Source organism: Leptodactylus fuscus, unplaced genomic scaffold, assembly GCF_031893055.1.
Source record: "Leptodactylus fuscus isolate aLepFus1 unplaced genomic scaffold, aLepFus1.hap2 HAP2_SCAFFOLD_85, whole genome shotgun sequence".
Taxonomy (NCBI): domain Eukaryota; kingdom Metazoa; phylum Chordata; class Amphibia; order Anura; family Leptodactylidae; genus Leptodactylus; species Leptodactylus fuscus.
This window is the reverse complement of record NW_027440893.1, coordinates 1-65000: the sequence shown is the minus strand read 5'-3', so window position 1 is coordinate 65000 and position 65000 is coordinate 1. Positions and strand designations below refer to the sequence as shown.

General features: G+C 52.5%; 1 protein-coding gene across 1 annotated transcript; it reads right to left on the bottom strand.

Annotated features, from left to right (window-relative positions):
- Window positions 1-13945: 13945 nt before the first annotated feature.
- MEGF8 (multiple EGF like domains 8) lies at window positions 13946-64396 on the bottom strand (the record flags this gene model as incomplete). The annotated part of the gene is made up of 37 exons (XM_075262059.1): window positions 13946-15728; window positions 17316-17442; window positions 17850-17980; window positions 18070-18240; window positions 18316-18508; window positions 36179-36344; window positions 36433-36640; window positions 39554-39768; window positions 40232-40442; window positions 40622-40751; window positions 40853-41084; window positions 42512-42656; window positions 44326-44489; window positions 44585-44756; window positions 45516-45720; window positions 45798-45916; window positions 45999-46109; window positions 53755-53969; window positions 54093-54228; window positions 54309-54507; window positions 55133-55343; window positions 55436-55620; window positions 55704-55946; window positions 56033-56146; window positions 57929-58060; window positions 58136-58254; window positions 58335-58562; window positions 58860-59060; window positions 59234-59428; window positions 59545-59708; window positions 59800-59947; window positions 60038-60145; window positions 60223-60377; window positions 63109-63234; window positions 63564-63712; window positions 63925-64105; window positions 64183-64396. Coding segments are annotated over 37 exons (7350 nt in total), but the record flags the coding sequence as incomplete, so codon positions are not given.
- Between the last annotated feature and the right edge of the window lie 604 nt (window positions 64397-65000).

Sequence of the window (65000 nt, the reverse complement as noted above, 5' to 3'; positions counted from 1 at the left end):
AGATAGGAGATAGATAGATAGATAGATAGATAGATAGATAGATAGATAGGAGATAGATAGATAGATAGATAGATAGATAGATAGATAGATAGATAGATGGGGTTGGATCAGATCAGGGACAGGCGCGCAGTTTGTTCCCGGCACTCGGAGAATCACATCTTTCCAGACTCATTTCTTTGCCCATTTTTTCTCATCATTTGCGCCCCCCCCCCTCCTCCCCCCCTTCGCCCCTCCGCTGGTTTAAGGATTAAATCTGTCACTTTGTATTCCTCAATCCCCCGGGCCCCCCGGCCCCCCCATGGCCCCCCGCCCGCCTTCCATCCGCTGCAGGAGACTTTGGTAACTGCTTTCTGGATGACCCCGGGCGGCCTCTTAACCCCTTCCCTGCCAGACGGGGCGACCTCACCAGAAAAAGCGGAAAATTGTGTCTGGAAAGTGACGATTTCTGGGATTTGTGTCCTGGGGATCATTAGCGGGAGAGGTGACGTGGACGGACAGGGGGTCGCACCAACACCGCAACATGGCCGACAATCCGGAGATTGGAAAGTGATGTCAATGGTGACAGCCGAAATATTAACCCACGACACGCCGCAGAACTTACATTCAATTTTAATGGAATGTCCTGAAAAAAGTGACTTTCCAGCTTTTATTATTTACTATTCATCCCTCCATCCCATGAGGCGCTATCCAGCAGCCTGCGCGACCGAGTGTGCACCTGGCCTTAGTATAGATGTCTGAGTGTGCACCTGGCCTTAGTATAGATGATGGAGTGTGCACCTGGCCTTAGTATAGATGTCTGAGTGTGCACCTGGCCTTAGTATAGATGATGGAGTGTGCACCTGGCCTTAGTATAGATGAGCGAGTGTGCACCTGGCCTTAGTATAGATGTCCGAGTGTGCACCTGGCCTTAGTATAGATGTCTGAGTGTGCACCTGGCCTTAGTATAGATGATGGAGTGTGCACCTGGCCTTAGTATAGATGTCTGAGTGTGCACCTGGCCTTAGTATAGATGAGCGAGTGTGCACCTGGCCTTAGTATAGATGTCTGAGTGTGCACCTGGCCTTAGTATAGATGTCCGAGTGTGCACCTGGCCTTAGTATAGATGTCTGAGTGTGCACCTGGCCTTAGTATAGATGAGCGAGTGTGCACCTGGCCTTAGTATAGATGTCTGAGTGTGCACCTGGCCTTAGTATAGATGATGGAGTGTGCACCTGGCCTTAGTATAGATGTCTGAGTGTGCACCTGGCCTTAGTATAGATGACCGAGTGTGCACCTGGCCTTAGTATAGATGACCGAGTGTGCACCTGGCCTTAGTATAGATGACCGAGTGTGCACCTGGCCTTAGTATAGATGACCGAGTGTGCACCTGGCCTTTGTATAGATGACCGAGTGTGCACCTGGCCTTAGTATAGATGACCGAGTGTGCACCTGGCCTTAGTATAGATGACTGAGTGTGCACCTGGCCTTAGTATAGATGAGCGAGTGTGCACCTGGCCTTAGTATAGATGACCGAGTGTGCACCTGGCCTTAGTATAGATGACCGAGTGTGCACCTGGCCTTAGTATAGATGACGGAGTGTGCACCTGGCCTTAGTATAGATGACCGAGTGTGCACCTGGCCTTAGTATAGATGACCGAGTGTGCACCTGGCCTTAGTATAGATGACTGAGTGTGCACCTGGCCTTAGTATAGATGACCGAGTGTGCACCTGGCCTTAGTATAGATGACCGAGTGTGCACCTGGCCTTAGTATAGATGACGGAGTGTGCACCTGGCCTTAGTATAGATGACCGAGTGTGCACCTGGCCTTAGTATAGATGACTGAGTGTGCACCTGGCCTTAGTATAAATGTCTGAGTGTGCACCTTGCCTTAGTATAGATGACCGAGTGTGCACCTGGCCTTAGTATAGATGACCGAGTGTGCACCTGGCCTTAGTATAGCTGTCCGAGTGTGCACCTGGCCTTAGTATAGATGACGGAGTGTGCACCTGGCCTTAGTATAGATGTCCGCGTGTGCACCTGGCCTTAGTATAGATGACTGAGTGTGCACCTGGCCTTAGTATAGATGACCGAGTGTGCACCTGGCCTTAGTATAGATGTCCGCGTGTGCACCTGGCCTTAGTATAGATGTCCGAGTGTGCACCTGGTATTAGTATAGATGACAGAGTGTGCACCTGGCCTTAGTATAGATGACCGAGTGTGCACCTGGCCTTAGTATAGATGACTGAGTGTGCACCTGGCCTTAGTATAGATGACGGAGTGTGCACCTGGCCTTAGTATAGATGACCGAGTGTGCACCTGGCCTTAGTATAGATGACCGAGTGTGTACCTGGCCTTAGTATAGATGTCCGCGTGTGCACCTGGCCTTAGTATAGATGTCCGAGTGTGCACCTGGCCTTAGTATAGATGACCGAGTGTGCACCTGGCCTTAGTATAGATGACCGAGTGTGCACTTGGCCTTAGTATAGATGACCGAGTGTGCACCTGGCCTTAGTATAGATGTCCGCGTGTGCACCTGGCCTTAGTATAGATGTCCGAGTGTGCACCTGGCCTTAGTATAGATGACCGAGTGTGCACCTGGCCTTAGTATAGATGACCGAGTGTGCACCTGGCCTTAGTATAGATGACCGAGTGTGCACTTGGCCTTAGTATAGATGACCGAGTGTGCACCTGGCCTTAGTATAGATGACCGAGTGTGCACCTGGCCTTAGTATAGATGACCGAGTGTGCACCTGGCCTTAGTATAGATGACAGAGTGTGCACCTGGCCTTAGTATAGATGTCCGAGTGTGCACCTGGCCTTAGTATAGATGACCGAGTGTGCACCTGGCCTTAGTATAGATGACCGAGTGTGTACCTGGCCTTAGTATAGATGTCCGCGTGTGCACCTGGCCTTAGTATAGATGACCGAGTGTGCACCTGGCCTTAGTATAGATGACTGAGTGTGCACCTGGCCTTAGTATAGATGACCGAGTGTGCACCTGGCCTTAGTATAGATGTCCGAGTGTGCACCTGGCCTTAGTATAGATGACTGAGTGTGCACCTGGCCTTAGTATAGATGACCGAGTGTGCACCTGGCCTTAGTATAGATGACCGAGTGTGCACCTGGCCTTAGTATAGATGTCTGAGTGTGCACCTGGCCTTAGTATAGATGACCGAGTGTGCACCTGGCCTTAGTATAGATGTCCGATTGTGCACCTGGCCTTAGTATAGATGACGGAGTGTGCACCTGGCCTTAGTATAGATGTCCGCGTGTGCACCTGGCCTTAGTATAGATGTCCGAGTGTGCACCTGGCCTTAGTATAGATGACCGAGTGTGCACCTGGCCTTAGTATAGATGACCGAGTGTGCACCTGGCCTTAGTATAGATGACCGCGTGTGCACCTGGCCTTAGTATAGATGTCCGAGTGTGCACCTGGCCTTAGTATAGATGACCGAGTGTGCACCTGGCCTTAGTATAGATGACCGAGTGTGCACCTGGCCTTAGTATAGATGACCGAGTGTGCACTTGGCCTTAGTATAGATGACCGAGTGTGCACCTGGCCTTAGTATAGATGACCGAGTGTGCACCTGGCCTTAGTATAGATGACCGAGTGTGCACCTGGCCTTAGTATAGATGACAGAGTGTGCACCTGGCCTTAGTATAGATGTCCGAGTGTGCACCTGGCCTTAGTATAGATGACCGAGTGTGCACCTGGCCTTAGTATAGATGACCGAGTGTGTACCTGGCCTTAGTATAGATGTCCGCGTGTGCACCTGGCCTTAGTATAGATGACCGAGTGTGCACCTGGCCTTAGTATAGATGACTGAGTGTGCACCTGGCCTTAGTATAGATGACCGAGTGTGCACCTGGCCTTAGTATAGATGTCCGAGTGTGCACCTGGCCTTAGTATAGATGACTGAGTGTGCACCTGGCCTTAGTATAGATGACCGAGTGTGCACCTGGTCTTAGTATAGATGACCGAGTGTGCACCTGGCCTTAGTATAGATGTCTGAGTGTGCACCTGGCCTTAGTATAGATGACCGAGTGTGCACCTGGCCTTAGTATAGATGTCCGATTGTGCACCTGGCCTTAGTATAGATGACGGAGTGTGCACCTGGCCTTAGTATAGATGTCCGCGTGTGCACCTGGCCTTAGTATAGATGACTGAGTGTGCACCTGGCCTTAGTATAGATGACGGAGTGTGCACCTGGCCTTAGTATAGATGACCGAGTGTGCACCTGGCCTTAGTATAGATGACCGAGTGTGCACCTGGCCTTAGTATAGATGACCGAGTGTGCACCTGGCCTTAGTATAGATGACCGAGTGTGCACCTGGCCTTAGTATAGATGTCCGAGTGTGCACCTGGCCTTAGTATAGATGACCGAGTGTGCACCTGGCCTTAGTATAGATGACCGAGTGTGCACCTGGCCTTAGTATAGATGACCGAGTGTGCACCTGGCCTTAGTATAGATGTCTGAGTGTGCACCTGGCCTTAGTATAGATGACCGAGTGTGCACCTGGCCTTAGTATAGATGTCCGATTGTGCACCTGGCCTTAGTATAGATGACCGAGTGTGTACCTGGCCTTAGTATAGATGTCCGCATGTGCACCTGGCCTTAGTATAGATGACCGAGTGTGCACCTGGCCTTAGTATAGATGATGGAGTGTGCACCTGGCCTTAGTATAGATGAGCGAGTGTGCACCTGGCCTTAGTATAGATGTCCGAGTGTGCACCTGGTATTAGTATAGATGACAGAGTGTGCACCTGGCCTTAGTATAGATGACCGAGTGTGCACCTGGCCTTAGTATAGATGACCGAGTGTGCACCTGGCCTTAGTATAGATGACTGAGTGTGCACCTGGCCTTAGTATAAATGTCTGAGTGTGCACCTTGCCTTAGTATAGATGACCGAGTGTGCACCTGGCCTTAGTATAGATGACCGAGTGTGCACCTGGCCTTAGTATAGATGTCTGAGTGTGCACCTGGCCTTAGTATAGATGACCGAGTGTGCACCTGGCCTTAGTATAGATGACCGAGTGTGTACCTGGCCTTAGTATAGATGACCGAGTGTGCACCTGGCCTTAGTATAGATGTCCGCATGTGCACCTGGCCTTAGTATAGATGTCCGCATGTGCACCTGGCCTTAGTATAGATGTCCGCATGTGCACCTGGCCTTAGTATAGATGACCGAGTGTGCACCTGGCCTTAGTATAGATGACCGAGTGTGCACCTGGCCTTAGTATAGATGTCCGAGTGTGCACCTGGCCTTAGTATAGATGACGGAGTGTGCACCTGGCCTTAGTATAGATGACCGAGTGTGCACCTGGCCTTAGTATAGATGACGGAGTGTGCACCTGGCCTTAGTATAGATGACCGAGTGTGCACCTGGTATTAGTATAGATGACCGAGTGTGCACCTGGCCTTAGTATAGATGTCTGAGTGTGCACCTGGCCTTAGTATAGATGACTGAGTGTGCACCTGGCCTTAGTATAGATGACCGAGTGTGCACCTGGCCTTAGTATAGATGTCTGATCTAAATTTCATTTAGTAAAAATACATTGGAGCCATTTTCTCTGTGCAGAAGTCTTAGACAGCCAGTGACAGCGCATGTGGGAGCTGTAACGGCAGCCATATTGGTGGCCACCCAGCTTTCCTGGGTCCAGATCGGCAGGATGTTTACACCTGATGTCTTGCTCTCCGCTCTGTCTATTGAACACGAGATACAATGAAACGACTTTTCAGCTGTAATAAAATTACACTGTTGCGATAATTGTCGCGGTTTTCCAGGCGGGGTTGCCCTGACAACCTCCCCGTTTTGCTGCCCCTTTAATGTGAAGAGCTGTGAGGTCATTTAGAAAATTATAGCGTGAAATAATGGCCGAGAAAAAACCGCCGCAACCATTCTCAGCAATTCCGAAAACTATCGGCGGAGTAAAAAGCTTCATTGTGGCCGTGTCTTTATGTGTGCAAACAGCGATAGTGGGCAACGATCGGGCCGGCGGGCGGGCAGGAGGGGGTTAACGGATCGATAACGGACGGCCCTCGCCCCAGGGTGCCCGGAGCAGTGGGGGGCGGGGGGATTTCATCTGTTTCTGGATATTCAGAAGAAGATTGTAAAAGTATTAGCGCCCTGCCGTAACCGAGATCTGGTGAGGCCCTGTAGGGTCGCTGCGGCCCCGCACATCGGTCACACACGTAGGGGCCACACGTTTTGGTTTCCATGACTTAGTTGTAATGAATGCGGTTCCTCGGGGGCGGGGCTTCCTGATGTTTTCTCCCCATAGGACCAATTGGGACTGAACCCCCAAAGTAGCCACGAAATCTGCTGGATCACCTGCTGTCTATACCCCAAACATGCCCCCCCCCCCCACCCGATATTACATCTATGCCCCTCCCCCTCCATAGATGCCCTCCCACCCCTGTCCTGATCTGGTGCCATCTTCACGTTACCACCCCAGGACCACCATGTTGTTACCCCATGTAGCGGTGGGTGGTCCGCCTCTGGTCTGCTCATGGGGCACATACGGAGACCCCCAGAACTATAGAGGCCATTCATAAATTGTGCTGCGGAATATTTTTACCATAGACCCGCCCCCCCAGCATGAAGGCAGTGACCCCGTAAGTGGTGCAGTCACCAACCTCACCCTGTCCCCCAGGGGGTCCAAGACTTCAGAACACCCCTGAGGGTTGGTAAGTCGCCTCTTCTGGCCACACCAAATATCAGCAGCACCGTGTCGTGGCCGGGCCCTATGGATAACCATGGCGCCCCCCTGTGCACAGGTTGTGTCTGGTACTGCAGTCAATACAGAGTCTGTGGCCGGGAGGCGCTGTTTTGGGTTCTTTTGCCCACCCCGCAGCCCCTGTGATGTGTGAGCGCTCCTCTTCTATAATGAGTCTTCCACACGGCGTATCCAGGTGTGACGCGGGCGCTGACCCCCATCCGGCAATTAACCTCTCGTCTCCCTCAGCTGACTAATTGATCAATTACATATTAATTGGAGAAATAGTAAAATGTGTCAGAAGTGGAAACCTGAATAATCGACAACCAGGGAGCGCACCGACAACCCCAGGGGGTGGGGGGAGATCTGCCCCACACACAGTATACAGTATACAGAGGCTCCACTGCCGCACTTTACCTCGGTGTAGTTCACACACATCAGTTTTGGAGATCGCCGCACAGATTTTTTCACAAAGTGGGGATTGGATTTCCTAGAACCCCAATCCACATGGGGCCCCGGCCTAAAGGGCCCTCTGGGTTCAGAGGGGATGTTATCATGAAGCCCCAAGGTCTGCGCTGCAATACCAGACTCTGACCACAGACATAGGGGGCGCTCCAATGCCAGGAGGGATCATCAGCTGTAGGGAAAGATTTCTGCATATTGTGGGTCTCCTGGAAAAGCTGGGTCATTGGGCTAAATGTCATGTGACCCAGGGGCAGGAGGGCGCAGCGAGGGTGCCAGTATTTACTAAAGAGGAACCCCCCCCCTCCAGAGGGCTCTGCACTTACCATCCAATAACTCTGCACTGTCCTCCTGGAAATGTATAAAGTGACAGCTGGGTGTAAGCGCTGGGGGGCACCGTCTGACATGGGGAGAGGTGTAATATGTAATATGGGGAGAGGAGTAATATGTAATATGGGGAGAGGTGTAATATGTAATATGGGGAGAGGTGTAATATGTAATATGGGGAGAGGTGTAATATGGGGATGTACGATGTGTAATACAGTCACATGTAATACAGAGATGTGTGATATAGAGATGTGTGATATAGAGATGTGTGATATAGAGATGTGTGATATAGAGATGTGTGATATATAGTGATGTGTGATATATAGTGATGTGTGATATATAGTGATGTGTGATATATAGTGATGTGTGATATATAGTGATGTGTGATATATAGTGATGTGTGATATATAGTGATGTATGATATAGTGATGTGTGATATAGTGATGTGTGATATATAGATGTGTGATATATAGATGTGTGATATATAGTGACGTGATATAGATGTGTAATATATAGTGATGTGTGATATATTGATGTGTGATATAGATGTGTAATATATAGTGATGTGTAATATATAGTGATGTGTGATATATAGAGATGTGTGATATATAGTGACGTGATATAGATGTGTAATATATAGAGATGTGTAATATATAGTGACGTGATATAGATGTGTGATATAGAGATGTGTTATATATAGTGATGTGTGATATATAGAGATGTGTGACATATAGTGACGTGTGATATAGATGTGTGATATAGAGATGTGTGACGTGATATAGATGTGTAATATATAGTGATGTGTGATATATAGAGATGTGTGACATATAGTGACGTGTGATATAGATGTGTGATATATAGTGATGTGTGATATAGATGTGTGATATATAGTGACATGTGATATAGAGATGTGTAATATATAGTGATGTGTGATATATAGTGATGTGTGATATATAGTGACGTGTGATATACATGTGTGATATAGAGATGTGTGACGTGATATAGATGTCTGATATATAGTGATGTGTGATATATAGTGACATGTGATATAGAGATGTGTGACATGTGATATAGATGTGTAATATATAGTGATGTGTGATATATAGAGATGTGTGACATATAGTGACGTGTGATATAGATGTGTGATATAGATGTGTGATATATAGTGATGTGTGATATAGATGTGTGATATATAGTGATGTGTGATATAGATGTGTGATATATAGTGACATGTGATATAGAGATGTGTAATATATAGTGATGTGTGATATATAGGGATGTGTGATATAGATGTGTGATATATAGTGATGTGTGATATAGATGTGTAATATATAGTGGTGTGTGATATATAGGGATGTGTGATATATAGTGATGTGTGATATAGATGTGTGATATATAGTGATGTGTGATATAGATGTGTGATATATAGTGACATGTGATATAGAGATGTGTGATATATAGTGATGCGTGATATAGATGTGTGATATAGATGTGTGATATAGAGATGTGTGACGTGATATAGATGTGTAATATATAGTGATGTGTGATATATAGTGATGTGTGATATATAGTGACGTGTGATATAGATGTGTGATATAGATGTGTGATATAGATGTGTGATATAGAGATGTGTGACGTGATATAGATGTGTAATATATAGTGATGTGTGATATATAGGGATGTGTGATATATAGTGACGTGTGATATAGATGTGTGATATATAGTGACATGTGATATAGAGATGTGTAATATATAGTGACATGTGATATAGAGATGTGTAATATATAGTGACATGTGATATAGAGATGTGTGACGTGATATAGATGTGTAATATATAGTGATGTGTGATATATAGGGATGTGTGACATATAGTGACGTGTGATATAGATGTGTGATATAGATGTGTGATATAGATGTGTGATATATAGTGATGTGTGATATAGATGTGTGATATATAGTGACATGTGATATAGAGATGAGTAATATATAGTGATGTGTGATATAGATGTGTAATATATAGTGATGTGTGATATATAGGGATGTGTGATATATAGTGACGTGTGATATAGAGATGAGTAATATATAGTGATGTGTAATATATAGTGATGTGTGATATATAGGGATGTGTGATATATAGTGACGTGTGATATAGAGATGAGTAATATATAGTGATGTGTAATATATAGTGATGTGTGATATATAGGGATGTGTGATATATAGTGACGTGTGATATAGATGTGTAATACAGAGATGTGCGATGTCCCTGTCGGCTCTATATTAGGATCGCTAGGTAACCCTGCTCGCCGTGGAGTCTGATCTACCACCGGCCGCTCTCATCCAGGTTGTAGACTGGTGGCTCCCTCTAGAGGACGTCTGTAAGAATTACAATTACACTGATAAATCACAGAATTAGGATTTGTCCTATATAATCTGACGTGTTCTGTGAGTGGAAACATCTGATATAGGGAACAAGAAGCCGTCCTGACCATACACAGATGAGGCAGGTGTCTGACATGTATCATGACCATAGTATGTATAATGGCGTGTGTACACGGGTCAGTATTCACTCTCTATACTGTGACTGCTCGCTGGATCCTCAGCACAGACTACACATTCTGTCTATACCGCTCCTGCACACGGAGACCGTCCACCTGCCGTAGTCAGATCACAGGAGGACGGCGGCGCCATCTAGTGGACTGTGTCTCAATCACAGCGAGCCTGGAAAATAACCGGCCTGTGACAATACCATACAGATATATACAGTACTATATAATAAGACACAGACGTATACAGCGCTATCAAACACCACACAGATCTATACAGCGCTGTATAATACCCTATAGATCTATAAAGCGCTGTATAATACAATACCCTATAGAGCTGTACAGCGCTGTATAATAACCTATAGATCTATACAGAGCTAAAAACACAAAGATCTATAAAGAGCTATATAATACGAATCAGATCTATACAGTACTATACTGTCCTGTACCATACAGATCTATACAGCACTATACTGTCCTGTACCATACAGATGTATACAGCACTATATAGCACTATACTGTCCTGTACCATACAGATCTATACAGCACTATACTGTCCTGTACCATACAGATCTATACAGCACTATACTGTCCTGTACCATACAGATGTATACAGCACTATATAGCACTATACTGTCCTGTACCATACAGATCTATACAGCACTATATAACACTACACTGTAATGTACCATATAGATCTTTACAGCACTATACCGTCTGGTACCATACAGATCTATGCAGTACTATATAGCACTACACTGTCCTGTACCATATAGATCTATACAGCACTATATAGCACTACACTGTCCTGTACCATATAGATCTATACAGCACTATATAGCACTATACTGTCCTGTACCATATAGATCTATACAGTACTATACAGCACTATACCGTCCTGTACCATATAGATCTATACAGCACTATACTGACCTGTACCATACAGATCTATACAGTACTATACCGTCCTGTACCATATAGATCTATACAGTACTATATAGCACTATACTGTCCTGTACCACCATATAGATCTATACAGCATTAAACCGTCCTGTGCCATATAGATCTATACAGCACTATACCGTCCTGTACCATATAGATCTATACAGCACTATACAGCACTATACCGTCCTGTACCATATAAATCTATACAGTACTATATAGCAGTATACCGTCCTGTACCATACAGATCTATACAGCACTATACCGTCCTGTACCATATAGATCTATACAGCATTATACCGTCCTGTGCCATATAGATCTATACAGCACTATACCGTCCTGTACCATATAGATCTATACAGCACGATATAGCACTATACTGTCCTGTACCATATAGATCTATACAGCACTATACCGTCCTGTACCATGCAGATTTATACAGCACTATATAGCACTATACCGTCCTGTACCATATAGATCTATACAGCATTATACCGTCCTGTGCCATATAGATCTATACAGCACTATATAGCACTATACCGTCCTGTACCATATAGATCTATACAGCACTATTTAGCAGTATACCGTCCTGTAACATATAGATCTATAAAGTACTATATAGCACTATACTGTCCTGTACCATATAGATCTTTACAGCACTATATAGTACTATACTGTCCTGTTCCATACAGATCTATACAGTACTATATAGCACAACACTGTCCTATACCATATAGATCTATACAGTACTATATAGCACTATACCGTCCTGTACCATATAGCTCTATACAGCACTATACCGTCCTGTACCATATAGATCTATACAGTACTATATAGCACTATACTGTCCTGCACCATACAGATCTATGCAGTACTATATAGCACTATACCGTCCTGTACCATATAGATCTTCACAGCACTATATAACACTATACTGACCTGTACCATATAGATCTATACAGTACTATATAGCACTATACTGACCTGTACCATATAGATCTATACAGCACTATATAGCACTATATCGTCCTGTACCATATAGATCTTTACAGCACTATATAGCACTATACCGTCCTGTACCATATAGATCTATACAGTACTATATAGCACTATACTGTCCTGTACCATACAGATCTATGCAGTACTATATAGCACTATACCGTCCTGTACCATATAGATCTTCACAGCACTATATAACACTATACTGACCTGTACCATATAGATCTATACAGTACTATATAGCACTATACTGACCTGTACCATATAGATCTATACAGCACTATATAGCACTATATCGTCCTGTACCATATAGATCTTTACAGCACTATATAACACTATACTGACCTGTACCATATAGATCTATACAGTACTATATAGCACTATACTGACCTGTACCATATAGATTTATACAGTACTATATAGCACTATACTGACCTGTACCATACAGATCTATACAGTACTATATAGCAGTATACCGTCCTGTACCATACAGATCTATACAGCACTATACCGTCCTGTACCATATAGATCTATACAGCATTATACCGTCCTGTGCCATATAGATCTATACAGCACTATACCGTCCTGTACCATATAGATCTATACAGCACGATATAGCACTATACTGTCCTGTACCATATAGATCTATACAGCACTATACCGTCCTGTACCATGCAGATTTATACAGCACTATATAGCACTATACCGTCCTGTACCATATAGATCTTTACAGCACTATATAACACTATACTGACCTGTACCATATAGATCTATACAGTACTATATAGCACTATACTGACCTGTACCATATAGATTTATACAGTACTATATAGCACTATACTGACCTGTACCATACAGATCTATACAGTACTATATAGCACTATACCATCCTGTACCATACAGATCTATGCAGTACTATATAGCACTATACCGTCCTGTACCATATAGATCTATACAGTACTATATAGCACTATACTGACCTGTACCATATAGATTTATACAGTACTATATAGCACTATACCGTCCTGTACCATACAGATCTATACAGTACTATATAGCACTATACTGTCCTGTACCATACAGATCTATGCAGTACTATATAGCACTATACTGACCTGTACCATATAGATCTATACAGTACTATACAGCACTATACCGTCCTGTACCATATAGATCTATACAGTACTATATAGCACTATACTGACCTGTACCATATAGATCTATACAGTACTATATAGCACTATACCGTCCTGTACCATATAGATCTATACAGTACTATATAGCACTATACTGACCCGTACCATATAGATTTATACAGTACTATATAGCACTATACCGTCCTGTACCATACAGATCTATACAGTACTATATAGCACTATACTGACCCGTACCATATAGATTTATACAGTACTATATAGCACTATACCGTCCTGTACCATATAGATCTATACAGTACTATATAGCACTATACTGTCCTGTACCATACAGATCTATGCAGTACTATATAGCACTATACCGTCCTGTACCATATAGATCTATACAGCACTATATAGCACTATACTGACCTGTACCATATAGATCTATACAGTACTATATAGCACTATACTGACCTGTACCATATAGATCTATACAGTACTATATAGCACTATACTGACCTGTACCATATAGATCTATACAGTACTATATAGCACTATACTGACCTGTACCATATAGATCTTTACATGACTATAGAGTCAGGAATTTCTAGAACTCTCTTTGCTTTCTCAGATATCACAGATAGATTGGTCTTGCCTAGACCGCCCCTTTAAGGTTGTGGCTCCGGGGCTAGTAGCCATTATTCCATAGATGACCGGTAAGTGTACACTATATACACCTGTGACCTCTCCTCCGCCATGCTTTACACTGCTGCTGTATACTAGTGCAGTCCGCGGCAGGGATTATTACACGGGGGGAAGGTTGTAAGTTTGTCCGGACTTTTATTACCGATAATTGGACCCGCTGTCTGTTTTAACCCCTCGTGCCCCGGACTGGCGCTGCTCGGGGAGGAGGCGGGGCTTCTAACAGTCGCTCTCACGGAGATTAACACTTACTATCCCATGCACAGATCTCTATGTATGGCGGCGTACATGAGCGCCCCCAGTAGTGCGGACAAGTCACTGCCAAGGATGGCCGCCCATCGGAGTAGTGTTGTAGAAGACCCAACCAAACCCCCCCACCCAAATAAAAAACCCAGAAACATTGCACTAAACCATCATAAATATCGCTGCAGACAAAGTCCTACACCAGTACTGGCCATCGTGTCCTTGGATCTGCCCCATTGTCCTCTTTGGGTTGACCCCTTTGTGTCATCGGATTTGCCCCACTGTCCTCTATGGGTTTGTCCTCTTTGAGATGAGCCTATTGTCCCTTTGGGTTTGCCCCATTGTCCTCTTGGGCTGAGCCCATTGTCCCCTTGGGATTGCCCCATTGTCCCCTTCGGTTGCCCCATTGTCCCCTTCGGTTGCCCCATTGTCCCCTGGGGCTGACCCTTCACAGTGACATGCTGGTGAGGTTCTCGTGGCTGAGAAGTCCCTTCCTGGAGCTGCTGACCACGTGGCTCGGCCCGCAGTACTCCTGAAGGTTATGGCGTAAAGTCACAAGTGCGGACCCCAGACAGGCCCTATTGGGGGCCTGAGCCCCACCCGGCAGCTGCAGCAGCAGAGTGACCACCCCGGCCATGCCATCATCTGTGGGTTCCAGGGTGATGGGTCCAACTCGGAAATTGGAGTAGGTGTACCCCAGGAGCTGGGACAAGAAAGGGTCCGAGTGCCGCAACGAGGGAGGCTGCGGGGCCGACGGGTCGTAGGACTTTAATCTGGGTTTAGAGCGGTGATGATGATGATGATGGTGGTGGTGATGCTGGAGAGACGGTAAAACTGGTCCCACTGGGTGACACCCGACCATCTCCACATCTGGGTGGAAGTAGACCGTCAGCTTAGCAAAGGGTCTGCTGGCCATTTTACTCATCTCCTGAAGGTGGCGCCGCTGCTCCCGCCGGACGTCCAGCCATTGCTTGACCTTCCAGAGCAGGACGCAGGCCGAGAGGAAGAGGAAGAAGCAGCTGAAGAAAACCGAGAAGAAGACAAAGAGGTCGATGTGGGCCTGGTCCTGGCGGAAGAAGAGCAGGCCCTGAGACTCCCGGGTGCCGCCCGAGGCGTTGCCCAGAAGCAGCAGGTAGAAGCGGCTGTTCTTCAGGGTGTGCAGCTCGTGGGGGTAGGTGATGACCACCCGGTCCCGGACCCCCCGCACGATCAGCACTGTCTGCTGGTTGCGGACTGTAATGTAAGTGATCAGACCTTTGGGACGTTCCTCACGAAGCCAAGAGGACTTGGTGACGGCAGACCATGAGGTGAGATTGATGAAGGCCGCCGTGAGGGGTTCAGGGCCCCCCGAAGCTTCAGTGTCAGCGATGCGCACAGTGTGGACCCCCGTCATGGCGTCAACGTCCACAGCGAAGCTGTCCGGGGAGGTCGACACAAAGACGTCCACACAACCGAACGTCACGTCCACCGTCACTCTGATGTCCACATTGGTGAACTTCGGCTGGACCCCAAAAAAGACGCTGCGCCCGTACGGCAGGTTCTGGATGTTCGGCTCGTGGAAGCAATTACTCTGCGAGGTCGGGTCAAAGCAATACTCCTGCTCCACCGTCATCAGGCGGTAACACTGGCGGCCATTCACAGGGTTCCCATGGAAGGAGTCTTTACACTTGGCGCACTGCAGGGGGCAAGAGAGAGACTGGTCAACAGGCTCAACTATGAGGTTCTGCAGCAGCTGAGGTGTGTACTATGAGGTTCTGCAGCAGCTGAGGTGTATTATGAGGTTCTGCAGCAGCTGAGGTGTGTATTATGATGTTCTGCAGCAGCTGAGGTGTATTATGATGTTCTGCAGCAGCTGAGGTGTGTACTATGATGTTCTGCAGCAGCTGAGGTGTATGATGAGGTTCTGCAGCAGCTGAGGTGTGTACTATGAGGTTCTGCAGCAGCTGAGGTGTGTATTATGAGGTTCTGCAGCAGCTGAGGTGTATTATGAGGTTCTGCAGCAGCTGAGGTGTGTATTATGAGGTTCTGCAGCAGCTGAGGTGTGTACTATGATTTCTGCAGTAGCTGAGGTGTATGATGAGGTTCTGCAGCAGCTGAGGTGTGTATGATGAGGTTCTGCAGCAGCTGAGGTGTATGATGAGGTTCTGCAGCAGCTGAGGTGTATAGTATGAGGTTCTGCAGCAGCTGAGGTGTGTACTATGAGGTTCTGCAGCAGCTGAGGTGTGTATTATGAGGTTCTGCAGCAGCTGAGGTGTATTACGAGGTTCTGCAGCAGCTGAGGTCTGTATTATGATGTTCTGCAGCAGCTGAGGTGTGTATTATGATGTTCTGCAGCAGCTGAGGTGTGTATGATGAGGTTCTGCAGCAGCTGAGGTGTGTATGATGAGGTTCTGCAGCAGCTGCGGTCTGTATCATGAGGTTCTGCAGCAGCTGAGGTGTATGATGAGGTTCTACAGCAGCTGAGGTGTGCATTATGAGGTTCTGCAGCAGCTGAGGTGTGTGCTATGAGGTTCTGCAGCAGCTGAGGTGTATGATGAGGTTCTGCAGCAGCTGAGGTGTGTAGAATGATGTTCTGCAGCAGCTGAGGTGTGTAGAATGATGTTCTGTAGCAGCTGAGGTGTGTATTATGAGGTTCTGCAGCAGCTGAGTTGTGTACTATGAGGTTCTGCAGCAGCTGAGTTGTGTACTATGAGGTTCTGCAGCAGCTGAGGTGTGTGCTATGAGGTTCTGCAGCAGCTGAGGTGTGTACTATGAGGTTCTGCAGCAGCTGAGTTGTGTACTATGAGGTTCTGCAGCAGCTGAGTTGTGTACTATGAGGTTCTGCAGCAGCTGAGGTGTGTACTATGAGGTTCTGCAGCAGCTGAGTTGTGTACTATGAGGTTCTGCAGCAGCTGAGTTGTGTACTATGAGGTTCTGCAGCACCTGAGGTGTGTATTATGAGGTTCTGCAGCAGCTGAGGTGTGTAGAATGATGTTCTGCAGCACCTGAGGTGTGTATTATGAGGTTCTGCAGCAGCTGAGGTGTGTGCTATGAGGTTCTGCAGCAGCTGAGGTGTGTGCTATGAGGTTCTGCAGCAGCTGAGGTGTGTGCTATGAGGTTCTGCAGCAGCTGAGGTGTGTACTATGAGGTTCTGCAGCAGCTGAGGTGTGTGTGATGAGGTTCTGCAGCAGCTGAGGTGTGTGCTATGAGGTTCTGCAGCAGCTGAGGTATGTGATGTTCTTGGGCTGTGCTGCCCCCTGCTGGTGTCTGTGCGGTCCGGTACCTGGTACTTGTAGCAGTCCTTCTTGTCGGCGCTGTTCTGGCAGTTCTGGGTCTCGGTGTTGTTACTACAAGGACAGTTTGTTCCGTCCAGCTCGTTGCAAGTGTCTGCGTGACCGTTACACTGACACCTGCGGGAGAGACGAGACGCCACGGCTACAGCGTGAGACACAAACCATAAACCTCACACTCAGGGTCAGTTCACACGGAGGATATTGCCGCAGATTTGTTTTCAGTGAGAGGCAGAGATCGCAGCATCCGCTCGCAGTACATCAGCGTTCCATCGCGGCATGCCAGAAGAATGGGACTAGTCAGGAGGGAGTCTCGATCCACAGACGCCGCGGGTGAGACGCCCACCTCACCCAATCGTGGGGATGCCGCAGCGGAAAGCTGATACACTGCAACGGCATCACATCGCGGCTAGCCCGCGCCAAAGAGGAATTTCTGCCATGTGAACAGACCCTAAGAGCGGCTGTACTAGAGAAAGGAGGTGTGATGGCGCCATCTGGTGGAGCCCGGGTGTAATGACAGCACTTACTTGGTGCAGCGCTTGTCCAGCAGGAAGTACCCCGGCAGGCAGCCCTCGCACTTGTCCCCCAGGCTGTTATTCTGACAGTTCACACACAGGGCCGTGTCCTCGGTCGGGCCCTGACTCACCCAGGTGGGGATCTGCAGGGACAAAGACACGACACGGACACATCATCCCTGTAGCCGCAATGTCCATCAGGTAGTTCCTCCTGTCACTGAGCCGCACCAACCTTGTCAGAGTCCAGAGAATACTTGTCCGGCTCCTTCATTGTTCTCTCGTATTCCTCCATCGTCATACACACCTCACTGTTACCCCGGCAGAAGTCCAGACACGGGCGGCACGTGCCGCCATTTATAGCTGATCCCACAAACAGCGGCTTACACTTCTCACAGTGCTCCCCCTAGAGGTGAGAGCAGAGGTAAGAAAATACCCAAATACCCCAACCAGACCCCACGGGGAGATATCAGCCACTGACCATGGTGTTATTGTGACACTGCCGACACTTGTCCTCCGCCCCCAGACCTTCGCAGTCACTGTGTTTGTTACAGCGGCACGCCACCGAGCAATTCTCCCCCACATAGCCAAAGTCACAGCGGCAACTGTTCGGCTCCACACACGTCCCATTAACACAGCCGTGTTCACACACAGGGTGACAGAGACCGGTAACACTGAGGAGAGAAGAAGAGACTCATAATATACACCGGGATACATCCCTGTAATATCTGCCCTGTGATATCTGCCCTGTAATATCTGCCCTGTAACATCTGCCCTGTGATATCTGCCCCGTAATATCTGCCCTCTGATATCTGCCCTGTAATATTTGCCCTGTGATATCTGCCCTGTAATATCTGCCCTGTGATATCTGCCCTGTAATATCTGCCCTGTGACATCTGCCCTGTAACATCTGCCCTGTGATATCTGCCCTGTGATATCTGCCCTGTAACATCTGCCCTGTAATATCTGCACTGTGATATCTGCCCTGTAACATCTGCCCTGTGATATCTGCCCTGTGATATCTGCCCTGTAACATCTGCCCTGTAATATCTGCACTGTGATATCTGCCCTGTAACATCTGCCCTGTGATATCTGCCCTGTGATATCTGCCCTGTAATAACTGCCCTGTGATATCTGCTCTGTAACATCTGCCCCGTAACATCTGCCCTGTGATATCTGCACTGTAACATCTGCCCTGTGATATCTGCCCTGTGACATCTGCCCTGTAACATCTGCCCTGTTATATCTGCCCTGTGATATCTGCCCTGTGATATCTGCCCTGTGATATCTTCCCTGTAACATCTTCCCTGTAATATCTGCCCTGTATTATCTGCCCTGTGATATCTGCCCTGTGATATCTGCCCTGTAACATCTGCCCTGTATTATCTGCCCTGTATTATCTGCCCTGTGATATCTGCCCTGTATTATCTGCCCTGTGATATCTGCCCTGTATTATCTGCCCTGTGATATCTGCCCTGTATTATCTGCCCTGTGATATCTGCCCTGTGATATCTGCCCTGTGATATCTGCCCTGTAACATCTGCCCTGTATTATCTGTCCTGTAACATCTGCTCTGTAATATCTGCCCTGTAATATCTGCCCTGTATTATCTGCCCTGTGATATCTGCCCTGTGATATCTGCCCTGTAACATCTGCCCTGTATTATCTGCCCTGTAATAACTGCCCTGTGATATCTGCTCTGTGATATTTGCCCTGTAATATCTGCCCTGTAACATCTGCCCTGTGATATCTGCCCTGTAACATCTGCCCTGTGATATCTGCCCTGTATTATCTGCCCTGTGATATCTGCTCTGTAATATCTGCCCTGTGATATCTGCTCTGTAATATCTGCCCTGTGATATCTGCCCTGTAATATCTGCTCTGTAATATCTTCCCTGTAATATCTGCCCTGTATTATCTGCCCTGTGATATCTGCCCTGTGATATCTGCCCTGTAACATCTGCCCTGTGATATCTGCCCTGTAACATCTGCCCTGTGATATCTGCCCTGTGATATCTGCCCTGTAATATCTTCCGTGATATCTGCCCTGTATTATCTGCCCTGTAACATCTGCCCTGTGATATCTGCCCTGTATTATCTGCCCTGTAACATCTGCCCTGTGATATCTGCCCTGTGATATCTGCCCTGTATTATCTGCCCTGTGATATCTGCCCTGTGATATCTGCCCTGTGATATCTGCCCTGTATTATCTGTCCTGTATTATCTGCCCTGTGATATCTGCCCTGTGATATCTGCTCTGTAATATCTGCTGTGATATCTGCCCTGTAATATCTGCTCTGTAATATCTGCCCTGTATTATCTGCCCTGTATTATCTGCCCTGTGATATCTGCCCTGTGATATCTGCTCTGTAATATCTGCCCTGTAATATCTGCCCTGTATTATCTGCCCTGTGATATCTGCCCTGTGATATCTGCCCTGTATTATCTGCCCTGTAACATCTGCCCTGTGATATCTGCCCTGTATTATCTGCCCTGTGATATCTGCCCTGTGATATCTGCCCTGTATTATCTGCCCTGTGATATCTGCCCTGTAATATCTGCTCTGTAATATCTGCCCTGTATTATCTGCCCTGTGATATCTGCTCTGTAATATCTGCCCTGTGATATCTGCCCTGTAATATCTGCTCTGTAATATCTGCCCTGTAATATCTGCTCTGTGATATCTGCCCTGTGATATCTGCCCTGTGATATCTGCTCTGTAATATCTGCCCTGTGATATCTGCCCTGTGATATCTGCCCTGTGATATCCTTTGTGTATAATTCTTGTTATGGTGATCAGGGATGGACTTCGTCCCTTATTTAAGGCATCTGCCTTCTCTGCTGATATATTCGGAGTAGTTACTAAACCTCATTGAATTGTTTGTAGAAGTTGGAAATTTACTGAATCCTGGATGTACTTGGGATATGGGATGTATACGTCGCCGCTGTGTGATTGTGTCGCAGGTTTTCCTTGTTCTGTTCATTCTTATTGGCTGTATTCCATGGTCGATTTGGGAATGATGGCGGATTCTACATCACTGAATAGGAGGTAACACAGGGGAAGACCAAGCACAAGCAGAACCACTATAGACCCCACAGGTCTGAGGTAACGACACTCCCTGAAGCAGCGCACAATGACTGAGGGTAAGGATTTCGTATAACAGGACTACGGTCCGATCCGGAGAGCGAGAGCTTTCTATACGTTTAATGTTACGTCTATGTTGGACCTTACTGCTGCCTGGACAGGAGGGTGTAGTCAAAGTCAGGGCGCACACCAAGGCCGATACCAAAGAAAGTAGAAGTGACGTGCGGGCGCTGCCGCCAAACCTGCTGCAGAGAAGCCTGGGAACCTGCCTGACCACAGGGGTCACCATACTGGACCAAACCTGCTGCAGAGAAGCCTGGGGAACAGGCCTGACCACAGGGGTCACCATACTGGACCAAACCTGCTGCAGAGAAGCCTGGGGAACAGGCCTGACCACAGGGGTCACCATACTGGACCAAACCAACTGCAGAGAAGCCTGGGGGACAGGCCTGACCACAGGGGTCACCATACTGGACCAAACCTGCTGCAGAGAAGCCTGGGGGACAGGCCTGACCACAGGGGTCACCATACTGGACCAAACCTGCTGCAGAGAAGCCTGGGGAACAGGCCTGACCACAGGGGTCACCATACTGGACCAAACCTGCTGCAGAGAAGCCTGGGGAACAGGCCTGACCACAGGGGTCACCATACTGGACCAAACCTGCTGCAGAGAAGCCTGGGGAACAGGCCTGACCACAGGGGTCACCATACTGGACCAAACCTGCTGCAGAGAAGCCTGGGGGACAGGCCTGACCACAGGGGTCACCATACTGGACCAAACCAACTGCAGAGAAGCCTGGGGAACAGGCCTGACCACAGGGGTCACCATACTGGACCAAACCTGCTGCAGAGAAGCCTGGGGAACAGGCCTGACCACAGGGGTCACCATACTGGACCAAACCTGCTGCAGAGAAGCCTGGGGAACAGGCCTGACCACAGGGGTCACCATACTGGACCAAACCTGCTGCAGAGAAGCCTGGGGGACAGGCCTGACCACAGGGGTCACCATACTGGACCAAACCTGCTGCAGAGAAGCCTGGGGGACAGGCCTGACCACAGGGGTCACCATACTGGACCAAACCTGCTGCAGAGAAGCCTGGGGAACAGGCCTGACCACAGGGGTCACCATACTGGACCAAACCAACTGCAGAGAAGCCTGGGGGACAGGCCTGACCACAGGGGTCACCATACTGGACCAAACCTGCTGCAGAGAAGCCTGGGGGACAGGCCTGACCACAGGGGTCACCATACTGGACCAAACCTGCTGCAGAGAAGCCTGGGGAACAGGCCTGACCACAGGGGTCACCATACTGGACCAAACCAACTGCAGAGAAGCCTGGGGAACAGGCCTGACCACAGGGGTCACCATACTGGACCAAACCAACTGCAGAGAAGCCTGGGGAACAGGCCTGACCACAGGGGTCACCATACTGGACCAAACCTGCTGCAGAGAAGCCTGGGGAACAGGCCTGACCACAGGGGTCACCATACTGGACCAAACCAACTGCAGAGAAGCCTGGGGAACAGGCCTGACCACAGGGGTAACCAAACTGGACCAAACCAACTGCAGAGAAGCCTGGGGAACAGGCCTGACCACAAGGGTCACCATACTGGACCAAACCTGCTGCAGAGAAGCCTGGGGAACAGGCCTGACCACAGGGGTCACCATACTGGACCAAACCAACTGCAGAGAAGCCTGGGGAACAGGCCTGACCACAAGGGTCACCATACTGGACCAAACCTGCTGCAGAGAAGCCTGGGGAACAGGCCTGACCACAGGGGTAACCATACTGGACCAAACCAACTGCAGAGAAGCCTGGGGAACAGGCCTGACCACAAGGGTCACCATACTGGAGCAAACCTGCTGCAGAGAAGCCTGGGGAACAGGCCTGACCACAGGGGTCACCATACTGGACCAAACCTGCTGCAGAGAAGCCTGGGGAACAGGCCTGACCACAGGGGTCACCATACTGGACCAAACCAACTGCAGAGAAGCCTGGGGGACAGGCCTGACCATAGGGGTCACCATACTGGAGCAAACCTGCTGCAGAGAAGCCTGGGGGACAGGCCTGACCACAGGGGTCACCATACTGGACCAAACCAACTGCAGAGAAGCCTGGGGAACAGGCCTGACCACAAGGGTCACCATACTGGACCAAACCAACTGCAGAGAAGCCTGGGGAACAGGCCTGACCACAAGGGTCACCATACTGGACCAAACCTGCTGCAGAGAAGCCTGGGGAACAGGCCTGACCACAGGGGTCACCATACTGGACCAAACCTGCTGCAGAGAAGCCTGGGGAACAGGCCTGACCACAGGGGTCACCATACTGGACCAAACCTGCTGCAGAGAAGCCTGGGGAACAGGCCTGACCACAGGGGTCACCATACTGGACCAAACCAACTGCAGAGAAGCCTGGGGGACAGGCCTGACCACAGGGGTCACCATACTGGACCAAACCTGCTGCAGAGAAGCCTGGGGGACAGGCCTGACCACAGGGGTCACCATACTGGACCAAACCAACTGCAGAGAAGCCTGGGGAACAGGCCTGACCACAAGGGTCACCATACTGGACCAAACCTGCTGCAGAGAAGCCTGGGGAACAGGCCTGACCACAGGGGTCACCATACTGGACCAAACCAACTGCAGAGAAGCCTGGGGGACAGGCCTGACCATAGGGGTCACCATACTGGAGCAAACCTGCTGCAGAGAAGCCTGGGGGACAGGCCTGACCACAAGGGTCACCATACTGGACCAAACCTGCTGCAGAGAAGCCTGGGGAACAGGCCTGACCACAGGGGTCACCATACTGGACCAAACCTGCTGCGGAGAAGCCTGGGGAACAGGCCTGACCACAGGGGTCACCATACTGGACCAAACCTGCTGCGGAGAAGCCTGGGGAACAGGCCTGACCACAGGGGTCACCATACTGGACCAAACCTGCTGCAGAGAAGCCTGGGGAACAGGCCTGACCATAAGGGTCACCATACTGGACCAAACCTGCTGCGGAGAAGCCTGGGGGATAGGCCTGACCACAGGGGTCACCATACTGGACCAAACCAACTGCAGAGAAGCCTGGGGAACAGGCCTGACCACAGGGGTCACCATACTGGACCAAACCTGCTGCAGAGAAGCCTGGGGAACAGGCCTGACCACAGGGGTCACCATACTGGACCAAACCTGCTGCAGAGAAGCCTGGGGGACAGGCCTGACCACAGGGGTCACCATACTGGACCAAACCTGCTGCGGAGAAGCCTGGGGAACAGGCCTGACCACAGGGGTCACCATACTGGACCAAACCTGCTGCAGAGAAGCCTGGGGAACAGGCCTGACCATAAGGGTCACCATACAGGACCAAACCTGCTGCAGAGAAGCCTGGGGGACAGGCCTGACCACAGGGGTCACCATACTGGACCAAACCAACTGCAGAGAAGCCTGGGGGACAGGCCTGACCATAGGGGTCACCATACTGGACCAAACCTGCTGCAGAGAAGCCTGGGGAACAGGCCTGACCATAAGGGTCACCATACTGGACCAAACCTGCTGCAGAGAAGCCTGGGGAACCTGCCTGACCACAGGGGTCACCATACTGGACCAAACCAACTGCAGAGAAGCCTGGGGGACAGGCCTGACCACAGGGGTCATCATACTGGACCAAACCTGCTGCAGAGAAGCCTGGGGGACAGGCCTGACCACAGGGGTCACCATACTGGACCAAACCAACTGCAGAGAAGCCTGGGGAACAGGCCTGACCATAGGGGTCACCATACTGGAGCAAACCTGCTGCAGAGAAGCCTGGGGGACAGGCCTGACCACAAGGGTCACCATACTGGACCAAACCTGCTGCAGAGAAGCCTGGGGAACAGGCCTGACCACAGGGGTCACCATACTGGACCAAACCTGCTGCGGAGAAGCCTGGGGAACAGGCCTGACCACAGGGGTCACCATACTGGACCAAACCAACTGCAGAGAAGCCTGGGGAACAGGCCTGACCACAGGGGTCACCATACTGGACCAAACCTGCTGCGGAGAAGCCTGGGGAACAGGCCTGACCACAGGGGTCACCATACTGGACCAAACCTGCTGCAGAGAAGCCTGGGGAACAGGCCTGACCATAAGGGTCACCATACTGGACCAAACCAACTGCAGAGAAGCCTGGGGAACAGGCCTGACCACAAGGGTCACCATACTGGACCAAACCTGCTGCAGAGAAGCCTGGGGGATAGGCCTGACCATAGGGGTCACCATACTGGACCAAACCAACTGCAGAGAAGCCTGGGGAACAGGCCTGACCATAAGGGTCACCATACTGGACCAAACCTGCTGCAGAGAAGCCTGGGGAACCTGCCTGACCACAGGGGTCACCATACTGGACCAAACCAACTGCAGAGAAGCCTGGGGGACAGGCCTGACCACAGGGGTCACCATACTGGACCAAACCAACTGCAGAGAAGCCTGGGGAACAGACCTGACCACAGGGGTCACCATACTGGACCAAACCTGCTGCAAAGAAGCCTGGGGGACAGGTCTGACCACAGGAGTCACCATACTGGACCAAACCTGCTGCAGAGAAGCCTGGGGGACAGGCCTGACCACAGGGGTCACCATACTGGACCAAACCAACTGCAGAGAAGCCTGGGGGACAGGCCTGACCACAGGGGTCACCATACTGGACCAAACCAACTGCAGAGAAGCCTGGGGGATAGGCCTGACCACAGGGGTCACCATACTGGACCAAACCTGCTGCAGAGAAGCCTGGGGGACAGGCCTGACCACAGGGGTCAACATACTGGACCAAACCTGCTGCAGAGAAGCCTGGGGAACAGGCCTGACCATAAGGGTCACCATACTGGACCAAACCAACTGCAGAGAAGCCTGGGGGACAGGCCTGACCACAGGGGTCACCATACTGGACCAAACCTGCTGCAGAGAAGCCTGGGGAACCTGCCTGACCACAGGGGTCACCATACTGGACCAAACCTGCTGCAGAGAAGCCTGGGGGACAGGCCTGACCACAGGGGTCACCATACTGGACCAAACCTGCTGCAGAGAAGCCTGGGGAACAGGCCTGACCACAGGGGTCACCATACTGGACCAAACCTGCTGCAGAGAAGCCTGGGGGACAGGCCTGACCACAGGGGTCACCATACTGGACCAAACCTGCTGCAGAGAAGCCTGGGGGACAGGCCTGACCACAGGGGTCAACATACTGGACCAAACCTGCTGCAGAGAAGCCTGGGGAACAGGCCTGACCATAAGGGTCACCATACTGGACCAAACCTTCTGCAGAGAAGCCTGGGGAACCTGCCTGACCACAGGGGTCACCATACTGGACCAAACCAACTGCAGAGAAGCCTGGGGGACAGGCCTGACCATAGGGGTCACCATACTGGAGCAAACCTGCTGCAGAGAAGCCTGGGGGACAGGTCTGACCACAGGGGTCACCATACTGGACAAAACCTGCTGCAGAGAAGCCTGGGGAACCTGCCTGACCACAGGGGTCACCATACTGGACCAAACCTGCTGCTGAGAAGCCTGGGGGACAGGTCTGACCACAGGGGTCACCATACTGGACCAAACCTGCTGCAGAGAAGCCTGGGGAACAGGCCTGACCACAAGGGTCACCATACTGTACCAAACCTGCTGCAGAGAAGCCTGGGGGGCAGGCCTGACCACAGGGGTCACCATACTGGACCAAACCAACTGCAGAGAAGCCTGGGGGATAGGCCTGACCACAGGGGTCACCATACTGGACCAAACCTGCTGCAGAGAAGCCTGGGGGACAGGTCTGACCACAGGGGTCACCATACTGGACCAAACCTGCTGCAGAGAAGCCTGGGGAACAGGCCTGACCATAGGGGTCACCATACTGGACCAAACCTGCTGCAGAGAAGCCTGGGGGACAGGCCTGACCACAGGGGTCACCATACTGGACCAAACCAACTGCAGAGAAGCCTGGGGGACAGGCCTGACCATAGGGGTCACCATACTGGAGCAAACCTGCTGCAGAGAAGCCTGGGGAACAGGCCTGACCACAGGGGGTCACCATACTGGACCAAACCAACTGCAGAGAAGCCTGGGGGACAGGCCTGACCACAGGGGTCACCATACTGGACCAAACCTGCTGCAGAGAAGCCTGGGGGACAGGCCTGACCACAGGGGTCACCATACTGGACCAAACCTGCTGCAGAGAAGCCTGGGGAACAGGCCTGACCACAGGGGTCACCATACTGGACCAAACCAACTGCAGAGAAGCCTGGGGAACAGGCCTGACCACAGGGGTCACCATACTGGACCAAACCTGCTGCAGAGAAGCCTGGGGGACAGGCCTGACCACAGGGGTCACCATACTGGACCAAACCAACTGCAGAGAAGCCTGGGGGACAGGCCTGACCACAGGGGTCACCATACTGGACCAAACCTGCTGCAGAGAAGCCTGGGGGACAGGCCTGACCACAGGGGTCACCATACTGGACCAAACCTGCTGCAGAGAAGCCTGGGGAACAGGCCTGACCACAGGGGTCACCATACTGGACCAAACCAACTGCAGAGAAGCCTGGGGAACAGGCCTGACCACAGGGGTCACCATACTGGACCAAACCTGCTGCAGAGAAGCCTGGGGGACAGGCCTGACCACAGGGGTCACCATACTGGACCAAACCTGCTGCAGAGAAGCCTGGGGGACAGGCCTGACCACAGGGGTCAACATACTGGACCAAACCTGCTGCAGAGAAGCCTGGGGAACAGGCCTGACCATAAGGGTCACCATACTGGACCAAACCAACTGCAGAGAAGCCTGGGGGACAGGCCTGACCACAGGGGTCACCATACTGGACCAAACCTGCTGCAGAGAAGCCTGGGGAACCTGCCTGACCACAGGGGTCACCATACTGGACCAAACCTGCTGCTGAGAAGCCTGGGGGACAGGTCTGACCACAGGGGTCACCATACTGGACCAAACCTGCTGCAGAGAAGCCTGGGGAACAGGCCTGACCACAAGGGTCACCATACTGGACCAAACCTGCTGCAGAGAAGCCTGGGGGACAGGTCTGACCACAGGGGTCACCATACTGGACCAAACCTGCTGCAGAGAAGCCTGGGGGACAGGCCTGACCACAGGGGTCACCATACTGGACCAAACCAACTGCAGAGAAGCCTGGGGGACAGGCCTGACCATAGGGGTCACCATACTGGAGCAAACCTGCTGCAGAGAAGCCTGGGGAACAGGCCTGACCACAGGGGTCACCATACTGGACCAAACCAACTGCAGAGAAGCCTGGGGGACAGGCCTGACCACAGGGGTCACCATACTGGACCAAACCTGCTGCAGAGAAGCCTGGGGGACAGGCCTGACCACAGGGGTCACCATACTGGACCAAACCTGCTGCAGAGAAGCCTGGGGAACAGGCCTGACCACAGGGGTCACCATACTGGACCAAACCTGCTGCGGAGAAGCCTGGGGAACAGGCCTGACCACAGGGGTCACCATACTGGACCAAACCAACTGCAGAGAAGCCTGGGGGACAGGCCTGACCACAGGGGTCACCATACTGGACCAAACCTGCTGCGGAGAAGCCCGGGGAACAGGCCTGACCACAGGGGTCACCATACTGGACCAAACCTGCTGCAGAGAAGCCTGGGGAACAGGCCTGACCATAAGGGTCACCATACAGGACCAAACCTGCTGCAGAGAAGCCTGGGGGACAGGCCTGACCACAGGGGTCACCATACTGGACCAAACCAACTGCAGAGAAGCCTGGGGGACAGGCCTGACCATAGGGGTCACCATACTGGACCAAACCTGCTGCAGAGAAGCCTGGGGAACAGGCCTGACCATAAGGGTCACCATACTGGACCAAACCTGCTGCAGAGAAGCCTGGGGAACCTGCCTGACCACAGGGGTCACCATACTGGACCAAACCAACTGCAGAGAAGCCTGGGGGACAGGCCTGACCACAGGGGTCATCATACTGGACCAAACCTGCTGCAGAGAAGCCTGGGGGACAGGCCTGACCACAGGGGTCACCATACTGGACCAAACCAACTGCAGAGAAGCCTGGGGAACAGGCCTGACCATAAGGGTCACCATACTGGACCAAACCAACTGCAGAGAAGCCTGGGGGACAGGCCTGACCATAAGGGTCACCATACTGGACCAAACCTGCTGCAGAGAAGCCTGGGGAACCTGCCTGACCACAGGGGTCACCATACTGGACCAAACCTGCTGCTGAGAAGCCTGGGGGACAGGTCTGACCACAGGGGTCACCATACTGGACCAAACCTGCTGCAGAGAAGCCTGGGGAACAGGCCTGACCACAAGGGTCACCATACTGGACCAAACCTGCTGCAGAGAAGCCTGGGGGGCAGGCCTGACCACAGGGGTCACCATACTGGACCAAACCAACTGCAGAGAAGCCTGGGGGATAGGCCTGACCACAGGGGTCACCATACTGGACCAAACCTGCTGCAGAGAAGCCTGGGGGACAGGTCTGACCACAGGGGTCACCATACTGGACCAAACCTGCTGCAGAGAAGCCTGGGGGACAGGCCTGACCACAGGGGTCACCATACTGGACCAAACCAACTGCAGAGAAGCCTGGGGGACAGGCCTGACCATAGGGGTCACCATACTGGAGCAAACCTGCTGCAGAGAAGCCTGGGGAACAGGCCTGACCACAGGGGTCACCATACTGGACCAAACCAACTGCAGAGAAGCCTGGGGGACAGGCCTGACCACAGGGGTCACCATACTGGACCAAACCTGCTGCAGAGAAGCCTGGGGGACAGGCCTGACCACAGGGGTCACCATACTGGACCAAACCTGCTGCAGAGAAGCCTGGGGAACAGGCCTGACCACAGGGGTCACCATACTGGACCAAACCTGCTGCGGAGAAGCCTGGGGAACAGGCCTGACCACAGGGGTCACCATACTGGACCAAACCTGCTGCGGAGAAGCCCGGGGAACAGGCCTGACCACAGGGGTCACCATACTGGACCAAACCTGCTGCAGAGAAGCCTGGGGAACAGGCCTGACCATAAGGGTCACCATACAGGACCAAACCTGCTGCAGAGAAGCCTGGGGGACAGGCCTGACCACAGGGGTCACCATACTGGACCAAACCAACTGCAGAGAAGCCTGGGGGACAGGCCTGACCATAGGGGTCACCATACTGGACCAAACCTGCTGCAGAGAAGCCTGGGGAACAGGCCTGACCATAAGGGTCACCATACTGGACCAAACCTGCTGCAGAGAAGCCTGGGGAACCTGCCTGACCACAGGGGTCACCATACTGGACCAAACCAACTGCAGAGAAGCCTGGGGGACAGGCCTGACCACAGGGGTCATCATACTGGACCAAACCTGCTGCAGAGAAGCCTGGGGGACAGGCCTGACCACAGGGGTCACCATACTGGACCAAACCAACTGCAGAGAAGCCTGGGGAACAGGCCTGACCATAGGGGTCACCATACTGGAGCAAACCTGCTGCAGAGAAGCCTGGGGGACAGGCCTGACCACAAGGGTCACCATACTGGACCAAACCTGCTGCAGAGAAGCCTGGGGAACAGGCCTGACCACAGGGGTCACCATACTGGACCAAACCTGCTGCGGAGAAGCCTGGGGAACAGGCCTGACCACAGGGGTCACCATACTGGACCAAACCAACTGCAGAGAAGCCTGGGGAACAGGCCTGACCACAGGGGTCACCATACTGGACCAAACCTGCTGCGGAGAAGCCTGGGGAACAGGCCTGACCACAGGGGTCACCATACTGGACCAAACCTGCTGCAGAGAAGCCTGGGGAACAGGCCTGACCATAAGGGTCACCATACTGGACCAAACCAACTGCAGAGAAGCCTGGGGAACAGGCCTGACCACAAGGGTCACCATACTGGACCAAACCTGCTGCAGAGAAGCCTGGGGGATAGGCCTGACCATAGGGGTCACCATACTGGACCAAACCAACTGCAGAGAAGCCTGGGGAACAGGCCTGACCATAAGGGTCACCATACTGGACCAAACCTGCTGCAGAGAAGCCTGGGGAACCTGCCTGACCACAGGGGTCACCATACTGGACCAAACCAACTGCAGAGAAGCCTGGGGGACAGGCCTGACCACAGGGGTCACCATACTGGACCAAACCAACTGCAGAGAAGCCTGGGGAACAGACCTGACCACAGGGGTCACCATACTGGACCAAACCTGCTGCAAAGAAGCCTGGGGGACAGGTCTGACCACAGGAGTCACCATACTGGACCAAACCTGCTGCAGAGAAGCCTGGGGGACAGGCCTGACCACAGGGGTCACCATACTGGACCAAACCAACTGCAGAGAAGCCTGGGGGACAGGCCTGACCACAGGGGTCACCATACTGGACCAAACCAACTGCAGAGAAGCCTGGGGGATAGGCCTGACCACAGGGGTCACCATACTGGACCAAACCTGCTGCAGAGAAGCCTGGGGAACAGGCCTGACCACAGGGGTCAACATACTGGACAAAACCTGCTGCAGAGAAGCCTGGGGAACAGGCCTGACCACAGGGGTCACCATACTGGACCAAACCTGCTGCAGAGAAGCCTGGGGAACAGGCCTGACCACAGGGGTCACCATACTGGACCAAACCTGCTGCAGAGAAGCCTGGGGAACAGGCCTGACCATAAGGGTCACCATACTGGACCAAACCAACTGCAGAGAAGCCTGGGGGACAGGCCTGACCACAGGGGTCACCATACTGGACCAAACCTGCTGCAGAGAAGCCTGGGGAACCTGCCTGACCACAGGGGTCACCATACTGGACCAAACCTGCTGCAGAGAAGCCTGGGGAACAGGCCTGACCACAGGGGTCACCATACTGGACCAAACCTGCTGCAGAGAAGCCTGGGGGACAGGCCTGACCACAGGGGTCACCATACTGGACCAAACCTGCTGCAGAGAAGCCTGGGGGACAGGCCTGACCACAGGGGTCAACATACTGGACCAAACCTGCTGCAGAGAAGCCTGGGGAACAGGCCTGACCATAAGGGTCACCATATTGGACCAAACCTTCTGCAGAGAAGCCTGGGGAACCTGCCTGACCACAGGGGTCACCATACTGGACCAAACCTGCTGCAGAGAAGCCTGGGGGACAGGTCTGACCACAGGGGTCACCATACTGGACCAAACCTGCTGCAGAGAAGCCTGGGGGACAGGTCTGACCACAGGGGTCACCATACTGGACCAAACCTGCTGCAGAGAAGCCTGGGGAACAGGCCTGACCATAAGGGTCACCATATTGGACCAAACCTTCTGCAGAGAAGCCTGGGGAACCTGCCTGACCACAGGGGTCACCATACTGGACCAAACCTGCTGCAGAGAAGCCTGGGGAACCTGCCTGACCACAGGGGTCACCATACTGGACCAAACCTGCTGCTGAGAAGCCTGGGGGACAGGTCTGACCACAGGGGTCACCATACTGGACCAAACCTGCTGCAGAGAAGCCTGGGGAACAGGCCTGACCACAAGGGTCACCATACTGGACCAAACCTGCTGCAGAGAAGCCTGGGGGGCAGGCCTGACCACAGGGGTCACCATACTGGACCAAACCAACTGCAGAGAAGCCTGGGGGATAGGCCTGACCACAGGGGTCACCATACTGGACCAAACCTGCTGCAGAGAAGCCTGGGGGACAGGTCTGACCACAGGGGTCACCATACTGGACCAAACCTGCTGCAGAGAAGCCTGGGGAACAGGCCTGACCATAGGGGTCACCATACTGGACCAAACCTGCTGCAGAGAAGCCTGGGGGACAGGCCTGACCACAGGGGTCACCATACTGGACCAAACCAACTGCAGAGAAGCCTGGGGGACAGGCCTGACCATAGGGGTCACCATACTGGAGCAAACCTGCTGCAGAGAAGCCTGGGGAACAGGCCTGACCACAGGGGGTCACCATACTGGACCAAACCAACTGCAGAGAAGCCTGGGGGACAGGCCTGACCACAGGGGTCACCATACTAGACCAAACCTGCTGCAGAGAAGCCTGGGGGACAGGCCTGACCACAGGGGTCACCATACTGGACCAAACCTGCTGCAGAGAAGCCTGGGGAACAGGCCTGACCACAGGGGTCACCATACTGGACCAAACCAACTGCAGAGAAGCCTGGGGAACAGGCCTGACCACAGGGGTCACCATACTGGACCAAACCTGCTGCAGAGAAGCCTGGGGGACAGGCCTGACCACAGGGGTCACCATACTGGACCAAACCAACTGCAGAGAAGCCTGGGGGACAGGCCTGACCACAGAGGTCACCATACTGGACCAAACCTGCTGCAGAGAAGCCTGGGGGACAGGCCTGACCACAGGGGTCACCATACTGGACCAAACCTGCTGCAGAGAAGCCTGGGGGACAGGCCTGACCACAGGGGTCAACATACTGGACCAAACCTGCTGCAGAGAAGCCTGGGGAACAGGCCTGACCATAAGGGTCACCATACTGGACCAAACCAACTGCAGAGAAGCCTGGGGGACAGGCCTGACCACAGGGGTCACCATACTGGACCAAACCTGCTGCAGAGAAGCCTGGGGAACCTGCCTGACCACAGGGGTCACCATACTGGACCAAACCTGCTGCTGAGAAGCCTGGGGGACAGGTCTGACCACAGGGGTCACCATACTGGACCAAACCTGCTGCAGAGAAGCCTGGGGAACAGGCCTGACCACAAGGGTCACCATACTGGACCAAACCTGCTGCAGAGAAGCCTGGGGGGCAGGCCTGACCACAGGGGTCACCATACTGGACCAAACCAACTGCAGAGAAGCCTGAGGGATAGGCCTGACCACAGGGGTCACCATACTGGACCAAACCTGCTGCAGAGAAGCCTGGGGGACAGGTCTGACCACAGGGGTCACCATACTGGACCAAACCTGCTGCAGAGAAGCCTGGGGGACAGGCCTGACCACAGGGGTCACCATACTGGACCAAACCAACTGCAGAGAAGCCTGGGGGACAGGCCTGACCATAGGGGTCACCATACTGGAGCAAACCTGCTGCAGAGAAGCCTGGGGAACAGGCCTGACCACAGGGGTCACCATACTGGACCAAACCAACTGCAGAGAAGCCTGGGGGACAGGCCTGACCACAGGGGTCACCATACTGGACCAAACCTGCTGCAGAGAAGCCTGGGGGACAGGCCTGACCACAGGGGTCACCATACTGGACCAAACCTGCTGCAGAGAAGCCTGGGGAACAGGCCTGACCACAGGGGTCACCATACTGGACCAAACCAACTGCAGAGAAGCCTGGGGAACAGGCCTGACCACAGGGGTCACCATACTGGACCAAACCTGCTGCAGAGAAGCCTGGGGGATAGGCCTGACCACAGGGGTCACCATACTGGACCAAACCTGCTGCGGAGAAGCCTGGGGAACAGGCCTGACCATAGGGGTCACCATACTGGACCAAACCTGCTGCAGAGAAGCCTGGGGAACCTGCCTGACCATAGGGGTCACCATACTGGACCAAACCTGCTGCGGAGAAGCCTGGGGAACAGGCCTGACCACAGGGGTCACCATACTGGACCAAACCTGCTGCGGAGAAGCCTGGGGGACAGGCCTGACCACAGGGGTCACCATACTGGACCAAACCTGCTGCAGAGAAGCCTGGGGGACAGGCCTGACCACAGGGGTCACCATACTGGACCAAACCTGCTGCAGAGAAGCCTGGGGGACAGGCCTGACCACAGGGGTCACCATACTGGACCAAACCTGCTGCAGAGAAGCCTGGGGGACAGGCCTGACCACAGGGGTCACCATACTGGACCAAACCTGCTGCAGAGAAGCCTGGGGGACAGGCCTGACCACAGGGGTCACCATACTGGACCAAACCTGCTGCAGAGAAGCCTGGGGAACAGGCCTGACCACAGGGGTCACCATACTGGACCAAACCAACTGCAGAGAAGCCTGGGGAACAGGCCTGACCACAGGGGTCACCATACTGGACCAAACCTGCTGCAGAGAAGCCTGGGGGATAGGCCTGACCACAAGGGTCACCATACTGGACCAAACCTGCTGCGGAGAAGCCTGGGGAACAGGCCTGACCATAGGGGTCACCATACTGGACCAAACCTGCTGCAGAGAAGCCTGGGGAACCTGCCTGACCATAGGGGTCACCATACTGGACCAAACCTGCTGCGGAGAAGCCTGGGGAACAGGCCTGACCATAGGGGTCACCATACTGGACCAAACCTGCTGCAGAGAAGCCTGGGGAACCTGCCTGACCATAGGGGTCACCATACTGGACCAAACCTGCTGCGGAGAAGCCTGGGGAACAGGCCTGACCATAGGGGTCACCATACTGGACCAAACCTGCTGCGGAGAAGCCTGGGGGACAGGTCTGACCACAGGGGGTCACCATACTGGACCAAACCTGCTGCAGAGAAGCCTGGGGGACAGGCCTGACCACAGGGGTCACCATACTGGACCAAACCAACTGCAGAGAAGCCTGGGGGACAGACCTGACCACAGGGGTCACCATACTGGACCAAACCTGCTGCAGAGAAGCCTGGGGGACAGGCCTGACCACAGGGGTCACCATACTGGACCAAACCTGCTGCAGAGAAGCCTGGGGGACAGGCCTGACCACAGGGGTCACCATACTGGACCAAACCAACTGCAGAGAAGCCTGGGGGACAGGCCTGACCACAGGGGTCACCATACTGGACCAAACGTGCTGCAGAGAAGCCTGGGGAACCTGCCTGACCACAGGGGTCACCATACTGGACCAAACCAACTGCAGAGAAGCCTGGGGGACAGGCCTGACCACAGGGGTCATCATACTGGACCAAACCTGCTGCAGAGAAGCCTGGGGAACAGGCCTGACCACAGGGGTCACCATACTGGACCAAACCAACTGCAGAGAAGCCTGGGGGATAGGCCTGACCACAGGGGTCACCATACTGGACCAAACCAAACCATCACAAAAGGGACTGCAGATAGACAGAAGTGGGGTGCAGGTATGGGATCCCCGAAACCACGGAAGTGATGATGGAGCTCACTATACAGGACAGGTATTATTGTGTTCTGGACGTCATGATAGACAGTAAGTGTACGAGGGTTGCGAAGCCTTCACAGATGATATGTGTATATGTTAGTCTGTCATATAGAAATATGTATGTTACATAGATGTGGATTATGTATGAGACAGTCCGCATTACACATAAGACCCCCCTCTGTCATAATCTACAATAAAATCTCCTAATAGTCGGAGGTGACGCGCACTCACTTGTGCAGTGTATATCCCTTCTTGCACGTGCACTTGAACCCATGCAGCAGATCACTACAGTTCTGAGTCTCGTTGCAGTCGTGATGTTGGTTCAAACATTCATTTTCAGGTGGGCAGGACATGAAAGCCCAATGGGAATCCAGAGAGGCGCACTGCTCCCCCAAACCTGCACACAACAAGCACATGTCAGATACAGCCAAATATCACCCCTGGGGCACTCGGCAGACATCAGTACAGGCCCAGCTATTTGTTACCTTGGGTGGGTCCACTCAGCCCTCCCTCCAGACATCTGCCCTCCCCGTTGCCTCCTCTTCGTGCGCACCAACCACAGCGGGGGTGCTGAATGCAGGCAGCACAATGAGTGTGGCGGGAGCAAGAAGGCGAGCAATTCTCTGCCCCACTCAAGACCCTGCCACAGGCACCAGCCGCACATCGCATGGGCAGGAACGTGGGACTCATACACTGCACAAGGCCAAGAAAACACAAGACAAAGAAGAAGATAAGAAAAAACTTCTAACACACAAAAAAACTGCAAAAACCAGAGGAACTTTCCAAGAACATTACCTTATATCAATCCTGTAATATACTCCAGAGCTGCGCTCACTATTCTGCTGGTGCAGTCACTGTGTACATACATTATATTACTTATCCTGTACAATCACTGTGTACATACATTGCATTACTTATCCTGTATTATACTCCAGAGCTGCGCTCACTATTCTGCTGGTGCAGTCACTGTGTACATACATTACATTACTTATCCTGTATTATACTCCAGAGCTGCGCTCACTATTCTGCTGGTGCAGTCACTGTGTACATACATTACATTACTTATCCTGTATTATACCCCAGAGCTGCGCTCACTATTCTGCTGGTGCAGTCATTGTGTACATACATTACATTACTTATCCTGTATTATACTCCAGAGCTGCGCTCACTATTCTGCTGGTGCAGTTACTGTGTACATACATTACATTACTTATCCTGTATTATACTCCAGAGCTGCGCTCACTATTCTGCTGGTACAGTCACTGTGTACATACATTACATTACTTATCCTGTATTATACTCCAGAGCTGCGCTCACTATTCTGCTGGTGCAGTCACTGTGTACATACATTACATTACTTATCCTGTATTATACTCCAGAGCTGCGCTCACTATTCTGCTGGTATAGTCACTGTGTACATACATTACATTACTTATCCTGTATTATACCCCAGAGCTGCGCTCACTATTCTGCTGGTACAGTCACTGTGTACATACATTACATTACTTATCCTGTATTATACTCCAGAGCTGCGCTCACTATTCTGCTGGTGCAGTCACTGTGTACATACATTACATTACTTATCCTGTATTATACTCCAGAGCTGCGCTCACTATTCTGCTGGTGCAGTCACTGTGTACATACATTACATTACTTATCCTGTATTATACCCCAGAGCTGCGCTCACTATTCTGCTGGTGCAGTCACTGTGTACATACATTACATTACTTATCCTGTATTATACTCCAGAGCTGCGCTCACTATTCTGCTGGTACAGTCACTGTGTACATACATTACATTACTTATCCTGTATTATACCCCAGAGCTGCGCTCACTATTCTGCTGGTGCAGTCATTGTGTACATACATTACATTACTTATCCTGTATTATACTCCAGAGCTGCGCTCACTATTCTGCTGGTGCAGTCACTGTGTACATACATTACATTACTTATCCTGTATTATACTCCAGAGCTGCGCTCACTATTCTGCTGGTATAGTCACTGTGTACATACATTACATTACTTATCCTGTATTATACTCCAGAGCTGCGCTCACTATTCTGCTGGTACAGTCACTGTGTACATACATTAAATTACTTACCCTGTATTATACTTCAGAGCTGCGCTCACTATTCTGCTGGTGCAGTCACTGTGTACATACATTACATTACTTATCCGGTATTATACTCCAGAGCTGCGCTCACTATTCTGCTGGTACAGTCACTGTGTACATACATTACATTACTTATCCTGTATTATACTCCAGAGCTGCGCTCACTATTCTGCTGGTACAGTCACTGTTTACATACATTACATTACTTATCCTGTATTATACTCCAGAGCTGCGCTCACTATTCTGCTGGTACAGTCACTTTGTACATACATTACATTACTTCTCCTGTATTATACTCCAGAGCTGCGCTCACTATTCTGCTGGTGCAGTCACTGTGTACATACATTACATTACTTATCCTGTATTATACTCCAGAGCTGCGCTCACTATTCTGCTGGTACAGTCACTGTGTACATACATTACATTACTTATCCTGTATTATACTCCAGAGCAGCGCTCACTATTCTGCTGGTACAGTCACTGTGTACATACATTACATTACTTATCCTGTATTATACTCCAGAGCTGCGCTCACTATTCTGCTGGTACAGTCACTGTGTACATACTTTACATTACTTATCCTGTATTATACTCCAGAGCTGCGCTCACTATTCTGCTGGTACAGTCACTGTGTACATACATTACATTACTTATCCTGTATTATACTCCAGAGCTGCGCTCACTATTCTGCTGGTACAGTCACTGTGTACATACATTACATTACTTACCCTGTATTATACCCCAGAGCTGCGCTCACTATTCTGCTGGTGCAGTCACTGTGTACATACATTACATTACTTATCTTGTATTATACCCCAGAGCTGCGCTCACTATTCTGCTGGTGCAGTCACTGTGTACATACATTACATTACTTCTCCTGTATTATACTCCAGAGCTGCGCTCACTATTCTGCTGGTGCAGTCACTGTGTACATACATTACATTACTTATCCTGTATTATACTCCAGAGCTGCGCTCACTATTCTGCTGGTACAGTCACTGTGTACATACATTACATTACTTATCCGGTATTATACTCCAGAGCTGCGCTCACTATTCTGCTGGTACAGTCACTGTGTACATACATTACATTACTTATGCTGTATTATACTCCAGAGCTGCGCTCACTATTCTGCTGGTGCAGTCACTGTGTACATACATTACATTACTTATCCTGTATTATACTTCAGAGCTGCGCTCACTATTCTGCTGGTGCAGTCACTGTGTACATACATTACATTACTTATCCTGTATTATACTCCAGAGCTGCGCTCACTATTCTGCTGGTGCAGTCACTGAGTACGTACATTACATTACTTATCCTGTATTATACTCCAGAGCTGCGCTCACTATACCTGTGTGTTAGGATGATATATACTACGTAGATTCAGGGTCACTCGTAGATCTCTATACTGATGACACCTCTATCTATACTTACAACATCTATAGATTTCCTTTCACTAATTAGAAGCAGTGACGAAGAGCTGCATTACCTGCTTCAGAGCGACGCTCCAGACACACTGCTGCCATCCCCCGTCCGCTCCCTTAGAGCTCAGGCACTCGTGGCAGGTGCTGTGGTTATAACATGGAGTCGGGCAGGGCAGAGGAGGAGACGACTCCACCGGCATCGGAGAGACATTGAGCAGCGAGTGGCTGAAGCAGGTCCAGTCATAGGTGGGCTGAACGCTCAGGATCCGGCGGGTCTCTCCTGGGGGGCGAGAGGGCGAGCGATTAGAGAAGGTGCAGAGGTAAGGACAGGGGGCAGGTTGCTGGGGCATTTACAGACAGGAGGCAGGTTGCTGGGGCAGGTACAGACAGGGGGCAGTTACAGACAGGGGGCAGATTGCTGGGGCAGGTACAGACAGGAGGCAGGTAGCTGGGGCAGTTACAGACAGGGGGCAGTTACAGACAGGAGGCAGGTAGCTGGGGCAGTTACAGACAGGAGGCAGGTTGCTGGGGCAGGTACAGACAGGGGGCAGTTACAGACAGGGGGCAGATTGCTGGGGCAGGTACAGACAGGAGGCAGGTAGCTGGGGCAGTTACAGACAGGAGGCAGGTAGCTGGGGCAGTTACAGACAGGGGGCAGTTACAGACAGGAGGCAGGTAGCTGGGGCAGTTACAGACAGGGGGCAGGTTGCTGGGGCAGTTATGGGGGGCTCCTGGTTTGTCACCTGTTCTCTTAAACTGGCGGGTCCACATGCACTTGCCCGAGGCGATGCACTTATGACAATCCGACGCCTCACACGAGATCTCCGAGCAGTTGCTGGCCAGGAATATCTCCCGCTGGTTTATACGACAGTCGTTTTCGGAGGTGCAGCTGCCATTGCTGCCGATACAGGCGCCCTCCGGGCAGTTTGTGCACCACTTACAGCGCGGGGCGCCCTAAGAGAGCAAAATGGCATCAGTGTAAAGGTATAACTGAGAGTAAGACGTGACTGCAGGACCCGACTACACAGGGCATGTCTGTAGTCTGTACCATCCTGGATCTAGCTGGGGTACCATAGAGAACAGTGGTCATGTCATTGACCCCCCACAGGGGGCAGCACCGGGGCAGTTCTCACCGTGCTCAGCTGGGCACTCATAGAGCGAGGATGTTGTGCCAAACACTCGCTGCAGGTCTTCAGTCTCCGGCACTCATCTGCAGAGCGCGGCAACGGGAAACAGGATGAAAACGCCTGCGAGCAACTGCGCCTGCAAATAAGCGAGAGCTGCTGTATTACAGATATTTGGGGGGGGTCCTCAGAAGCCCCCCAGTAACCCCACACCCGGGGCACCACATGGCCATCCATTACCTCTCAGCGACGTCGGCAGACATACAGCTGTACTGGCACCAGGCACAACTGCCCGCGCTCTGGTTACAGGAGGAGGGGGTGCTGAAGAGCATGCAGGGGTCCGAGGGGACAGACAGGGTCACCATGCGGCCCAGGGCCACGCCATTAAACCCTCCTGAGATGTAGAGGCGTCCGCCCACCACGGCCACAGCATGACCTATCGACTCGTTCATAGGGACGCCCAATATCAGATCTAAGACAAGACAGAAGCAAAATCCTCAGGAAGATCAGGAGGTCAGAGGGCAGCTCTGTGACCTCGTGTCCCTGTGACCTCAATGTCTCTGTGACCCCAGAGTCCCTGTGACCTCTGTGTCTCTGTGACCTCCGTATCCCTGTGACCTCTGTGTCTCTGTGACCTCCGTATCCCTGTGACCTCCGTGTCTGTAACCTCAGTATCCTTGTGACCTCCATATCCCTGTGACCTCCGTCTCCCTGTACCCTCCGTGTGACCTCCGTATCCCGGTGACCTCCGTGTCTTTGTAACCTCAGTATCCTTGTGACCTCCATATCCCTGTGACCTCCGTCTCCCTGTACCCTCCATGTGACTTCAGTGTCCCGGTGACCTCCGTGTCTTTGTGACCTCAGTATCCCTGTGACCTCCATCTCCCCCCTGTGACCTCAGTATCCCTGTGACCTCAGTATCCCTGTGACCTCCGTCTCCCCCCTGTGACCTCAGTATCCCTGTGACCTCAGTATCCCTGTGACCTCTGTCTCCCCCCTGTGACCTCCGTGTCCCTCTGACCTCCGTCTCCCCCCTGTGACCTCCGTCTCCCCCCTGTGACCTCAGTATCCCTGTGACCTCAGTATCCCTGTGACCTCCATCTCCCCCCTGTGACCTCAGTATCCCTGTGACCTCTGTCTCCCCTCTGTGACTTCCGTGTCCCTGTGAGCTTGGTATCCCCCCTGTGACCTCCGTGTCCCTCTGACCTCCGTCTCCCCCCTGTGAGCTTGGTATCCCCCCTGTGACCTCCGTGTCCCTCTGACCTCAGGCTCCCCCCTGTGACCTCCGTCTCCCCCCTGTGACCTCAGTATCCCTGTGACCTCAGTATCCCTGTGACCTCCATCTCCCCCCTGTGACCTCAGTATCCCTGTGACCTCTGTCTCCCCTCTGTGACTTCCGTGTCCCTGTGAGCTTGGTATCCCCCCTGTGACCTCCGTGTCCCTCTGACCTCCGTCTCCCCCCTGTGAGCTTGGTATCCCCCCTGTGACCTCCGTGTCCCTCTGACCTCCGTCTCCCCCCTGTGACCTCAGTATCCCTGTGACCTCTGTCTCCCCCCTGTGACCTCCGTGTCCCTCTGACCTCCGTCTCCCCCCTGTGACCTCAGTATCCCTGTGACCTCAGTATCCCTGTGACCTCAGTATCCCTGTGACCTCAGTATCCCTGTGACCTCCGTCTCCCCCCTGTGACCTCAGTATCCCTGTGACCTCAGTATCCCTGTGACCTCCGTCTCCCCCCTGTGACCTCAGTATCCCTGTGACCTCAATATCCCTGTGACCTCCGTCTCCCCCCTGTGACCTCCGTGTCCCTCTGACCTCAGGCTCTCTGGTCCAGTACCGTGTAATAGTATGATACAGCATATAAGGAGCCTTCCTCCTCCTCCTCCTCCTCCTCCTCCTCACCGGTTTTGTTTGGCCTGATCCAGACGTTGCAGTGAATCTGGTAGAAGAGGACCTCATTACTGTACTCCTGGTTCTCGGTGCGACCTCCCACTACAACCATTGTGTCCTTCAACACGGCCGCAACGTGGAAGAAATGAGACAGCGGCTAAACAGGAGACAAAGGGGAGTAGAAAAAGACAAACTAATAACAGGCAGCAGCGCCCACCTACCCAAACCCTGACCCCCAATCTATCCTCATGATGTTCCTTCTAAGACCTTGTACATGTGAGCGGTCAGTGGGGTCCTGTGTGCTGTGAGCGGTAAGTGGGGTCCTGTGTGCTGTGAGCGGTATGCGGGGTCCTGTGTGCTGTGAGCGGTAAGTGGGGTCCTGTGTGCTGTGAGCGGTAAGTGGTGTCCTGTGTGCTGTGAGCGGTAAGTGGGGTCCTGTGTGCTGTGAGCGGTATGCGGGGTCCTGTGTGCTGTGAGCGGTAAGTGATGTCCTGTGTGCTGTGAGCGGTAAGTGGGGTCCTGTGTGCTGTGAGCGGTATGCGGGGTCCTGTGTGCTGTGAGCGGTAAGTGGGGTCCTGTGTGCTGTGAGCGGTAAGTGGTGTCCTGTGTGCTGTGAGCGGTAAGTGGGGTCCTGTGTGCTGTGAGCGGTATGCGGGGTCCTGTGTGCTGTGAGCGGTAAGTGATGTCCTGTGTGCTGTGAGCGGTAAGTGGGGTCCTGTGTGCTGTGAGCGGTATGCGGGGTCCTGTGTGCTGTGACCTCTGAGCGTTCAGTGGGGTCCTGTGTGCTGTCAGGGGTGAACCTGCCCCTCTCGCCGCCCGAAGCGAACGACAGAAAGACCAATCCACCGCTCCGTGCTAAGCCAGGACTGGCTTAGGTAAGAAAAAATGCCGCCCTCCCTGGGGCCCTGCCATAGCGCCGCCTGAAGCGCTCGCTTCAGGTCACCTCATGGGAGGTGCGGCGCTGTGTGCTGTGACCTCTGAGCGGTCAGAGGTGTCCTGTGTGCTATGAGCGCGGTACACGGGGTCCTGTGTGCTGTGACCTCCGAGCGGTCAGTGGTGTCCTGTGTGCTGTGAGCGGTATGCAGGGTCCTGTGTGCTGTCAGTGGGGTCCTGTGTGCTGTGAGCGGTATGCAGGGTCCTGTGTGCTGTGAGCGGTATGCAGGGTCCTGTGTGCTGTCAGTGGGGTCCTGTGTGCTGTGAGCGGTATGCAGGGTCCTGTGTGCTGTCAGTGGGGTCCTGTGTGCTGTGAGCGGTATGCAGGGTCCTGTGTGCTGTGAGCGGTATGCAGGGTCCTGTGTGCTGTCAGTGGGGTCCTGTGTGCTGTGAGCGGTATGCAGGGTCCTGTGTGCTGTCAGTGGGGTCCTGTGTGCTGTGACCTCCGAGCGGTCAGTGGTGTCCTGTGTGCTGTGAGCGGTATGCAGGGTCCTGTGTGCTGTCAGTGGGGTCCTGTGTGCTGTGACCTCTGAGCGGTCAGTGGTGTCCTGTGTGCGGTCAGTGGGGTCCTGTGTGCATGGCCTAGGTTGTCTAGGGGTTAATCCCTGCCTCCCTGCTGGTCTAGGGCACTGAGAGGGTAAGTACCTGCACCCCTGGTTATCTGAGGCACTGAAGGGGTTACGTTCCCATACTTGGGGCCCGGTGTAACTGACTGTTGGCCATTGACCATACAGGTCAGTGTGATGAGCGGAGGAACATGAGGGGGCACACCGCTCTCTCCAGGACACTCTGCCTGATCATTAAAGCTCACGTGAGCAGCGCAGGAGGAGTCTGCCAGTGTATATGACACAGTATGATGATACTGCGGCGGCCATGTTATTACTTGCAGTTACCTTTCTTCCCTGAGAGGGGGCGAGCAGGCTCCAGGTCAGATTAGGGTAATACAGACTGTAGAGCTCCGGGGACGGGGTCACGGCCTCTACATGGAATCGATGTCCGCCGAACACGTAGAAAGCATCCGTGGCCTCGTGGTAGACGGTGGAGTGACCGTACAGACCTGCAACAGACAGCGGCCTGGATTATATGGCGTGTTTATTATAGTGGGCACACAAAGGGTTAACATCAATCCGTGGCCTGAGGCGGCGCACTGACCGGTGGGCGGCGTGCCCGTGTGATGCCCTACATTCCAGATCTCCAGCTCAATGTTATATTCCAGCACCCGATTATTGAACCCGTTCTCTGGGGAGTATCCACCAATCAGGATGAGCGAGGACCCGCGGCGCGGGGTGAGGGTGTGGCCAGCAACAGACGGCAAGATGGGGTCCTGGGGAAAAAAGGGAGACACGGAGGATCAGACACTGGCCCCCAACTCCGCACCCCCAATAACAAGGCTTTAGGCATGTCTCATATTGCACTCAGTTATTCCTCCTGGAAATGTATGAACAAAGTCACGTGTGTAACCGGGCGCCAAGGGGGATTAGTAACAACCAGCTGCAGATGTTTCCAGGGGGAACAACAGAGGGACAGCACAATGCTCCAGAAGTGTGGGAGGATACTCGGGGGTGGGGATTAGTCAGGGGTGGGGATACTCAGGGGGGATTAGTCGAGGTGGAGACTCTCAGGGGTGGGGATACGTTGGGGGTGGGGTACATCTGGGGTGGGGCTACTCGGGGGTGGGGATATGTTGGGGTGGGGCTACTCGGGGGTGGGACTCTCAGGGGTGGAGTTACTCACCGACAATTCTATTCCAGAATCTGATCCCCTGGTCAATCCTGTGATCGCACTGGTCAGAAGGGAGGCGGCTCAGGTGATCTCTGCGGCCAATCAGATGCTGAGTACCAATGACATCACTGCTAATACATCACGGTTACCCAGCATGTGATTGGCCACAGAGATCACCTGAGCTGCCTCCTTCTGGACAAGGGAAAGAACAGAGGACGAAGGGCGGAGGAGCATGGCTACCCCAGAAAACCCCTTAAAGGGGCCTGTGAGGAGAGGTGGCAGGTCACCTTTTAGGTCTATCAGTCAGGGAATGGACTTCCCCCATACGGGGGCAGATACCGGGGCATCTCGGCGCACTCACCAGCTCCTTCCTCCACTGCAGGGTTGTGAGGTTTAGCACCCAGAAGTCGCTGTAGGCTCCGTAGTTGGTCAGACCGCCCATAATATACATGGCATTACGGAGGGCATTGTAGGCAGCGGCATGGAAGTAGCGAGGGCTGGGGCCCGGACCACCACCCTCGGTCCCCGCTAACATCTGGGTCCAGCGGCGCTCAGAAATGGAGTATCTGCAGGACAGCCAGGAATAATATAGTCAATGTATGCAGGAGCGCTACGGAGCAATGTCACACAGACGGCCACTCACCTGTACACACTCCCCAGCACGCCGTCTCGTAAGGACAGACCCCCGAACATCCACAGAGTGTTGTCAGGACCCTCAACCATGGTGTGACCGAGCCGGTGCAAGAAGCGACTGGCCGTATCCTGAAGACACAAGACGTGGTCAGGGCCGGCATGGAGGGGGCGGAGCTTGTCTTATGGGTCAGAGGTAGGACATACGACTTACCGCTGTCAGCTGCGGGTCCATCAGACTCTCCCATACAATCTTCCCGGAGTCCAAGCGGATGGAGCAATCCTCCCCGGCGTAACCAGGAGCACAGAAGCAAACGCCCAGGGTCTAAAGAGAGAGTATATAGCTGTATACAGGGAGACAGGCAGTGCCGAGCATGCACCCCAGGGTCTAAAGAGAGAGCGCAGAGAGTATATAGCTGTATACAGGGAGACAGGCAGTGCCGAGCATGCACACCAGAGTCTAAAGAGAGAGCGGAGAGAGTATATAGCTGTATACTGGGAGACAGGCAGTGCCGAGCATGCACACCAGAGTCTAAAGAGAGAGCGGAGAGAGTATATAGCTGTATACTGGGAGACAGGCAGTGCCGAGCATGCACCCCAGCGTCTAAAGAGAGAGCGGACAGAGGATATAGCTGTATACAGGGAGACAGGCAGTGCCGAGCATGCACACCAGGGTCTAAAGAGAGAGCGGACAGAGTATATAGCTGTATACTGGGAGACAGGCAGTGCCGAGCATGCACACCAGCGTCTAAAGAGAGAGCGGACAGAGGATATAGCTGTATACTGGGAGACAGGCAGTGCCGAGCATGCACACCAGGGTCTAAAGAGAGAGCGGACAGAGTATATAGCTGTATACAGGGAGAGAGGCAGTGCCGAGCATGCACCCCAGGGTCTAAAGAGAGAGCGCAGAGAGTATATAGCTGTATACAGGGAGACAGGCAGTGCCGAGCATGCACCCCAGGGTCTAAAGAGAGAGCGCAGAGAGTATATAGCTGTATACTGGGAGACAGGCAGTGCCGAGCATGCACCCCAGGGTCTAAAGAGAGAGCGCAGAGAGTATATAGCTGTATACTGGGAGACAGGCAGTGCCGAGCATGCACACCAGGGTCTAAAGAGAGAGCGGACAGAGTATATAGCTGTATACAGGGAGACAGGCAGTGCCGAGCATGCACCCCAGGGTCTAAATACAGAGAGGACAGAGTATATAGCTGTATACTGGGAGACAGGCAGTGCCGAGCATGCACCCCAGGGTCTAAAGAGAGAGCGGACAGAGTATATAGCTGTATACAGGGAGAGAGGCAGTCCCGAGCATGCACCCCAGGGTCTAAAGAGAGAGCGCAGAGAGTATATAGCTGTATACTGGGAGACAGGCAGTGCCGAGCATGCACCCCAGGGTCTAAAGAGAGAGCGGAGAGAGTATATAACTGTATACAGGGAGACAGGCAGGGCCGAGCATGCACCCCAGGGTCTAAAGAGAGAGCGGACAGAGTATATAGCTGTATACTGGGAGACAGGCAGTGCCGAGCATGCACCCCAGGGTCTAAAGAGAGAGCGGACAGAGGATATAGCTGTATACAGGGAGACAGGCAGTGCCGAGCATGCACCCCAGGGTCTAAAGAGAGAGCGGAGAGAGTATATAGCTGTATACAGGGAGACAGGCAGTGCCGAGCATGCACCCCAGGGTCTAAACAGAGAGCGAAGAGAGAGTATATAGCTGTATACAGGGAGACAGGCAGTGCCGAGCATGCACACCAGGGTCTAAACAGAGAGCGAAGAGAGTATATAGCTGTATACAGGGAGACAGGCAGGGCCGAGCATGCACACCAGGGTCTAAACAGAGAGCGAAGAGAGTATATAGCTGTATACAGGGAGACAGGCAGTGCCGAGCATGCACCCCAGGGTCTAAAGAGAGAGCGGACAGAGTATATAGCTGTATACAGGGAGACAGGCAGTGCCGAGCATGCACCCCAGGGTCTAAAGAGAGAGCGGACAGCGTATATAGCTGTATACAGGGAGACAGGCAGTGCCGAGCATGCACCCCAGGGTCTAAACAGAGAGCGGAGAGAGTATATAGCTGTATACAGGGAGACAGGCAGTGCCGAGCATGCACCCCAGGGTCTAAAGAGAGAGCGGAGAGAGTATATAGCTGTATACTGGGAGACAGGCAGTGCCGAGCATGCACCCCAGGGTCTAAACAGAGAGCGGACAGAGTATATAGCTGTATACAGGGAGACAGGCAGGGCCGAGCATGCACCCCAGGGTCTAAACAGAGAGCGAAGAGAGAGTATATAGCTGTATACAGGGAGACAGGCAGTGCCGAGCATGCACCCCAGGGTCTAAAGAGAGAGCGGAGAGAGTATATAGCTGTATACAGGGAGACAGGCAGTGCCGAGCATGCACCCCAGGGTCTAAACAGAGAGCGAAGAGAGAGTATATAGCTGTATACAGGGAGACAGGCAGTGCCGAGCATGCACCCCAGGGTCTAAAGAGAGAGCGGAGAGAGTATATAGCTGTATACAGGGAGACAGGCAGTGCCGAGCATGCACACCAGGGTCTAAAGAGAGAGCGGAGAGAGTATATAGCTGTATACAGGGAGACAGGCAGTGCCGAGCATGCACCCCAGGGTCTAAAGAGAGAGCGGAGAGAGTATATAGCTGTATACTGGGAGACAGGCAGTGCCGAGCATGCACACCAGGGTCTAAAGAGAGAGCGGACAGCGTATATAGCTGTATACAGGGAGACAGGCAGTGCCGAGCATGCACCCCAGGGTCTAAAGAGAGAGCGGACAGAGTATATAGCTGTATACTGGGAGACAAGCAGTGCCGAGCATGCACCCCAGGGTCTAAAGAGAGAGCGGACAGAGTATATAGCTGTATACAGGGAGACAGGCAGGGCCGAGCATGCACCCCAGGGTCTAAATACAGAGAGGACAGAGTATATAGCTGTATACAGGGAGACAGGCAGTGCCGAGCATGCACCCCAGGGTCTAAATACAGAGAGGACAGAGTATATAGCTGTATACTGGGAGACAGGCAGTGCCGAGCATGCACCCCAGGGTCTAAAGAGAGAGCGCGGAGATTATATAGCTGTATACTGGGAGACAGGCAGTGCCGAGCATGCACCCCAGGGTCTAAAGAGAGAGCGCAGAGAGTATATAGCTGTATACAGGGAGACAGGCAGTGCCGAGCATGCACCCCAGGGTCTAAAGAGAGAGCGGAGAGAGTATATAGCTGTATACAGGGAGACAGGCAGTGCCGAGCATGCACACCAGGGTCTAAATACAGAGAGGACAGAGTATATAGCTGTATACAGGGAGACAGGCAGTGCCGAGCATGCACCCCAGGGTCTAAAGAGAGAGCGGACAGAGTATATAGCTGTATACTGGGAGACAGGCAGTGCCGAGCATGCACACCAGGGTCTAAAGAGAGAGCGGACAGAGTATATAGCTGTATACTGGGAGACAGGCAGTGCCGAGCATGCACCCCAGGGTCTAAAGAGAGAGCCGAGAGAGTATATAGCTGTATACAGGGAGACAGGCAGTGCCGAGCATGCACCCCAGGGTCTAAATACAGAGAGGACAGAGTATATAACTGTATACAGGGAGACAGGCAGTGCCGAGCATGCACACCAGGGTCTAAATACAGAGAGGACAGAGTATATAGCTGTATACAGGGAGACAGGCAGTGCCGAGCATGCACACCAGGGTCTAAATACAGAGAGGACAGAGTATATAGCTGTATACAGGGAGACAGGCAGTGCCGAGCATGCACCCCAGGGTCTAAAGAGAGAGCGGACAGAGTATGTAGCTGTATACAGGGAGACAGGCAGTGCCGAGCATGCACACCCAGGGTCTAAAGAGAGAGCGCAGAGAGTATATAGCTGTATACAGGGAGACAGGCAGTGCCGAGCATGCACCCCAGGGTCTAAAGAGAGAGCGGACAGAGGATATAGCTGTATACAGGGAGACAGGCAGTGCCGAGCATGCACCCCAGGGTCTAAAGAGAGAGCGGACAGAGTATATAGCTGTATACAGGGAGACAGGCAGGGCCGAGCATGCACCCCAGGGTCTAAATACAGAGAGGACAGAGTATATAGCTGTATACAGGGAGACAGGCAGTGCCGAGCATGCACCCCAGGATCTAAAGAGAGAGCGGAGAGAGTATATAGCTGTATACAGGGAGACAGGCAGTGCCGAGCATGCACCCCAGGGTCTAAAGAGAGAGCGGAGAGAGTATATAGCTGTATACAGGGAGACAGGCAGTGCCGAGCATGCACCCCAGGGTCTAAAGAGAGAGCCGAGAGAGTATATAGCTGTATACAGGGAGACAGGCAGTGCCGAGCATGCACCCCAGGGTCTAAAGAGAGAGCGGACAGAGGATATAGCTGTATACAGGGAGAAAGGCAGTGCCGAGCATGCACACCAGGGTCTAAATACAGAGAGGACAGAGTATATAGCTGTATACAGGGAGACAGGCAGGGCCGAGCATGCACCCCAGGGTCTAAATACAGAGAGGACAGAGTATATAGCTGTATACTGGGAGACAGGCAGTGCCGAGCATGCACCCCAGGGTCTAAAGAGAGAGCGCAGAGAGTATATAGCTGTATACTGGGAGACAGGCAGTGCCGAGCATGCACCCCAGGGTCTAAAGAGAGAGCGGACAGAGTATATAGCTGTATACTGGGAGACAGGCAGTGCCGAGCATGCACCCCAGGGTCTAAAGAGAGAGCGGAGAGAGTATATAGCTGTATACAGGGAGACAGGCAGTGCCGAGCATGCACACCACGGTCTAAATACAGAGAGGACAGAGTATATAGCTGTATACTGGGAGACAAGCAGTGCCGAGCATGCACCCCAGGGTCTAAAGAGAGAGCGGACAGAGTATATAGCTGTATACTGGGAGACAAGCAGTGCCGAGCATGCACACCAGGGTCTAAAGAGAGAGCGGACAGAGTATATAGCTGTATACTGGGAGACAGGCAGTGCCGAGCATGCACCCCAGGGTCTAAAGAGAGAGCAGACAGAGTATATAGCTGTATACAGGGAGACAGGCAGTGCCGAGCATGCACACCAGGGTCTAAAGAGAGAGCGGACAGAGTATATAGCTGTATACAGGGAGACAGGCAGTGCCGAGCATGCACCCCAGGGTCTAAATACAGAGAGGACAGAGTATATAGCTGTATACAGGGAGACAGGCAGTGCCGAGCATGCACACCAGGGTCTAAATACAGAGAGGACAGAGTATATAGCTGTATACAGGGAGACAGGCAGTGCCGAGCATGCACCCCAGGGTCTAAAGAGAGAGCGGACAGAGTATATAGCTGTATACAGGGAGACAGGCAGTGCCGAGCATGCACCCCAGGGTCTAAAGAGAGAGCGCAGAGAGTATATAGCTGTATACTGGGAGACAGGCAGTGCCGAGCATGCACCCCAGGGTCTAAAGAGAGAGCGGACAGAGTATATAGCTGTATACTGGGAGACAGGCAGTGCCGAGCATGCACCCCAGGGTCTAAAGAGAGAGCGGAGAGAGTATATAGCTGTATACAGGGAGACAGGCAGTGCCGAGCATGCACACCACGGTCTAAATAGAGAGCGGAGAGAGTATATAGCTGTATACTGGGAGACAAGCAGTGCCGAGCATGCACCCCAGGGTCTAAAGAGAGAGCGGACAGAGTATATAGCTGTATACTGGGAGACAAGCAGTGCCGAGCATGCACACCAGGGTCTAAAGAGAGAGCGGACAGAGTATATAGCTGTATACTGGGAGACAGGCAGTGCCGAGCATGCACCCCAGGGTCTAAAGAGAGAGCAGACAGAGTATATAGCTGTATACAGGGAGACAGGCAGTGCCGAGCATGCACACCAGGGTCTAAAGAGAGAGCGGACAGAGTATATAGCTGTATACAGGGAGACAGGCAGTGCCGAGCATGCACCCCAGGGTCTAAATACAGAGAGGACAGAGTATATAGCTGTATACAGGGAGACAGGCAGTGCCGAGCATGCACCCCAGGGTCTAAAGAGAGAGCGGACAGAGTATATAGCTGTATACAGGGAGACAGGCAGTGCCGAGCATGCACCCCAGGGTCTAAAGAGAGAGCGCAGAGAGTATATAGCTGTATACAGGGAGACAGGCAGTGCCGAGCAAGCACCCCAGGGTCTAAAGAGAGAGCGGACAGAGGATATAGCTGTATACAGGGAGACAGGCAGTGCCGAGCATGCACCCCAGGGTCTAAAGAGAGAGCGGACAGAGTATATAGCTGTATACTGGGAGACAGGCAGTGCCGAGCATGCACCCCAGGGTCTAAAGAGAGAGCGGACAGAGGATATAGCTGTATACAGGGAGACAGGCAGTGCCGAGCATGCACACCAGGGTTTAAATACTGAGCAGAGAGAGTATATAGCTGTATACAGGAATACAGGCAGTGCCGAGCATGCACCCCAGGGTCTAAACAGAGAGCGGAGAGAGTATATAGCTGTATACTGGGAGACAGGCAGTGCCGAGCATGCACACCACGGTCTAAAGAGAGAGCGGAGAGAGTATATAGCTGTATACTGGGAGACAGGCAGTGCCGAGCATGCACACCACGGTCTAAAGAGAGCGGAGAGAGTATATAGCTGTATACAGGGAGACAGGCAGGGCCGAGCATGCACCCCAGGGTCTAAAGAGAGAGCGGACAGAGTATATAGCTGTATACTGGGAGACAGGCAGTGCCGAGCATGCACCCCAGGGTCTAAATACAGAGAGGACAGAGTATATAGCTGTATACAGGGAGACAGGCAGTGCCGAGCATGCACACCACGGTCTAAAGAGAGAGCGGAGAGAGTATATAGCTGTATACTGGGAGACAGGCAGTGCCGAGCATGCACACCACGGTCTAAAGAGAGAGCGGAGAGAGTATATAGCTGTATACAGGGAGAAAGGCAGTGCCGAGCATGCACCCCAGGGTCTAAAGAGAGAGCGGAGAGAGTATATAGCTGTATACTGGGAGACAGGCAGTGCCGAGCATGCACCCCAGGGTCTAAAGAGAGAGCGGAGAGAGTATATAGCTGTATACAGGGAGACAGGCAGGGCCGAGCATGCACCCCAGGGTCTAAAGAGAGAGCGGACAGAGTATATAGCTGTATACAGGGAGACAGGCAGTGCCGAGCATGCACCCCAGGGTCTAAAGAGAGAGCGGAGAGAGTATATAGCTGTATACTGGGAGACAGGCAGTGCCGAGCATGCACCCCAGGGTCTAAAGAGAGAGCGGAGAGAGTATATAGCTGTATACTGGGAGACAGGCAGTGCCGAGCATGCACCCCAGGGTCTAAAGAGAGAGCGGAGAGAGTATATAGCTGTATACAGGGAGACAGGCAGTGCCGAGCATGCACCCCAGGGTCTAAAGAGAGAGCGCAGAGAGTATATAGCTGTATACAGGGAGACAGGCAGTGCCGAGCATGCACCCCAGGGTCTAAAGAGAGAGCGGAGAGAGTATATAGCTGTATACTGGGAGACAGGCAGTGCCGAGCATGCACCCCAGGGTCTAAATACTGAGCAGAGAGAGTATATAGCTGTATACAGGGAGACAGGCAGTGCCGAGCATGCACCCCAGGGTCTAAATACTGAGCAGAGAGAGTATATAACTGTATACTGGGAGACAAAATATCTAAGGACAGGGATACGGCAGTGCCGAGCATGCACTCAGTCCTATAGATTGTATTGTCCCCACAGGTATGGCCGCATCACCAGGGACCACCAGGCTGTGGACCCCCAATACTCAGACCATCAGGACGTGTCCAGCTGATGCGCCCTCTAGTGGAAGCTGAGTGTTAGTATATAATGTCATCAGAGTGTGTATAGAGCGTCCCCTGTGACGGGACATGATGCCTCACGCCCCTCCCCCATCACATCTTCTTATTTACATTAACCCTAACCCTGCCTGCCCATGACCTGACGCCATGACGCTGGAGCGGCCACCGCAGGGCTCCTCACCTGGTTGCAGACTCCTTTCTCTTCCTCCACTGAGCAGTTTCGGGGACACACATTACGTAGACAGAACGGGCCGGACAGCGGACTCCTGCAGACGCAGCTCTGACCGCGGCACACCCTGTTGGTTCCACATGGCGGGTGACATTCGTGCACCGTGTAGGTGGCGTTAAAACCGGACGGCTCAGTGTTATTTGCTTCATAATACACAACCAGGACCCCTAAACATGGAGGAGACAGACACGGCATACACTATGTGACAGACAAGGAGTGGTCTGGGCTGTAGAGTGTATACTGCCCCCTGCTGGAATCTATGGGTCCCAATATTCCCTAGCAGGGCTTACCCGTGGTCGCCTCTACAGTAAGGGGCGCTTCTCCACGACCTCGTCCACAAAATGCCCCCAACAAGCTGCGATCTGTCTGCAGGAGCCCCGTGTCCAGGAAAGCTGGAATCCCATCAAAGATGTACACGTAACTGTGCTGGAAGGAGAGGAACGTGACATCAATATGGCGGCGGCAAATACGTGTGAGCGGGAGGACGAGGGGGGTCTCTGGCTCACCGTGCAGGGGATATTGAAGTCCGGCTGTAAGCTGAGGCTGAGCCGCGGGCAGTTGGCTTCTGGGTGGCACGGCTCGGTGTGAGAGGACACGCTCAGCATCCACAGACAGTAAGACCCGCCGGGAGAGCCGAGCGCAGAGGACGAGACGCGCGAAAGCAGCTGGCGACCCTGGCACTCCAGGTAACACGTACCGCCATTCCTAGGGACAGACAACACCATTACTACATGTGTATATACAGTGCGGACTCTCCAATCTGAGGGGTCTCCCATGCCCTGACCATGAGAATGGGGTCCCTTGTGCCCGATAGGAATGGAGCGGTATGGGAAAGCCGAAACTAGCAAAGTCCCATAGAGATAAGAGGAGTACGCCCGCACGGGACCTGGCACTCCATTCATAGGGAACACGCAGGACCCCCTAACCCACGATGCCAAGACCCCCGGTTTATGACTGATACCTTGCAGTAACTGAAATATCCGTTTAAAACTGGAGATCAGCGGGGGTCCGGCAGTCAGGACCCCTTGGATCAGCTGTATGTAGCCACAGCAGCGCTCCCCAAGTCACTACCACGTCACAGGCCACGTCAAGTCACGTTCACTGGTCACATGGCAAGATGGCAGTTCTGTCCTATTCAAGTGAATGGGGCTGAACTGCAATACCATGCATAGCCACTATACAGTGTACGGCGCTGTGCTCGGTAAGGAGCCACCTGAAGGTGTGGTCTGTTCGGCTGGGGGCCTGGGTGTCGGACCCCCACCAGTCTTTAGCTGATATCCTATCCTAAGTAAGCCTGGAAACCTCCTTTACTCCTCCCTGAGCGCAGTACCTGGGGTCCCCATAATACCCCGGGGCACATTTGTCGCAGTGTTCTCCCTGTGTATTGTCGGTGCAGTAGCAGACACCCGTCGCCCGATTACAGTAGCCCATTTCCAGCGTTCCGTGCTTGTTGCAGGCACACTCCTGGCACCCTGGCTTCTGTGTGGCACTGCCAAAGCTACCAGGCTTACACTCCTGGCACCGAGCGCCCTGTGTCCAATCTGAAAGACAGAAGTAACTCTCAGCACAGGAGAACATACAAGACAACACGTATGTACACACAAGCAGCATGGCGGTGCCCATCATCGCTTACCCTGGCAGGAGTCACATACACCCGGCCCCTGAGTGCAGGTGCTATGGAAGTTGCAGCCACAATCCACGCTGCACTCCACGCCACTCTCTACCACACTCGTCTGGTTGGACGTCCACCCCAGGTCACACAGGCAGGAGTAAGATGGCGGCCCGCTGCACGTTCCATGGGAGCATTCATTGTAACACCTAAATGTGTACACCGCCGTATATAAGTAATAACACGACACGAGGTCACATACGCTATACCGCCATACTGTACAGCTACTCACGTCTGGTTACAGTGTGTCACCCCGTCTCCTGTATACCCGCGATCACAGTGACACTCATAGGAGTCGGGGGTGTTGCGGCAGGTGGCGTCTCTATGGCAGATGGCCATGCCCAGTCTACACTCATCCACATCCGGGCAGGAATCGTACGACCACTCAGCAGGTTCAGCGAGGACACCAGAGTAGGACAAGGCCCGGGAGCAGGAGGTGAAGCCCCGCACCCCTGAGTAATCCCCCGAGAAGCACCTAAAGCAGAAGACGTGTCAGGAGGCGGCACATGTACCCAGACACGTACACGACCCCGCTGAGGGGCCTCCGAATACATCACTCACCGGCCCACCGTCGGGTTGTCAATGTTTCCGCACCAGCCACACTCGAAATTCTGCAAACACTCCCGGCAAGTGTTAAAGCGGGAACAGTCCATGCACTGAGGTACGGAGTGAACGCTGCAGAGGAAAGAGGGGGGTGAACAGGGGGGAGGGGCAAAGAAACTAATATGAGGGGAGATCCCTGATATCATGTACAGATGAGCTAACTGATCAGAGCAAACACCCCCCACTCACCAGTCTCTACACCCCCCACTCACCAGTCATACCAGTCTCTACACCCCCCACTCACCTGTCATACCAGTCTCTACACCCCCCACTCACCAGTCTCTACACCCCCCACTCACCAGTCATACCAGTCTCTACACCCCCCACTCACCTGTCATAGCAGTCTCTACACCCCCCACTCACCAGTCTCTACACCCCCCACTCACCAGTCATACCAGTCTCTACACCCCCCACTCACCTGTCATACCAGTCTCTACACACCCCCCTCACCTGTCATACCAGTCTCTACACCCCCCACTCACCAGTCATACCAGTCTCTACACCCCCCACTCACCTGTCATACCAGTCTCTACACCCCCCACTCACCAGACTCTACACCCCCCACTCACCTGTCATAGCAGTCTCTACACCCCCCACCACACTCACATATCATACCAGTCTCTACACCCCCCACTCACCAGCCATACCAGTCTCTACACCCCCCACTCACCAGTCATACCAGTCTCTACACCCCCCACTCACCTGTCATACCAGTCTCTACACCCCCCCTCACCTGTCATACCAGTCTCTACACCCCCCACTCACCAGTCATACCAGTCTCTACACCCCCCACTCACCTGTCATACCAGTCTCTACACCCCCCACTCACCAGACTCTACACCCCCCACTCACCTGTCATAGCAGTCTCTACACCCCCCACCACACTCACATATCATACCAGTCTCTACACCCCCCACTCACCAGCCATACCAGTCTCTACACCCCCCACTCACCAGTCATACCAGTCTCTACACCCCCCACCACACTCACATATCATACCAGTCTCTACACCCCCCACTCACCAGCCATACCAGTCTCTACACCCCCCACTCACCAGTCATACCAGTCTCTACACCCCCCACTCACCTGTCATACCAGTCTCTACACCCCCCACTCACCTGTCATACCAGTCTCTACACCCCCCACTCACCAGTCATACCAGTCTCTACACCCCCACCACACTCACCAGTCATACCAGTCTCTACACCGCCCACTCACCAGTCATACCAGTCTCTACACCCCCCACTCACCAGTCATACCAGTCTCTACACCCCCCACTCACCAGTCATACCAGTCTCTACACCCCCCACTCACCAGTCATACCAGTCTCTACACCCCCCACTCACCAGTCATACCAGTCTCTACACCCCCCACTCACCAGTCATACCAGTCTCTACACCCCCACCACACTCACCAGTCATACCAGTCTCTACACCCCCCACCACACTCACCTGTCATACCAGTCTCTACACCCCCCACTCACCTGTCATAGCAGTCTCTACACCCCCCATTCACCAGTCTCTACACCCCCCACTCACCAGTCATACCAGTCTCTACACCCCCCACTCACCTGTCATACCAGTCTCTACACCCCCCACTCACCTGTCATACCAGTCTCTACACCCCCCACCCCACTCATCTGTCATACCAGTCTCTACACCCCCCCACTCACCTGTCATACCAGTCTCTACACCCCCCATCACACTCACCAGTCATACCAGTCTCTACACCCCCCATCACACTCACCAGTCATACCAGTCTCTACACCCCCCACTCACCTGTCATACCAGTCTCTACACCCCCCCACCACACTCACCTGTCATACCAGTCTCTACACCCCCCCACCACACTCACCTGTCATACCAGTCTCTACAGTCTCCGTATGGATATTTAGCCAGATACGCAGCAAAATAGAAGCAGCTCCCCGTGGACTGGCACCAGGCGCAGTGACTGGAGTTGGAGAGACATTCGGAGCAGGTCTTACGCCTGGAAGCAGAGAAGCAGATACATGTAGAGCCCTGTACAGACACAGCCCTGGCCCTCAGTTATGTCAATACTTACTGGTGACAGGCCCGAGGACAGTCCCTGGCCGATCGCACAGACCCATTCACGCGCCCTCTCCGGCTGCACAGGGAGTCTCCCTTCTTATTGCTGTGTATCTGCCACTCGCAGTACTGGTCCTGGAGCACAGAAGACAATGGAGTAAAGCAGAGGACTCGCCACCATAGTCAGCGCAGGTCCGGGCTCCGCCATCACTCACCTCGCTGCAGGCCTCACAGTCCCGGTACTCCTCGCACAGCTGACAATTACCCGGTGATAGGATGAGGGGAGTATCATGGCAGAACTTGGCCCATTCGCTTGTTAGCCTGTGGTGACAGGTCCGGGTCTTGGAGCACCAGCCACAGCTCTGATCCGCCAGGCAGGCCAAACAGGACGGGTAATAGCACTCCTCAGAGCGATGGGGCTCCAGGAACAGGAAGGAGATCTCCTGCCGAGAGAAGAAGCATGACCGTCAGAGAGCGAGCGCAACGCAGGGAGACCTCACACTCAGCACAATGGACGGACCCCTGCAACAAAGATGGGTGCAGCCAACAGGATGAAGGGGCTCCGAGCACTCCCAAATCTTTATTCTGACATTTGGTGGACATGTCCATGGGACACGTCATAGGTGCAGAACCCTCCCTAGGGCCCCCCTAACCCCAGCCATGTGGAAAACACATATCACGGGACACCAAGGGGTTAACACGGGTGAGACATCAAATCATTAACATGCAAGGTGACTTACGCTGCCCCCATGGACGCCGGTGCGGTCCCAGGTCAGGCTCAGCTCGCTGGTGTGGCCGATGCCAGTGTTGTTGAGAAATCCTTCGATCTGCACGGCGTAGCGACTCCCCCGATCTGCATTAGGGAATAATCGCTCCCCGCTATTCCGCTGCAGAGAACGCCGCTCCTTATCCTGGTGCACAAACCAGCGGCCCACCTCCTCCTGCCAGCAAAAAGAGCAAAGCTCATGACATCACTACAGTGACATCACTGCCTGGGGGGGGGCAAAGAGGGGCGGAATAAACCTTCTAAATCTGGGAGCATCGGAGGTCTAGGGGGAGTTAGAGACAAGGTGCCCATCTGTCGGCCCACCTACCTCTCCTGCAGACTACTCACCATCTGGGTTATGGTCCCCGGGTAGCGCCCAAGTCGAGCCACGACATAAAAGCGTTGGATGCGAGCCCAGATAGAGACACGATCAGGGGGGGAGCTTGGGCTGAGCATGGGGTATATAAACCCTTTATAGACCAGAGACACGTCCATCTCGGTGCTGGGGCTCAGGGTGATGGTCGTACTCCGCACAATGGACACCTGAGGAAGACACGGGCACTTATCATGTGCAGGAGACTCTGGTGGGTGCATTCTGGATGAGAGTAATGTCCAGGGCCCCGGGCACCAGATTAATGGGACTGGACAGGGACAGTTACCCGGTCCGGCTGAGACTCGTTACGCGGCTGCTGATAGGTGATCAGGTGAAGGCCAGGCAGGAAGTTGTTGGTGCGGCAGCCGTCTGGAGACGTGATGAAGGTGTTCTGACTGCCCCACCAGCCGTACGTGCCAGAGATCTGCCCGACCCGACACGAGGAGCGATCTGGGGGAGGCACACGATGGGAAAAACAGTCACAAAAAGTAAAAAAAAAAAAACAGCAAAAAACAGGAAACATTAAAATAGAGGCGCGCACCTGAGAGGGGCATGCAGGTCTCGTTCTGTACACACCACCCAAAGGTGCGCGGGATGTGAGAGGAGGTGCTGAGGTTACTGCTGAACACCAGGCACGACTGACAGTCAGACAGGAGCCGCGCCAGGCCCAGGCAGCTCTTATCCGGGCACTGCCACAAAACACAGGAAAAAACACACAGTAAAGCAACACGCTGCAAAGAAGAGACACAACGCAGGAGCTGGACCCACACGGCACGTACTATCTTATTAGGCTGAGGGGTCTGGCAGCTGCTGTGGCACCACGTGCACTCGGGATCCTTGGAGCAGATGATCTCGTCTGTATACATGGAGCAGTAGTCCAGGTGGTACTACAAGAACCAGCACAAACAGGTTATCTATGTGCTAGAGGCAGAGACAATGCAGCCCAACCTCCCCGTATACTCACATCCTGCACAGGGGGCTGGTACACGGATACAGGAACCTTATAGGCCAGCAAGTCTCCACGTGGAGTACCACTATACCCTCCGGCCACTAGCAATACCCCACCTTTCATCAGAGCCGCAACATGAGAGTACCGACCACCACCCATAGTCTGTGGACCTGCACAGAGAGGGGAGATAGCTGTATAATCTGTATGTAGTGAGCTCCCCCTAGTGGTGACTGTATAATCTGTATGTAGTGAGCTCCCTCTAGTGGTGACTGTATAATCTGTATGTAGTGAGCTCCCTCTAGTGGTGACTGTATAATCTGTATGTAGTGAGCTCCCCCTAGTGGTGACTGTATAATCTGTATGTAGTGAGCTCCCTCTAGTGGTGACTGTATAATCTGTATGTAGTGAGCTCCCTCTAGTGGTGACTGTATAATCTGTATGTAGTGAGCTCCCCCTAGTGGTGACTGTATAATCTGTATGTAGTGAGCTCCCTCTAGTGGTGACTGTATAATCTGTATGTAGTGAGCTCCCTCTAGTGGTGACTGTATAATCTGTATGTAGTGAGCTCCTCCTAGTGGTGACTGTATAATCTGTATGTAGTGAGCTCCCTCTAGTGGTGACTGTATAATCTGTACGTAGTGAGCTCCTCCTAGTGGTGACTGTATAATCTGTATGTAGTGAGCTCCCTCTAGTGGTGACTGTATAATCTGTATGTAGTGAGCTCCTCCTAGTGGTGACTGTATAATCTGGATGTAGTGAGCTCCCCCTAGTGGTGACTGTATAATCTGTATGTAGTGAGCTCCTCCTAGTGGTGATTGTATAATCTGTACGTAGTGAGCTCCTCCTAGTGGTGACTGTATAATCTGTATGTAGTGAGCTCCCCCTAGTGGTGACTGTATAATCTGTATGTAGTGAGCTCCCCCTAGTGGTGACTGTATAATCTGTATGTAGTGAGCTCCCTCTAGTGGTGACTGTATAATCTGTATGTAGTGAGCTCTCCTAGTGGTGACTGTATAATCTATATGTAGTGAGCTCCCTCTAGTGGTGACTGTATAATCTGTATGTAGTGAGCTCCTCCTAGTGGTGACTGTATAATCTGTATGTAGTGAGCTCCTCCTAGTGGTGACTGTATAATCTGTATGTAGTGAGCTCCCCCTAGTGGTGACTGTATAATCTGTATGTAGTGAGCTCCCTCTAGTGGTGACTGTATAATCTGTATGTAGTGAGCTCCTCCTAGTGGTGACTGTATAATCTGTACGTAGTGAGCTCCTCCTAGTGGTGACTGTATAATCTGTACGTAGTGAGCTCCTCCTAGTGGTGACTGTATAATCTGTACGTAGTGAGCTCCTCCTAGTGGTGACTGTATAATCTGTATGTAGTGAGCTCCCCCTAGTGGTGACTGTATAATCTGTATGTAGTGAGCTCCCCCTAGTGGTGACTGTATAATCTGTATGTAGTGAGCTCCTCCTAGTGGTGACTGTATGTAGTGAGCTCCCTCTAGTGGTGACTGTATAATCTGTATGTAGTGAGCTCCCCCTAGTGGTGACTGTATAATCTGTATGTAGTGAGCTCCCCCTAGTGGTGACTGTATAATCTGTATGTAGTGAGCTCCCTCTAGTGGTGACTGTATAATCTGTATGTAGTGAGCTCCCCCTAGTGGTGACTGTATAATCTGTATGTAGTGATCTCCCCCTAGTGGTGACTGTATAATCTGTATGTAGTGAGCTCCCCCTAGTGGTGACTGTATAATCTGTATTTAGTGAGCTCCCCCTAGTGGTGACTGTATAATCTATATGTAGTGAGCTCTCCTAGTAGTGAAGACTGTATAATCTGTATGTAGTGAGCTCCCCCTAGTGGTGACTGTATAATCTGTATGTAGTGATCTCCCCCTAGTGGTGACTGTATAATCTGTATGTAGTGAGCTCCCCCTAGTGGTGACTGTATAATCTGTATGTAGTGAGCTCCCCCTAGTGGTGACTGTATAATCTGTATGTAGTGAGCTCCCCCTAGTGGTGACTGTATAATCTGTATGTAGTGAGCTCCCTCTAGTGGTGACTGTATAATCTGTATGTAGTGATCTCCCCCTAGTGGTGACTGTATAATCTGTATGTAGTGAGCTCCCCCTAGTGGTGACTGTATAATCTGTATGTAGTGAGCTCCCCCTAGTGGTGACTGTATAATCTGTATGTAGTGAGCTCCCCCTAGTGGTGACTGTATAATCTGTATGTAGTGAGCTCCCTCTAGTGGTGACTGTATAATCTGTATGTAGTGAGCTCCTCCTAGTGGTGACTGTATAATCTGTATGTAGTGAGCTCCCTCTAGTGGTGACTGTATAATCTGTATGTAGTGAGCTCCTCCTAGTGGTGACTGTGTAATCTGTATGTAGTGAGCGCCCCCTAGTGGTGACTGTATAATCTGTATGTAGTGAGCTCCTCCTAGTGGTGACTGTGTAATCTGTATGTAGTGAGCTCCCCCTAGTGGTGACTGTATAATCTGTATGTAGTGAGCTCCCTCTAGTGGTGACTGTATAATCTGTATGTAGTGAGCTCCTCCTAGTGGTGACTGTATAATCTGTATGTAGTGAGCTCTCCCTAGTGGTGACTGTATAATCTGTATGTAGTGAGCTCCCTCTAGTGGTGACTGTATAATCTGTATGTAGTGAGCTCCTCCTAGTGGTGACTGTATAATCTGTATGTAGTGAGCTCCCTCTAGTGGTGACTGTATAATCTGTATGTAGTGAGCTCCTCCTAGTGGTGACTGTATAATCTGTATGTAGTGAGCTCCCTCTAGTGGTGACTGTATAATCTGTATGTAGTGAGCTCCCTCTAGTGGTGACTGTATAATCTGTATGTAGTGAGCGCCCCCTAGTGGTGAGTGTATAATGACCAGTACTACTCTTACCATGGTGGGGGGGCATGATCTGGCTCAGGGTGTTGCTGGGAACCCACTGGTGGCAACCAAGATGGTAGAAGAAGATTTCCTGGTCATAGCATTTCTCCTCCTGGTAGTGAATGTGCAGGTTGCCCCCTGTAAGTAAATATCAACAGTGACAGGAGGAACAGCAGAGTACAGGCTGCAGAGTTACATTCCTGCATCACAAAAGAGACTTCTAGAAATTCTATAGATAATGCTCTTATTGTGTGACTTGGGGGGGGGGGTCATACCAATCCCCTATACACTCTGCTTGCAGTCAGTTAATAGACAGGTCTTCTCCTGACAACCTGTCCTGACCTTGTACTTCTCACAGCTGAGACTCTGGTACAGTTGTATCCCGGCCATGCAATCCTCACCGATATGACAAGTATTAGGTCACTGACATGAAGCAGAGGTCCTGAGCAGTATATATGTGATCTCACCGTATATCACCATGTAATTCCCTATGATGGTGGCGCTGTGGAAGGCTCTCTCCCGGGGACCGCCGCGGTTACCCTCCCGGGGCTTCAGGGTGGTCCAGTAATTAAAATCCACGTGAAACAAATCTGTGGTGTTCACACGTATGCTGAATCTACAGAGGGTGGAAACAATCAGCAATGCAAAGAATACAGTGAGGGGTCACCTGCCGAGACGTCAGCAGCACAGGAAAGAGTCCACAGCAGCTGCTCAGCGAGGGTCCCGGGGTCCCCCCAACCAATTGCATACTGACAAGATACCCTACGGATAGGTCATCAATATAAACCCCCAGACCCATTCTCCATTCCCAGGCGGTTTGCCGCTTACCGCGCTGTGGACGGCCGGTGCCCTCCATAGACCAGCAGGGATCGGGACGCAGCGTGGAACACCATGGAGTGGCCGGCGGCCGCCGGGGGCTTCCCTCCAGCTGGCAGCACCTCCTCCCATTCCCACGAGTGCAGGTTGAAACGGAACATCTTGGAGGAAAACACATCCCGAGACGTCCGTCCTGAGAAGAAGATGATATTGAGCTGCGTCTATGACACGTACCTTCACATATCGCTCATGACTACACGCGTGACTTACCACCAAACACATACAGCCAGTTATCTACAGTGGCCGCAGCGTGGTTGGCTAGAGGTGGGGGGCGCAGGGTGCTAAAGGAGCTCAGGTCAACCCAACGCTCCTCTAAGGGCAGGAACACCCAGGTGTCATTGGTCAGCCTCCCACCAGGCAGCTCCCCGCCAAATAAGACCAATGTGCCGTTCCATTCTACCGCAACGTGTGAATGCCGAGCCGCCTGAGGAAAGAGGAGACAGCGGCCGATCACTCATCATACCGATCATGTAATGTCCTAGGTCTGCGCTCACTGATCCCTCCACCATGGTCCTTAGATTAACCCCTTCACTGCCCTATACTACCATAGACCCTTACATTACCTCCCACTACCCTAGACCACCAGAGATCCTTACATTACCCCCCTCTACCCTAAGACCACCAGAGATCCTTACATTATCCCCCCACTACTCTAGACCACCAGAGATCCTTACATTACCCCCCTCTACCCTAAGACCACCGGAGATCCTTACATTAGCTCCCTTCTACCCTAAGACCACCAGAGATCCTTACATTACCCCCCCCTCTACCCTAAGACCACCAGAGATCCTTACATTATCCCCCCCACTACCCTAAGACCACCGGAGATCCTTACATTACCCCCACTACCCTAAGACCACCAGAGATCCTTACATTACCCCCCCCCCTCTACCCTAAGACCACCAGAGATCCTTACATTATCCCCCCCACTACCCTAAGACCACCAGAGATCCTTACATTATCCCCCCACTACCCTAAGACCACCAGAGATCCTTACATTACCCCCCCACTACCCTAAGACCACCAGA